General features: G+C 44.9%; 1 long non-coding RNA gene across 2 annotated transcripts; it reads right to left on the bottom strand.

Moving 5' to 3' along the window:
- Window positions 1–4,791: 4,791 nt before the first annotated feature.
- LOC116070067 lies at window positions 4,792–35,326 on the bottom strand. 2 transcript variants are annotated; one of them, XR_004110265.1, is made up of 8 exons: window positions 35,265–35,326; window positions 19,503–19,621; window positions 17,132–17,342; window positions 13,747–13,937; window positions 12,173–12,268; window positions 11,846–11,995; window positions 11,305–11,373; window positions 4,792–5,163 (listed from the first exon to the last, which is right to left on the bottom strand). It is a non-coding gene; the product is annotated as an uncharacterized LOC116070067 (long non-coding RNA). The 2 variants fall into 2 exon arrangements; XR_004110266.1 differs by lacking the exons at window positions 19,503–19,621; window positions 35,265–35,326 and adding an exon at window positions 17,774–17,879.
- Window positions 35,327–72,089: the final 36,763 nt, after the last annotated feature.

Consider the following 72,089-nt stretch of genomic DNA (forward strand, 5'->3'; position numbering starts at 1 on the left):
GGCTTTCTAGGGTAAAAGCTCTGAGTGGAGGAAATGGGGTCCCATCTTCTCTCTCATGACATTGGGGAGTTGCATCCTGTTTTGAGCGGAGGGTGAAGAGGACCAGCATGTTTTAGCCATTCGACTGAAGGGGCCTAAACAGAGATTTTAATTAAGGAGGAGGAGGAGGAGGGGGAGGAAGGAGGAGGGAGGAGGGAAGAAAGTAAAATAACCCATAAGGTGTCAAAGAAAACAGGCATGGTGGCTTACATCTTTAATCCAACACTCCAGAGGCAGAAGCAAGTGGATCTCTGTGAGTCTGAAGCCAACCTGGTCTACCTAGTGAGTTTCAGGGCATCCAAGGCTACATACGGAATCTGGTCTAGAAATAAAAACAAAAACAACAACAACAACAAAACAAAAACAAAAACAAAAACAAAAGGATGTCTAAAAAAATCATAAGAAATTATATTATTCTCTATTTACCTAATATCACATAGAGTACATCTATGTCGGTATACACAAATCCATATACAGCTTAAACTAAATGTATCTACTGGACTGACAATGTTCTCCCCCAAAGCCATTGATTATCTAACAAACACCCCAACAGCAGACATGAGAAGCCCCCTTCTGGGTTGTTGCTTAGGCTTGTCCAAGAGACTCCCAGAACATTCCAGGCTTTTGCTGCTGCCCTCGGCTGTTTCTCAGAAGGAGAAGATCAGTATCGCTGAAGACCATGCACTTCAGACAGGACCCGGAGGCTCTGAACGAGATCCGACCTGACAGCCTCCTCCCTGAACACTCGTTTCCAGTGTCTGAGAAAGCGCCATGAGAGCTTCCAAGGGAGGGAAGCAAACGGTGTGGTTTGCTGGGCAGAGAGCTCCTTTGACAGTGGTGGCCCTCGCCTTTAATCTTAACACGAGGGAGGCAGAGGCAGGAGGGTCTCTGTGAGTTTGAGGCCAGCCTGATCTATAGAGTGAGGTCCTGGACAACAAAGAGGAATCCTGTCTCGAAAACCAAAAAACCAAACCAAAACCAAACCAAAACCAAAAACAAAACAAACAAAAAACAAAACAAAACAAAACAAAACAAAAAAACAAAATGAAAAGAATCTCTCTGATTCATTCACAGTGCTTGCTGAGCAGCCTATGGCTACTACGAAGTACAATAATGACCAGCATGGTGTGATAAACCTAGCTGTATAATAGTGGCAGGCATACTAAGGCAGTGATTAACAGTTCTCTAGTTGGTCCATTCAACAAGGTGGAAATGATGCCCTACAAGTCCTAGATCTTGGAAAACCCACAACTGCCACGTTACTGAAACAGCACTATTTCCCACTCCATTCTCAATATTTGTACCTCCAGATAACTATTAGCTCTCACCTCTCATCAAAGGAACGTCTCTTTGCAAGAGATGAGATGATTACAGAACACTGGAACCGCTCAAACTGCAGAGAACAAGTGATCCCCAGCCCCAACGGATAGATGCCTCTATAGCTCCTGCACCTAAGTCTCAGATGGTTGTGGAGGAGCGGGGCAGAGCAATCGAAACAGCCAGAGGAAGAGGAAGTGTGCTGTGAGATCGTGTTTCCTAGAAGTGTCAGAGAGGCTGTACCTGCGACATCTCATAAACATGGCTGACTGAACAAGACCCAGATTTGGATGACATCAATAGATGGTCTAGTATTGACAAGAGGAAATCTCATTGGGTCTCAGCCCGAGACAGAGAACTACTGGTTACTAGGGATGCTGAGAGGGGGAGAAATGGTCTTCCACAGGAATGAGCCTCACCCCTTCCCCCCGCCCCCCGTTATTTAATACCAAGTGGTCAGCCTTGAAATCACATCCATAGAAGTAACATTACAGGGACTGAACAGAATAAAACTCATATCCTGATTTGTGCATTACAAGCACTTTACCAACTGAACCACTTCCTCGGCCTCTGTATCAGCAGGAGGAAGAGAGTGGTGACCAAAACAAAAGTCTCACATTCTCCAGCATGGCCTCCATTTTCTTGTAGTTTGTCTTTCAGTTGGAAGGGAGTTCATTGTGTGCATGTCCTCATGAAGTCTGGGAAGGGCTGTTGTCTTAGGGTTTCCACTGTGGCCATGAAAGAACATGACCAAAGAGCAAGTTGGGGAGGAAAGGGTTTGCTCAGCTTACACATCCACACCACTGTTCATCACCAAAGGAAGTCAGGACAGAAACCTGGATTCAAGAGCTGACAAAGAGCGCATGGAGGAGTGGTGCTTATTAGCTTGTTCAGGTGGCTTGATCGGCCTGCTTTCTTATAGGACCCAGGACTATACCAGTCCAGGCATGGCACTACCCATCATGGCCTAGACCCTCCACCATCAATCACTAATTAAGGAAATGCCTTACAGCTGGATCTTACGGAGGCATTTTCTCAATTGAGGTTCATTCCCTCCTTTTCGATGACTCTAGCTTGTGTCAAGTTGACATAAAGCTAGCCAGAACAGCTGTGCGTGTGCAGAAGACATATAGACAGATCTCTGTGTCTGCATTCTTTCAGTCATTCCTTGCTATCATAGAAATTACACCTGGACCTTGGAGGAGAGCCACATCCAAAGATGACTGTGTCATAAATGAAATGGTGGGCCGGGGAAATGGCTCAGTCAGCAAGATGCTTGCCACGGAGTGAGAGAACCCCCAGTCCGAGTCCTACACTAAATGTGGAGGCTCTGAGTTGTCTCAACTGTGCCCTTGAGTGACATTGCCTTGTGCCAGGCATTGAATTAAGTCAACGAAGCAGGATTTGTGTGGTTTGTATTCCTGTTAGGCTAATAATTTATGTATCTCTGACACTGTCACATATCACATGGTAGTGTCCAGGTTTCAAATGAATAAATAAAATGAAAGTGATTTCATGGCTTCTAGGAGAAAGAACAGACAGTAGAGTAACTTCGTGAGATAAGATTAGGCCCAGCATCTCCAAGAGTAGAGAGAATCAGGCCCTCTGGGGGGGAGGAGGCAGTTTGCAGACAGCTATAGATGTCAGATGTAGCTCACGGTTTGTGTTTTGCTTTGGGTTAGCAGGGAAATGAATGGCCAGTGGAGAACACAGAAGGAAATGTGAAGGCTAGAGTAGAAGTCTGGGTGTTAGGGTAGGGAGGGGAGGTCAGGTCCAGGAAAGCCACCAGAACAGGACCAAGAGGGAATCTTGAACTTGAAGGTGACAGAGGAACTCTGATGTGGCTGTAGATGCAGTAGGTGACCTTACTGTTCTGGCTACAGGTTCACACACTGCACAATGACACAACAACAGTTAAGGTAGGGGGGTGATGTGCTAGAGTTTGATTCCTGGTTCAAAGTCTTGGTACCTGCTTTATGCTCAGTCCCCTGGCCTGTGAAATGAGGCTAGCCACAGCTGCTTTTCACAGACTTTCTCTGTCTATAAAGGTGATGTGTTAGGTGTTGAAGCACAATTTCTGGCCCCTTGGATGGGCAGCTGCTATATTCAAATTCATCCTAGTACTTATTCCTCCAGTGTGAAAAGTGTGGTAGTAATTTTGAGAAGCCATGTATTAAACATCACTGAAGTCTAGAAAGATGGCTGAGTGGGCAAAGCACCTGCTGTGCAAATGTGAGGACTTGAATTCAGAGTCCAGGAACCCATAACAAGCAGGATGTGGTAGCACCCGTCTGTAATCCCAGCATTCCAACGGGAGAGACAAGAAGATCCTCAAAAGCTCATGATCCAGCCAGCCTGGTCTCTGCAGTGGAGAATAGGAAGAGAATGGAGTGTCTCAAACAAAGTGAAAGGGTGGACCCAATGAGAGAGGCTGTCATCTGAGCTCCACCCCTGTGCTGTGGCACACATGTGCATCAGCCTCAACATAAAAGCAACTGGGCATGATTCCATTTTCCCAGGATATGAACCTGAGAAGACTTTAGGGGGAGTCTTTGGAAGGGCCTCTCCCTATTCCATAACTTGGCTTTTTTGGACTGTCACAGCTTTTGTGAAATATTTATGTTGGCAGGTTGTGATTTTTGTTTGTTATCTCTCTAGAGCTTGGTGAGGAAGATTCGTCTTTTAAGTTTACACTACAGAGAACACAATACTTTAAGCATCCTGATGTTTAGTTATGACACCCCTTCCATTAGTATGCATGTGGTTACCACACTAGTTTCCCAGTATGGACAAGAAAAGTGGGGGACAAAGGGGTGTGCAAGCCATGGTGGCCAGGCACCTCTGTACTGTGGAGAAGGTAGCAGGAAGCTTATGGGATCAGGGGAATGTTGGTCTAGCCAAATTAAAACCTATCGGTTCTGTGTACACACACACACATTAGATGCCAGAGCCCAATGTTAGAATGTCTTCCTCAGTCATTTTCTACCTGATTTTTAAAAATAGGGTCTCTCACTGGACCCGGAATTTGCCAGTTCATCCAAGCTGGTGAGCTAGCACCAGTGGCCTTCACGTCTGCCCCACAACGATGTAATTGCAGGGGCGCACTGTTGCACCTGGCTCTTCAAAACACGGCTTCTGGGACTTGAACTCAGGTTCTCATGTGTAGCAAGCCCTTTACCCATTGAGCTATCTCCCCAAACCCCCTTGAAAGTTCTTGAGGGAGATTATGAATGGTTAGAGTGCCTGACACAGAACCAGGAAATAGAATAGAGAACCCCACATGTTTTAGAAGGCTGGTGACTCTTTGCTATGCTGTAGCTTCAATTATACTTAACTAACCCCTCCACCCTCCCATCCCCCACCAGGAGAAATATGTTACCACTGGGCTTCTTGATGGAAAATTGTATTCCGTGACAAACGACAACATCCTCTGACTTGGCTTCCACCTGAAGTGTGTGCATGCAGGATGCATGTGACTCCTTTTAATCGGTAACAATGGCAAACTGAGCAGGCCCCTCTGGGGACGTGACTCATGGTGAGTCAGGTGCACATGAAGGCTCCATCCAGCTGTGGGCTTTTTTATTTGGTTGTCGTTGTTGTTTTGCCAAGGGGTCTCGGTTGTGCTGGAGCTTAATTGTTGGTAGGATAGACCCGGATCAAGTGGAAGGAGAGCTCATTCATTCAGAGGCTTCACCCTCGATGGGGACCAGCAATGCCATTCAGCACCTCCGTGGCTGTCCCTGGGCTGTGTGCACAAGGGTAGGACCCTGTACCTCAGGCAGACTCTGCTCTGGAGTTGTGGAGAGCCTAAAGGAGAAGAGAACAGAGCTCAGGGATAGCTTTGGGACCTTCAGGCTAGCCTTTCTAAGCCCTCTGATGGGCTTTATACCTGGACTGAGTCTCTGCCCCAGTATATGGAGCTGAGGTCAACCTAGGGGAGGACTCTCACAGCACTTGAGGAAAAAAAATGGCATCCTCTATCATAGAGGGAGATGTGTTCTACTCAGGGGTGCCCGTGGCTCAGAAGCTGTGTGATATCTGACTGTTTCTTCCCTGCCAGGCACTCATTCTCCCTCTATAAGAATCTTTTCTAAAGCCAGGCGGTGGTGGCGCACGTCTTTAATCCCAGTACTTGGGAGGCAGAGGCAGGCAGATTTCTCCTGGTCTACAGAGTGAGTTCCAGGACAGCCAGGGCTACACAGAGAAACCCTGTCTCGGAAAAAAAAAAAAAAGAATCTTTTCTAGCTTTTCAACTGGATCAATATTATCTCTCACTGTTAGCCCATGGGGCTGCAGGGAGCTCATCTCATCTCTGTGTGCCAAGGATGGGTGCATGGGACCAAGGTCTGGTCAGAAGTGGATTCACGAAGGTTAACAGCATTCACTCTTCCAAGTTTTAGCATCACCCTTATGAAGAGGAACTCATACTTATAAAGGTGTACACATGTACAAAAGGTGTAACTTATGAAGTTATCACCTGTGGTTGATAACTCGGAATGGGCTGGTAGATCACTAAGTTAACAGCTGAGAAGAGCATGCCAGGAGAAACACATGAAGCCAAAAGACAGAGGTATTTTCCTGAAGACCACCATTTGAGCATCTCGGACCAACAGTCTCTGAAGATAGGATATGGACTTTTTTTTATTGTTAACATGAGCCAAATAATTTTTGTTGCTTGATTCGCTTTGACCTGATATTTCTGTTACTATTCTGTTACCCTGAATGGTCCTGAATAATAAATTCATCAAAAGTTGCATAATTGAATCTATGACCGTATATTTATTTATTTAAAAAAATCTCTGTGGGGGAAGTATGTGTTTGTGGTTGTGTATATATGTGTTTTTGTATGTGTTTATGTATATGTAGTGTTGACGTGTGTATTGTGTATGTATGTGTGTGTGTGTGAGGGTAGGTATACATGTGTGGTGTGTGTATGGTACGTATGTGTGTACTGTGTGTGTATATGTTGTGTGTTATATGTGTACTGTGTATGTGTGTAGTATGTATGTGTATGTTTGCGGTGTATGTGGGAGGGTATGGTATGGATGTGTGGATGGTTGTATATGTGTGTTTGTATAGTGTTGCTTGTGTGTGTGCAAGTCAGAAGACAGCTTCCAGCACCTCTTTACCTTCCATTTTGTTTAAAGTCTTTTGTTCACTGCTTCACGCACCGGGGCTAACTGACCCCTGAACTGGGATTTTCCTGTTTTCGTCTCCCATCTTTGCCATGGGAACCCTAGGCTTGCAAACATACGCCATCTCCCCTGGGTTTTGTGTGGGCCTGGTGGTTTTTGTCCTCGCATCCACAGGCTTGCATAGCAAGTGTTTTGCCCACGGAGCATCTCCCCAGATCTGCCTTTATATTTCTCATTATTATGTCCTTGGTGACTGCTCCTGTGTGATCTTTCTACGGCCATCCAGGGGCCACAGAAGTCTTGCTTGGGAAGAAAGGGCAGTACTCTCACATCTCTGGTGCCTCTGGGACATCTGGACTTGGAGAGAAACCTCAGTGGTAGAGTTTTCCTGAACCACCACTTTCCAGATAACTTCCACCTTCCTGTTTGTATTTTGTAACCGTGCTGGAAGCACCTGTTGGAATGCAAGGTCGGGTGTATCCTGAGCACTGCCTTAGGGTCTTTGAAACATTTCAGGGGATGGTTAGGAGCTGAGGTCATAAGCCTAGTCCTTGCTAGGGTGCTAACCCTCTTGGTTGAACTTTGCATTCCAGAGGAGGAAAGATCCAGAGGGGTAGGGAAGGTTTCACAGTGAAGACAGCAGTAGACTGCTCCCAGGACAGCAAAGCCCTCCTGCCTCATAGAAACTGGAGACTTGCCCCTTTGTTTACCGCATTTCAACAACTTGTATTTCAAGAGACAGACTCGAAGGTGTCATTGCTGTCAGCAGCTCAGGAGCATGGTTTGGTGTCTGTCAGCTTGGACCCAAGGGTATAATTGCATCATACCGAGATAAGCCCTTCTTTCTGCTCTAGGAACCACGTGGCTTTCCTTTGTGAGAGTTGTCCTTCTCTAGCAGGAGGGAGCTGCATAGCAACTGTGTCCCACAGGTGTGAATTGTATCCTACTAGGTTAAAGATTCCAGTAGAGACAACTTGGCATCCTCGTAGTTACAGTGGGAATCCCGGGGACTTACGTTCAGGAGTTCAAAGATGGCGATCCCCCATCAGTCAGGCACCAGAAGTAGGCAAGCTCTCTGTAAACTTCACGAATCCCTTGGACCAGCCAGGTGAAGACTGAGAGTGAAGGAGGAGTAGGACTCTGGGAGAAGGGAGCACCTGAGCAGGGACTAACTGGAGGATTGGGTTTTATTTTTGATGGTTGTTGTTGTAGCATACAGATCCGGGGCTGAGCAACCGGAGCATCCAGCCTTCAGCCTGTGCAGGCTGCCCTTGCATCCTACAAACATAAGCTCTGATATGGCAGGGGTGGGATTGTCAAGAGTGGTACTTACTGTGACCTTTCCTGAGGATCTGGCCTCAGTCACTCTTCTCTGTTTTGGTTAAGCTCCTACATCTTCTGGCTGTGCCAGGGCATCCAGCCAAGCATATCTCAGAGAAATATCTACATTGTTGGTGGCGTGATTGTGACTTCCTGTCTTCCAATTTAGAATTTTTTTTTTCTGCCTTGCTTTTTACTGTCTGGGTCATTTGATATTATATCTGGTGCTTCCTGTTTTGAAAGTCTCTGCCTCTAGTCATCAGACTGTAGAAACCCCGGGTCAACTTCTTCCTACTGATGCGGGCTTTAGTCACTTGCTTTGGTGGACTAATTGCGATTTGCGTAATGAAAGCTGTCAGGTGTCGGCTGCTTCTCTCAGCCCCAGACACTTCCCTATTTATAAGTGTTTGTTTTTCAGACGCAGGGACTTTCTCCCCAGTGTGTATAGAGGGGGACTCTTGGTCACCATCCTCCCCACCCCCAACTAACAATGCAGGAGTGCTTCTGTGTTCTCAGGAACAGAGCTCTTGGTTCCCATGGGTCTGCTTCTCAGGACCGGGTTGATGTAGGCATGAGGGACTCAGCCAGTCCTCAACATTGTACCTGCCTCCTTTCCAGACGCTGGTGTGTGTGTGTGTGTGTGTCTCCTTATTCTTCCTTTCTTTCCACTTCAGGGTGTTCAGATCCAACTCAGTGCACCCAGCCTGCTAGTGTAAAGTAGCTAAGCTCATGTTTGCTTTTTCAACAAAGAAAGAGAACTATTGTTCTCTCTAAAGTTTTGCTTCATTCACCTCTTCCTTCCATAGAACAGGTTGACATCAGAGGGCAAGACAAGATCTCATCCTCTCAGGAGCAGGATGGAGGTGAGCTTGTCACCGATAGCTTGTCTTCTGGGGAGAGAAACTTAGCTCTCTTGAGCTGGGTCACACTTACTTTATTTCTTGTTCCTTCTCTTCCTCCTTCCCTTTCTCCCTTCTCTCTCCCCTCCCTCCCTTCCTGCTCCCTTCCTCCTTCCTTCTCCCCCTCTTCCATTTGTGTGTGTGTGTGTGTGTGTGTGTGTGTGTGTGTGTGTGTGTGCGCGTGTGCTTGTAGGCCAGAGGACAACTTTGGATCAGGAACCGTGTCCGTCTCCTTTGAGACAAGGTCTCTCACTGGCCTGGAGGTCACCGAGTAGACTAGGCTGGAGGTTTTCCTGTCTCTCCCTCCTCGGTGCTTAGATGATACGCAGGTACCAGCACTCCTGGGTATTTTCATGTGGGTTCTGGGGATTGCCCTGACGTCTGCATGCTTGTAAAGCAAGTAATTTCCTGATATGGCTATCTCCTAGCCTTTTACCTTGTTTCTTTTGTGGTGATAGTAGAGGGGCAGATCCAGGGCGTTTTATAAGATAATGAAGGCCAGGGCAAGGGAGGAGGGGTGTGTTTATATTAAAATGGCAGCAGCTTTGGGGAGAACATTTAGAAACATCAAAGCAGGCCCTGGAGACCAGCGTCTTGCTCCTTTTCTTTGTGATGCCTTGGATGGGCAGGATGGCCTGGAGAAGTGGAAGCATCCAGAGAGCATGCTCCATGGTGTCACATCTAAGGAGTTTGGTTCCTAGGGAACCATCCAGTTGCTAGGCTATCCAGAGCCAGAGAAGTTGGAAGCGACACTCTTCCCTCCAACTCTCTTCCCTCGCCTTTGCGCCTCAGGTTGAGAGACCTCAGGCTGAGCCTTCGGTGTTTCAGCTAAACTCGGTCCAAGAGTGAGACAAATCCCTTTATCTCTGCATTCTCTCTTCAGCCATCTTCTACTGGGTGATGAAGAAAGAGAGAGATTTATGGATCTGTCACATAAATCTACCTCTGTGAGCAGGTGAGCGACATGTACACTCAACACCACGCTTGAATGAGCTCAGCTCATTACAGTCATCAACCCAAAGCAAGGGCCCACATTACCACTGAGACACAATTTTGTTTTGTGTTATGACTTAAAACAAGAAAAAGCCAATAAAAATCCCAGCTCCCCCTTGTTTCTGTGTATGGTGCTTTGAATGACCTCATTTCTTCTCTGAAGCCATTCCATGAGATTCAGAACTGACTGGAACCATTGAAGGACAGACAAATTCAGATGAGACACTAAATGAATGCTCAGTATAAGTAAGCTTTTACCAGTATCCTGCTGGATGAACACAATCCTATACCCCTAATCCTATGTGCAGTTCCAGGAGACTACCACATTGGATTATTACCATAACCACAGACCTCCCACATATTACTTGTGTGTGTGTGTATGTGTGTGTGTAAGTGCATGTGAATATTATGAGTATGTTTATGGAGGCCAAAAGTTTCTTAGTTGCTTTTCTCCTACTTTAAAATTTTATTTATTTATTTAATTCTGTAGACAGGGTCTCATTATGTAAACTAGATGGTCTGAAACTCATTATACAGTCCAGGCTGTCCTTGAACTCACAGAGATCTGCCTGCCTCTGCCTCCCAAGGGCTGAGATTAAAGGTTGATGCCGCCACTCCAGGCTTTTCTCTACCTTAGTTTTTGAGAAGTTCTGGACCTTCCTGATTTGGTTGGCTGGCTAGCCAGTGGGCTCCAGGGAGCTCCCTGTCTTTATACCACCAACAAGGGGATTTCAAGGATATCCCATCATGCTTGGCTTTTGAAGATTGAACTCTCGTCCTCACGCATGCATGACAAGCAGTTTAATAACTGAGTCATCTCTCCATCCCGGATCTCACAATGTTAAAGCACATGTCCTTTGATGTTGTCTAGCGTAGCATTCCAGTAACGTCTTGGCAGTGATAAGCCTTGGCTTGTTTTCTGAGTGACCATTTTTGTGTTTCACTTCTCTTTTTCTTCATCTGTGAGCTGGAGCTTTGGACGGTGTGGTGGTTGGTTTAACTGTTAACTTGACCATGTAGAAGAGTCCCCGTGAGCCTGTGGACTTGTCTGCGGGGGGATTGTTTTAGGTTAAGCGAAGTAGGATGAATCAGCCTACTGATGTTTTGTTTTGTCTTGTTTTGTTTTGAGACAGGGTTTCTCTGTGTAGCCCTGGCTATCCTGGAACTCCCTCTGTAGCCCCAGCTGGCCTTGAACTCAGAAATCCACCTGGCTCTGCCTCCCAAGTACTGGGATTAAAGGCATGCACCACTACTGCCCAGACAGCCTACTGATTCTAATGGTGCCTGGCAACATTACCTAGGCAGGGGGTCCTGGATTCTGTAAGAGTAGGGAAACTGGGCTGAGCATAAATATGCAATTACTGCTCATTTCTCACTGCTCTTGACTGTGGAGGCCAGTGGTCCCGAGCTCCTTCTGCTGTGACTTCCCCAGTGATGGACTATGACCTGGAATTGGGAGCACAAATAAATCCATTCTCCCTGGTGTTGCTTTTTGTTATGGAAACAAAAACCTAACTAGGACCCATGACCCTGGACATGTGAGCCGTCTATGAAGAGAGATCAGTAAATGCTGCCATTATCATATTTCCTCACACACTTACTTTGTGCTTAGGGTTCTCAGGCTACCTCATTTTGTCAATCCTGTCATCTTAAGAGAAGGTTGGTCATTCCTATGTAAAGGATAAGAAAATAGGGTCAGAGGGGCAAAGCTATATATGTCTGTAGTCACACAGATAGTAAACACAGAAAAACAGATTTGAGAGCTCCCTGTAGGAACCAACCTTACACATTCCCGTACCCTGGGGGTCCCTCGCTTCCATTTCAGCTTGTTATTTCCAAAGTTTGTTCTCGGTCAGCAAAGACAGCCAGAAGCTTGCTCTTTTAACCTTGGTGACTTCTGTCTATTGATGTTTGTCTTTCCCACCAGGTTTCAGCATTCTCGAGTCCCCAGCATCTTGCCCCAGAAAAACTGTGCTCACTCAGCATGTGTAAACTTAAGTAACCAACAAATGGAAGGTAGTGACTATGGGGATTTCAGGGTTCAGGGCCATCCCACATAGCCGGCCTGCATTTCTGTGTTACTTTGCATAGACAGGCTGTCTGAGACCCCTGAGATGTCTGTGGCTGGTGATTTCCACTTACCTTGAGTCATCAACACTCCCCTGGCAGGATGATCTGGGGGCCCAGAGGCAAGCATGGAGTCCCACATCCTGCCCCCTTCCTGCATAGGCATCACATGGTATTAACATGCTGAGAGATTCTACACCACACCAGCCTCTTGTTCTTCTGTCCCTACCACGGAGCAGAGCCACACAGAAGCTCTTAGTCATGCATTTAAACATGTGCTCATCCATCCATCCATCCATCCATCCATCATCCACCCATCCATCGACCCTCTATATATCTCTCCATCCACCTACCCACCCACTTGTTCCTTCATTTCCACACTGATTTAAGTCTTTTGGCTACCTTGAAACAGGAACTAGCAGTTAAGCACAAAGGTCTCTCCAGGCACAATCTTCACCACAGCCACGTAGAATATTTTGCAAATACTTGGACCTGGGGCTTTGGAGAAAGCTTAGTCAGTACAGTGCTTGCCTTGAAAACACAAGGACCCAAGTTCAACACCCAGGACCCAGTTAAAAAGGCTTGCATGGCCAGGAGCAGTCAGCCAACACAAAAAGAACTCAGTGGTACTTTTGTTGACCTTTTTATTTTTTTGTCTCATTTTGCTTTGTTTGGGCACTTTGTTGTTGTTGTTGTTTTATTGTTTTTGTTTGTTTTTGATTTTTATGTATTTGTGTGTTTTGATTTCCATTTTGTGTAAGTGTTTCCTGTCTTTTTGTTTTTGTTTGTTTTGAAGAGAGAGAGAGAGAGAGAGAAAGGACATAGGGAGGATCTGGGAGGAATCATGGGAGGGGAAACATAATCAAAATATATTATATGAAAAAAGTGTTATTTGGTCGCAGACAGCCTGTCTATGCAAAGTAACCCAAAGAAGGCAGGCCAGCTATGCGGGATGGCTCTGAACCCAGAAATCCCCACAGTCACTGCCTTACATTCATTGGTTACTGATTTTATACAGGCTGAGTGAGCAGTTTTTCTGGGGCAAGGTGCTGGGGACTCGAGGATGCTGAAAAGTGTTATTAGGAATTTAGCTCAGTGGTAGAGCAGTTGCCTAGCAAGCATAAGGCCCTGAGTTCAGTCTTCAGCTCTGATAAAAAAAAAAAAAAAAAAAAAAAGAAGGAGGAGGAGGTATACATTTGTGATCCCAGTACATGGAAGGCAGAAGACATATATGGGTTTCTGGAGCTCCCTGGCCAGCCAGCCTAGCTTACTTGTGAATCCTAGTCTCAAAAACCCAAGGTGGTCAGCAGCTGAAGAATAACACCTGAGGTTGACCTCTGCACACACCTCAATCTCCCTCTCCCCCTCTCCTCCCTTCCCGTCTCCCCCTCACCCCTTCTTCCTCTCCCTCTCCCTCTCCATTTCTTTCTCCCTCTGCCTCTCTCTCTTTTCCCCTCTCCATCTCTCCTTCCCTCTCCATCTCCCTCTCTTAGAACTAGAAGCAGAATCTCTCAGCCAGCTGTAGGAATCTATTTACGGTGATTTAGAATCACCATGTGATTTGGAGGCACGGCTGATTTGAAGACCCTCTAGTCTCCAGATTCACAATGTAGCAGGAGTCAAGGCCTGTGAGGGGTGCATTGCTCCACCCTATCCCCCTTTGTATTGGATCTACTATTCTCTGAGTAACCTGTAAGCATGTCCTTCCAAAAAAGTTCCTCTAGATAAAACTACCCCAGGCGGTCAGCTCCCAGAGGACAGGGTCATGTCTGCTTTTCTTACTGTTGTGTTCCCAGTGCTTACAGCAGGGTTTGGGACCTAGTAGGTGCCCAGCAAATATTGAACCAGTCCATCCACCTACCTACCACCCATTTGTTCATCCTTTTCTCCCTCTCTTTCCATCCATGCTTCCATCCGTGCCCCCATGCACATGTCCATTCATCCGTGTATCCATCCATTTATCTTTTTTTTTTTACCTTCCTCCTTCCCTCTTTTCTTTGATTCTCCTCAGCCTGTACTGTGGCTGTCTGCTTTTTGTCTCATGATGTAGGGTGTAGATCTGTGTAGGAGGCAGGCAGGGAAACGCCATGCTAGGATGAGTGCTCTCTCAGTGCTCAGCTTCAGGTCCTGGACTGTGATGAGCAATGGGACTGGAGGCTGAGTTGTGCTAGAACAGAGGAGAATAGGCCACGGTGTGTGTTGCTCTCTAGCAAGTGTGGATTCATCTCAAAACAGACACAGGCCCCGGGGTGAGCTTTGGAGTAGGGAGATGTGGCTGGTACTGGGCAGTCATTAAAACAGTGGCTGACCTCCTGTCAGACACGGTGAGGCTCTGCAGACCTCAGCTCTCTCTAGCTGTCCCCCGAGACATTCAGAGAGAGGCCCATCCATCACAGGGTCCCCTTGGGATGGCCACTGGCGCTTGTCTGAGACTCAGTTATGGGGTTCTGTTTTCAGCTCTGATCTTGTCACATTCAAGCTGTCAACTGTACAGACCCTGAAAAGCCAGTCGCAGAACCCTGGGGATAGGTGCTCAGCGGATGACCTTGAGGGGACTCTGCTGAGTGTGGAACTGTGGTGATAAGAGGGACAAATGAGAAGAAGCCACTGGGCCAGCTGCCTTTGTGCTGGTCTATCCCACCCCTTTGTGTTCATCCTCGGGGGATGGGTGGGCAGCTGCATTAAATCTGTTTTGCCCTGGTACTCTCCTGGTGGCCTTTCTTGCTTTCTGCCAACCTTTACTAGGAATATGGAAGGCGATGGGGCGGGATACACTAGTAATGCTACCTAGAGCTGAGCAATCTTGTTCTTGTGTAGTTACTTAATGTCTCTGATTCTGTCTCTTGACAGAATGGTTAAAACGGCAGGGCAGGATGTACCACCTGGCATTTGAGACTCATTCCATCAGTCTACAGCAGACTCTTCATTCCCGTTGTCATTTGTACAGGGATGGGACACAGAATAGCTTGGATTCTTGCTGTTTTGTCTCAGGTAAAGAGGTTCCGGAGCTGTCCTGTCCTGGAGTTGAGCACCAAAACTAGGGCCTTGCCCTTGCTAGGTAAGTGTTCTACCAATGAGCTATATCTCCAATCCCAGGAGCATTTTAAGTTAGACAAATTGCTTCATGACATTCCAGGGACTGGGTTAGAGATGTAGCTGAGTTGGTAGAGTGTTCTCCCGGCATGCACAAAGCCCTGAGTTCCGTCCCAGCACCTTATACATCAGATGTGGTGGTCCAAGCCTATAGCCCCAGTATTTAAGAGGTGGAGGCAGGAGAATGGAAAATACAGGGTCATCCTTAGCTGTATAATGATTTGAGACCAGTATGGGCTATTTAAGACCTGGGAGAAAACAAAACAAACAAACAAACATAGCAAAAAAATATTCTCCCATCCAAAACATAAAAAACAAGAAACAAAACAAGAAAGCAGAAACGTACCTAGGCCTGCTTAAGGAGGAAAGATAGGAATTGGGGTGCAGGTGAGGAGCTAGGCGTCTATCAGTCTCTGTTCCCTCCTGGTCTCTTACATCACTCACGGGGACTGAAGAACACTTCTAGCCATAAGTGTGGGCACAATGACTCAGCTCTCCTCATGGGGCATAGCGGGGCAGTGTGCTAGCTTCTCTGGCAATCCTCAGGCTAGCTCTAGGGCAAGAGATATCTCAACTGGGGCTGTGGGCTGCCTGGAGCCTAGTGTAGCTAGGGCCAAGTGAAATAGCAAGGCTAAGTAAGAGTCTATTGGGAGCTGAGGAGTCAATGCTGGGAGAGAGGAGCGAGGCTGGATGAAATGGGCGCATGCAGCGATGCCCCTCCCACATCTTCCAGGACGCTCCTCTGTACCTCCTATAGCACGGGCCCCACAGCTATTCAAAGGCATCTCCACTTCCTCGTGGGCCTTAAGGAAGGCACCAGTGTTGTGAAATGTCCGTGCAGAATGGAAACCCAGACACCACGCCCACTGGGCTGGGACTCATGCAATCTCCGGTCCTGGCCAGTGAGTGACGTGGAAGCTTGTTTGTGTGTGGGCCGTTCCCACAGCCAGGTACCCCATGATAGTCCAGCCCCACCCTCCTCTCAGAGGAAGGCGCAGCCCTATCTACTTTGGCCCTGGATCACAGCAGTGACTGGGGTGGGGTGGTAATTTCCCCCTTTCTTTGTGTCATGTAGTTTAGACTACATCCATGGTTTCCAAAATACAGTTTTATACACTAACTGGCCAAACACAAGCTGAATTTAGGTACTGTATAACTAAATTCTTTTATGTATTTGTTTCAATACTTAGCTGGCATGTCATACATATGATTTCATGATTGTTATTCCCTGGCATACGTTTCAGTTTATTTAAGTAAAAAGGCTGAACATACACAAGAAGAGTCAGTTAAAATATTAGCAGATTGGAGTGGAGATGGGGTGTAGTTGGTAGGGTGCTTACAAGCATGCATGAAGCCCTGGGTTTCATCCCCAGCACCCCCAAGGCAAGGTGTGGTTATGCATAGTTAGGACTAAGGGCGGTGGAGACAAGAAAATCAGAAATTCAAAGTCATTTTCAGATACATAGTGAGTCTGATGCCAGCCTGGACTCTGTGAGACCCTGTCACAAAACCAAACCAAACCAAACCAAACCAAACCAAACCAAACCAAACCTTAGTATGGAAGATAAAAATGTCAACAACACGCATAACTTATAAAAATTTCTGTTTGTCACATTGATTTAAAGCCAACTATAGATGGAAGCAGTTTTAATAATGTAACTGATATGTCTAAAATATAATTTCTCTCTCTATATATTATCTAGAAAATTATTGAGCAGTTATATGTAACATATATGCATATACACATATGTATGCACATTATATATTTAAATATTTATACATGCATTACAATATACATATTGCACATATTGTATGTTGTAAAAATTTGGGGTATGTTGCTCTCTGTGTCAGCCCTCAATATGACCCAGCCCTATCTCAGAAGTTCAGAGGTCACACTTGTCTGGAAGTACAGGCTTAGGCACTCTGTGGATTTGATGTTATTGTTTCTATCTTCAATGCAGCCCAGGCAACATTTGGTATGCATGGTAAAGAGTGGTTCCCTAGACCTACTGGCAGCATTGGGTGGTAGAACCTTAAAGAGGTTACACACACACACACACACATGCATGCACTGCAAACTGAGTCAGACTGAAATGCTTTTTGGGTCATCCATCTCTGTCCCTGCCTCTTCACACTCCTAAGAATCAGCCACCACAATTTTAATGGTTTTTATACTCTTGGGCTCTGCTCTGCCCAGGCTATTTGGCCAGTAGTGTGTGTGTAACTTGACTTCCTCAAGTTACTTAACACTGTTTGTTATAATCTCACCTCCATCAGTCATGAAGGGTGGAGTTCTTAAAGCAAGGTTATTTGGGTGCCATTGGATGGGCATATGATTAACGTCCTGGGTGTGACGGTCTTGGATGTGAGTCTGGGATCCACAGCCTGAAATCTGTCCCATCAATGACAGGCTGGCCATGGCCTACTGGAGACCTCCAAATTGGAGTTCTGCTGACTTCAGCTGCCTCAGATGGAAGCACTGTTGGAGGAGGGAACACAATGAACTAATTGGAAATATTTATAAGACTGAGCACCAACCTAAAAATTGCCTTAGAAGAAATGCCGACTAAATTCCAGCCGAGCCAGAAACCAGCTTCCCTGGTCTTTAATGACTACTATTTTCACAAAAGGAGTTGTCACCCCAAGCCCCTGTTTGTTCACCCTGACATTTTATCCCTTGCAAAGCTCTCTAGGGATCAATTAATATTATCTGGAGAAACATGAGTCATAAGTGGAAGCTGATGAGCTTGTCTTGGACATGCTTTCTCCCCCTCTCCTCTCCGCGTTTATTCTTGTGCACATATGTACAGCATTACATCATAGGGAAAGCCACCTGACCCCAGAATCCCCAACCTCATCAAGAGGGTTGGCCTCCCACCCCAGGCTAGGAACAAAGCGGGTGAAACTTACAGATCCCAAATGAATGAACTCAGTGAACTTGACTTGTTAAGGAGGGAACAATGGACGGATTCTTAGGCTCAGATTCCATGGGGGTGAAAACCAGGACCCAAGAGAAAGCACTAGAATCCTTTAAGTAAGACGGAGACAATTTAGACCCATTAAAGGTGTACTCTTCAACAGTTGTCACCTTTTAAAAATGGTTTTTATTCTTGCATATTAATTATATATAATAATGGGTTTCATTGTGATATTTTCATATATATATATATATATATATATATATATATAATTTTAATCCCACTCCCCCTTATCTTGTCTCATCCTTCTGCCCACTCTTTCTTCTATTTAGTCCTTCCTGGATATGCTCATAGACCAAAGGTGTGTTTCTTAGCTGGTTTCTGATCCATTCCAACTGACAATGAAGATTAACTAGCACAGGAGATAACAGGGATGGAGAAGTGCCCAGGGGAATCTTTGTTCAATCAAGGGCAGGCAGAGGGAATATCTTTTCAGGATCTGGGAGAGGAGCCCTGACCGGAGCTATAAGCATCATAGAATCATACGGCCACTGTCTCAATAGCAAGCAGCCTCATCTTTCCCCCCTCTAATCCTGTGCCTGAGTGAGTGCTACCCCAAAGCCTTTAGAATAATGCCCGGCACATGTGTGTCCAGGGCTAAGTGCTGGTCTCTATCCTTACCTCTGAGAGCCACAATGCCTGGTCTGGATCTTGCTTGAGGCTATTTCTCTATAAGAACAGAGAAGCCTCTCTGTTTCTGAAAGCCTAAGTATTTATTTGACTTAGTCTGGAGGCTCGCAATTTGCTGCTCGAGCCTCGTCTAGGTCCTCACCCACATAACTGGCAATATGACCTTATTTAAATTACAGCAGAATCTCCTGTGCGGTTGACTCTGGGGTCAAGTGACTCTGAATTGGACTTTCTGCTAAGAAATGTAGAAACTGACCCTGGATCAGGAGGATTTATGAAATGTTTGAGAAAGAGCGTGTTGTGTGTCTTGAGACATACCGGGAAGCTGTGATTCAACTGGGAGACTCTGGAACTGAGAGAGAGAGCCGCTGGGATCCTCAGCTGGCGACTCAGTGTCCTTCAGACCCTGACCTGCTGCTCTCTGCTCTTGACTATCCTGCCCAGGATAGGGCTAGCCCCAAGGATTGCTCTCCACATCGCCTCCAGGCTCCCTAGCCAAAGGCTTAACAAATGCAGAGAGCCAAGCTAGGAGGAGAGATTGGCGGATTTTATGATGTTTTTTAATTAATACATATTAATTGTACACAATAATGACCTTTATTGTGACACTTTCATATATGTTTATAATGTTATTTGATTACATTCACCCTGATTGTCTTCTCTGTTCCCTCCTGTGCACATTGAACCCCAATGAATCTTCTCTCTCTGTGTGTGTGTGTGTGTGTGTGTGTGTGTGTGTGTGTGTGTGTGAACTAGTGACTAATTGCGGTTACTTCCAAAAACACAGGTGAAGAGTTTCAGGAGCATGAGTGAGGAATTATTGACAGCAACCTGGGCAACTTACCAGTATCTAAATTACTGAAAACATATGTCTTTTCCATCCTCAGCAACTATCAACTGATTCTAGATTCTCAGGATGGGGTAGGGCCTCATGAGACCCAACTACTGTTAACTGCCTCTAGATCCTCTCGGGAGGGATAGGGTTTCATGAGCCCCTAGAGCTGGGGTGTTTTTCTGCCCTGAGTTCCTACCAATCGCATCTTTCCATTTCTGTAGTTCTCACTGGACAGCTGTCTTCCCACGGGCCTCTCATCGATTTGCGAGCTGCATGTCTGTTTTAGCTTCGTTTATGCTTCTCTGATATAATATCCTGACAAAAGACAACACAGAGGAGATAAAAGGTTTCTTTGGATGAAAATCCCAGGCTAGGCTACAGTCCATTATTGTGGGGAAGGTAAAGCAGGAACTCGAGGCAGCTGGTCGCATCAAGTCCATATTCAAGAGTAAGAGAATAAATGCATGGGCATTGTGTGCTCACTAGTGTTCAGCTAGCTTTTCTCTCTCTTATACAGCCCAGGACCCTAAGCCATGGGAATGGTGCCACCCATTGTGGGCTGGGTTTCCCCACATCAGTTAAGGCAATCAAGATAATTTCTCACTGATGAACCTACAGGCCAACTTGATCTAGACAATTCCTCAACCAAGACTGTTTTCATATGACTCCAGGTTATGTCAACTTTACAATTAAAACTAACCACCACCATATCTAATGTCCAATGACTCTGATATAATTAAAAACACACACGCGCATACACACACACACACACACACACACACACACACACACACGGTATGGAGGATGAGGAGTTCATCTTGGTTACACTTTATAAAGGTCAGAACAGTGAGAATTCGCCTTCTCCAAGGTTGGATTTGCAGAATAATTCTGATGGTTGTCTAATTTTCTAGGATTTTATCAAATCCTGTCCATTTTGGATGGAGGACTTCATCTCCTTTTATGCTTGTATAATGTCAGATATGGAAAATGAGCCCTTAGCTTCCTGGATTCTTAGCTCCCAGGATACCATTCTATCATCTATCTGTCTTTCTGCCTATCTGCCTATCTATCTATCTATCTATCTATCTATCTATCTATCTATCTATCTATCTATCTGTCTATCTATCATCTATTTATCTATCATCTACCCATTAATCCATCTACCCTTCCAACTATTTATGTGCATGTATATTTATGAGGGTGCTAATGTACATATGTGTGAAGGCCAAAGGTCAACCCTGGGTGGTGTTCTTTTGGTGCTGTCCACCTTGTTGCTGTCTAACTTTTCCATAATTTCCAATTTTGTGTGTGTGTTGTACATGCGTGGCATATGCATGTGAATGCATTCACGTGTATATCCACGGTCACATATTTGGAGGCCAGAGGAGGGTGCCTTTTTTTTTTTATCACATATTACATTATTGCTTTAAGGTAGGGTCTTTCCTTGACCAGAGGCTCACTGTTTGACTAGGCTGGCTGGCTAGCAAGCTCCCAGGATCCTCCTGTTTTTTTTTTTTTTTTTTTTTTTTTAAGACAGGGTCTCTCACTGCCTTGGAGCTCACCAATCTAGGCTGGTTGACCAGATCTCCAGTTTCTCCAGCACTGAGATTACCCATGCATACCATCATGCCTGGCTTTTGATGTGGATTCTCAGTATCACACTCAAGAACCCTTCTAGGAGGGACTTTACCAACTGGAGCATCTCCCCAGCCCCTACAACACTCTTCTATGCTCATCTCTCTGGAGGTGCTGGTCATTGTTCTTCGCATTTGGCCATAACTGAAGCCAAGTGAGCAGAAGGGAAAGTCGTTTCAGAAAGTATGGGCCCATTGAGGTTATGGTGGTTTCCTGTCCCCGTTAGGAAGAACTGTATCTGTCACACACACTGACAGATAACTCTTCTTCTCAGAGTTTGCCTGATGCGAGAACTTGGAGACTCACAAGATTCCCACACCCTCCAGTGTCCCCAAGGAAATGAGCTCCACTCTTACCCCCCAGAATGCTCCAGTGTTTTACATATGGGAGGCGCCTTTCAGTGCACACGACTTGAAGTCACTCCATCAGTCTGGGTTTGTTTAACTTCTCAGAGAAGCAGTGCCATGGGAAGGGCTGTTAAATATTTCCCAAGCAAGCTTTGGGAAAAAAAAAAAAACGCTGCCAGGAGGAAAAATGGTCCACCCCAAAGAAGTTATTCCTGCACTGACACGCATTGCTATTTGCTCTAAAGAAAACTCCAAACCTCTGGATCCAAGTGTGGCCTATATTTTACAGCCTGTTCACCTACAGGGTTCGTTCAGACATATGCAGGGTTATTGAGGACATCCAGAGGACATCCAGCAGTGTCCACCTGGACATATGCGGAGTTACTAAGGGCACCTGGCAGAGCCCATCATGAGGAGAGATAGTGGTCCAGAGGATGAGGGCAGCAGGCTAGGTTTTTGAGACCTTGGTACAACTCTTTTCTGCCTACCTGCTCCAAACTCAGTCTTGCTCCCTCTCTGGCTGCAAACCTTTGTTTTAAGGCAATAACTTGGATCTTTCCACTCACTTCTATCTGTCCATCCACCCTTTTGTCCGTCCATCATCCGTCCATCTGTCTATCTGTCTGTCTATCATTTTTCCCTGTTTATATGCTCGTTTCAGAGTTTGTCTCTATCCTGCACTTCTGGACCTCATTTAGTTGTGTGTCTTTAGGAATGTGTTTGCTTCTTTTTTGGAACTCAGCCCTCCCTCTGTTCTTACTGATTTAACCTTGACCCCAGGATGAAAATAGCCCCACTTTTAGCCTGGAGTCCCAGGAACCTGCTCAGCAGGACCGATGACCAACCTCTGTGCTCCCCATGGAGTGTGAGGGATGAGGAAAAAAAAATTATAAATGGTTCCCAAAGACACAGGGATGCAAATTGAAATCTTGAAGTGCCATTCATGTCTACCATATCAGTAAAAATTAATTAATCCGATGACAGCAGGGATGGTGAGCTCTGGGCATCAAGGACCTCTTTGGCGGGGATGTAAATTAGCACAGCCTCTTTGAAGAACAACTTGGAATAGCTATTGAAATAAAAGAGGCATTCATACTGTGAGGCAGCAGTTCGCCCCTTGGTTATGTAGCCTGGAGACTATATAATATAGGTGTACAGATATGTCCTTGCATGTTCACATGCACTATCTACATGTGTATTACATACACACACATACAAACAACACAAGCATAAAAGAATGATCATTATTCAATCCAGAGTTGTGGTTCATGGAATTCTATATTCTATATGTAATGGAACAGACTATACAGAAGTTAATGCATGCACTGGTCTAACTTTTCATACAGCTATGTACATTTGAAACAATGTCAAACTAAAGCAACATGCGAAAGGCTAACTGCGCAGAGCACATGCGTGTATAATGTATATAGGTACAATGTATGTTCTTATCAATAGGTTCATAGCTAGTAAACAATAGAAACTATATATGGAAACAACAGATTAAATGGTAACCTCTGAAGAGGGAGAAAGGGTAGACCATGCAGCACTGGTTGGGAGATGGAGAAGGGAAGCAATTGGCCAGTAGTACTGAGTTACAATTAGGAGGAAGCGAAAAAATCTGAAGCTGTCACTCAGGTCAATGACTACAAGCATCGGCGAGTAATATCTGTATGTTTCAAAACAACAGATGTATTCTCAATATTTTTACCAGAAAGAAATGGTGTTTGGGGAGATAGCTATGCTTAACCTGGTGTCAGTGTCAGCATGCAACCCTAAACTGAAACAGCACGTGGTGCCTCATTAATATGTGGAATTTTCTTCTGCGTACTCCAGTGGAAAAGTAAGTTTAAAACTTGCCTTAGAAAAAACAATAGAGGCCTGGTGAGATGGCTCAGTAGACAGAGGTGCTAGTGTGCAGGCCTGATGACCAAAGTTCAATCCCAGATCCCACAAGGTGTCAGGAGAGAACTGCCTTCCCAGAATTCTCTGTCTTCCACAGTAAATCACCTGTGTATTACATATGTGTATTACACATGCATACCTACTAATAGCACAAGTGCAGAAAAATGCTGATTATATAGCTCAAAACACACAGACACAGACTCACAGACACATAGACACACACTAACACACATATGCACACACACAAATTTTAACAAAGAAATGAAACTTTACTTTCATGTGGATATTTTACTTCTTTGAAAGGGAGTATAGAGGTAGGGGTGGAGAAAGAGGGTAAGGAATAGAAAGGAGACAGATTGGGGGGAGGAGGAGTGGAGGGAGAGGCAGAGAGAAAGAGGAGTGGAGGGAGAGACAGAGAGAAAGGGGGAATTTGAAGCTGTTTTAGCAAAATCTTAGTGATGGATTTACAGAAATATAGTATATTATTTTCTGTTATTATGTTTGAACTATGTCTTATTTACAAATTTTGAATGTAATAAAATGAATGGAGGCTGGGACTATATCTATCTTGGTGGGTAAGGAGCTTATTGTACAACCATGAGGATGCAAGTACAATTCGGGCATCTACAGAAAAGGCAGGCATGACGGCATGCATCTGTAATCCCAGCACCAAGGAGTGGAAACAGGAGGCTTCTGGGAGCTCACTGATTAGTCAGTCTAGGTAATTGATGACTTCCAGGTTCAGTGACAGGCCTTGTATCAAAAATAAGGTAGAAAGTGACTGAGGGAGATACTCTGCTATTGACCACTGGTGTCTACATGTACATGCGTACACATGGGCAGATGTTAATCCTTCCTTACACATATCTGCACATGAATATATATACACATAATATACAGAAATGTAGCACATTATTTTTCTCTATTGGTGTGACTGAATTACCTGATACTTTAAAATTTTAAATGCAAGAGAATGATTTCTCTGATCCATTTTAAATCTTTTACTCTTTGACAAATATATATCAATATCAATATATTAATGTGTCATATTAATATATAACAATATATAATTACATCAATATATTATAACACTTACATAATTATATATTATATTAAATATAATATTATATACATATATCATCTCCAATTTCCTCCCTACTCCCCCTAGACACTTCCCACTATATCCCCTTTTTTATCTTCATGTCCTTCTTAGACTCACTTTGGTCTTAGAAGATTGATGCTATCTAGAGATGCATTTTCAAGCATGGCCCATAGGAACATCTGGTCAACCATCGGTTTCAGTATTTCTTTTGTGATTTTTGTATCCACACCTGCCTTAGTTGAGATGTGTCTGTACTGTATTCTCCCCTAGTGAGACTCAGGAGAAGTGAATGTTCACTTTGAGAGAATCCAAGTCTTCAGGTGGCTTTAAGTCTCAGGTGTCATTCTGCAACCCTAACCTTGAGCTTCCCACCACAGTGCCTCTTGGAGCTGTGAGAATCAGGGCCCCAGGCCAGCCTTGTTGGAGGACCCAGGGAAGATAGAGGAAGCTGAACTTGGAACCTGCTCTCTGGTGTTCCTCTTTGGAAAGGTTGGCGTGTAAGGGGACTTGCCTGGATCAGTCTGCAGAGAGGAGGAAGCCAGGCTCTCAGGGCAAAATTCTGTTCAAGTCCAGTAAATGGCCCAGGACTGTTGTTTTCCCAGACCTTACTTCCCTAAATGAGGGCATGTGCTACAAAGGCCTGGCGATAGAACCCTGGGATCTGCAAGGCCAGGCTGACAGAAAGGCAGAATCTGAGCCAGTGACTCATGGGGACCTTCCAAAGTTCTCTTTCTCCTAGGACTTTTGAAAAGCCTCTTAAAAGCAGAGATCACATGTCAGACTCCACTCTTGTCTCTACGCCAAAACAACTTCCTCAGATTCTTTGTGTCTGTTACCATATAGCCAAGCTCAGGGCCTCGATAGTAGCCAGAAAAAAAAAAACAAACAAAAACAAAAACAAAAACAAAAACAAACAAAATAGATATAAATGAGAACTCGGCACCTCAACTTACAAATAAAGTGGTGATTCCTTTATTTTTGGGACTAATAGCTCTATTTTGTAGAAAGCAGGATCATACCACTTTCAAGATGTCTCTCTCTCTCTCTCTCTCTCTCTCTCTCTCTCTCTCTCTCTGTGTGTGTGTGTGTGTGTGTGTGTGTGTGTGTGAGGGTGCATGTACATGTGATGAAGAAGCTAAAGGTGATTTCAACTGTCTTCTTCAATCATCTCCATCTTAGATTTTGAGATAGGGTCTATCACTAAACTTTCAGATTGCTCCCTTGGCTAGGCTGGCTGGTGAGCCCCAGACGTTCTCTTCCTCTCCAGTGCTAGAACTATCAATGTGGGTTGCGGGGCTTGGCTCTTTTTAACTGGATTCTGAGGGATTGAACCCTGGGATCAATGCTTTAGCAGCAAGCACCCTAGCCACTGAGCCATCTTCACAACCCCCTAAGTTCCCTTCTTTTAGGAGGAAAAAAACGGTAAAAGATTTGAAGAGATAACTAAAACATCACAGTAGATGCCAGGATGAGATGCATAATTAGTACAGCTCCATCTGGAGTGAGTGGGGTTGCACCTGCCACTTACTCAGTATGATCTCAGGCTGGAGCAGGGGCTGGGGGTGGGGGTGGATGGGGATACTGCCCTAGTGTATGCTTGGCTAGTTCAAAGCTCTTGCCTTCCCTGGTCTTTGCCTGTAGGCAAAGATCAGTGATTTCAGGGTTTGCTGCATGTAGGGTCCCCAGGGAACTATATAAGATAGGGGAAGAGTCTCTGGTATGCCTCCAATCAGCTGATGCAGAATCTTAGAGACAAGACTCACTCATTTACCCTTTCTTTTGGTGTTTTGAGTTTGTCTGTGCATGTGAATGTGTATGCATCTGTGTGCATGTGAAGGTCACTGGGTGTCCTGCTTTATCTGAGATAGAGCCTCAACTATAACTATACCTAGCCTGTCGACCAGCACGCCCTAACGCCATCCAATCTCCACCCCGTGCTGGTGTTACATGCAAGATTTTAATGTAGGGGCTGGAGATTCAAACTGGGTCCTCATGTCCGTGAAATAAGTGCTAACTCACTGAGTCATCTCCGCAGCTCTTTATCTACATTGTGTCTAATTCCCTGGGGGGGTTCTCACCGTTGCCTCTGACCCTTGAGTAGGTGTTCCTAGGGTCCTAGTGAAAAAGATCAAATCCTGGAAGATTTCATGACGTTAAATAATAACCCAAGACCACTGGGGGTGGTTTCCCAAGGACCAGCTGCTGAGCCAAATGTTTCCAGTGAATTATCTAATTAAAATTTCAAAGCAACACACTGAGATAACTTATTTATTTCACAGAAGAGGAAACTGACCTTCACAGAAGTTAAGGAACTTGCTCAAGGTGATGAAGCAGAATGTGATTTGACTTCAGAGGGTGAACTTGGCCCTGATACGTTCAAGGTGGAAAATTACAACCCTCCTCCTACACGTGAATGTGCACGTGCACACATGCGCCCCCTCTTCTCTGTCTCTCTCTCCCTTCCTCTCTCTCCGTCTCTCTCTGTCTCTGTCTCTGTCTCTCTCTCTCTCTCTCTCTCTCTCTCTCTCTCTCTCTCTCTCTCTCACACACACACACACACACACACAAATTCTCTCTCACACACACATTTTTTCTCCCTCTCAGCTTTCTCTCCTTCTCCACCTCTCTCTCTCAAGGGTTTTTTTTTTTTTTTTTTTTTAACAGCCATTTGTAAAAAGCTCCTGTTAAAAATTTACACCCAGCAAACACCTAGGGCTTGTTGCTATACTCCTTCAGCTTCTGCCATCAGCATATTCTCTCTCTCTCTCTTTCACTTTGTTGCTCTGTGTGTGAGTGTATGAGTATGGGTGTGCTATATGGATGGGATGCAAGTGTGCATGCTAGTGTATCCATGTTGCAGAGGGCGGAGGAAGATGTATGGTGTCCGGATCTCTCTCATTAAACTTGAAGTCTGACATTTGGGCTTGGCTGGCTGGCCAGTAAGCTCCCAGGATCCACTATTCTCTGCCCCTAAATGCCAAGTGCTTACAGGCCCACAGGCCCAAGCCTGGCTTTATTTTATTTTATTATTTTATTTTATTTTATTTTATTTTATTTTAGTGAGGGTGGTTGAAATTCAAACTCAGGTCATCAAGGATGAGTAATGAACACTATTTCTTCCTGGGTTATCTCTCCCACTCCTGTCATTAGCTTTATATTGAGTATCACAGGGAGGTTGTGAAGTGTCAGCATTTGGTGTTTGTATACATAGGACTCTGGGAAGGAGGTGAGAACACTCTAATTTTAGGGTCCTTTGAAGTTGGTGGAATTTTCCCTTCTTTTTTTTCCCTAAGAGAGTGTGATGATGTAATGGAAAAGAGGAATGAGGTCATGGCTTATCTGTTGTTCTACTCTCGAGCTGTGTACTTCTGAGCAAGTGACTTCCCCTCTCTGGGCTTCTGTTTTCTCATCTGAAAAATAAGGAAATCAGAAGCTGGGGATGTGGCTCAAATGAGACAGTGCTTGCTTAACATTCAAGAAGCTCCGGGTTCCATCTCCAGCACTGTATAAACCAGTGTGATGGTGCATACCTATAACTCTACCACTCGAGCTGGAGACAGGAGGATCAAAAGTCCAAGGTCATCTTTGGCTGTGAGTTCAAGGTCAAGTTTGGCTGTGAGTCTGGGCTACGTGAGCCTGAGTCATAAAACACAAACAAAAAGGGGAAGAAATAAATCAATTGTTTATAGACCTCCCAGCTCTGTGACCCAGAGGCAGCATTTCATCACAGTCTCCTCCGTCTACCCAACAGGCTCTCTGTCCTGTGGTCATTGGTTCAGTTCTTATACCTACTACATTTACAGGGCAGATTTCAAGCTTATGGTTGACAATGAACAGGGAATCAGTCACCATTCCAGAATGGACAGATTCCCTCGGGCAGCAGTAGATGGTCCAAGAATTATTGGGAAAACATCTTTATTATGGAAATAAAGACTTTGCATGTAGATTTCAACTTTATAGGGATGAAGGCTGAAACCTGAGAAAACATTGCAGAAAAAGGAAGCTGAGGTAAAGCTTCATGTCAGACCCAGGTTCCCTGTGGCCAGAGGGATGCAGCTGGCAGTAGGTGGTGCTCATGGGAGATGGTCCGAGCTGGGTCCCCAGCCTTGTGTCTCACAGCACCCACCTCCTGAGGTCTTCTTTGAGACAAACATAAGTAACTGGTAATCTTGTAAATTAGGTAGGGACTTTTCTTTCCTTGGAAAGCAGAATTTCTTTCTTTCTTTTTTTTCTGGAGGAAGGAACTTCTGCCCCGAACCATGGCAGGTTGGTTGGACTTGGAGAGGCCGTGAAGCAGGCATGGGGTCAAAAGCAAAGGAGCATCTTCGTAGGACATGTCATCAGACTGGGTTGTGACAGCCCAGTGGCTATTCCTATTTGCCATCATGGTCTGCATTTGAGACGGGTAGGTCCAATACACACCATCTTCCATTCGAAGTAAAAGGTTTCTGGGGCTGGAGAGGTGGCTCCGTTGAGTGACTGCCAACAATAGGACCTGAGTTCAAGCCTCAGAACCCACTTTAAAGAGGTTGGGGGTGGTGGTACCTGCTTGGAAGCAAGGCGTTGGGGATCAGGGGAAGCACAGACATATGTATGCCTGGGGTTTGCTGGCCAGGTTGTCTAGCCCACTTGAGACACCCTTTGTCGTTGTTTACAAAATAGGGCTTCTCTGAGTATCCCTGGCTGTCCTGAAACTTGCTCTGTAGACCAGGCTAGCCTCGAACGCAGAGATTTACTTGCCTTTGTTTCCCTAGTGCTGCAACTAAAGGTGCTCACCACCAAAAGCCAGCTAAGAGTCCTGGCCATGAGTATTAAAACTTTGAAGTCACCTGCTTTCTGAACTGAGAGATGGGTTTTACAATATTCTCTTCGTTGTTATCTTCAGTGTTATCAAAGCCTAAAGATGAGGAGAATCATTAATTGGCTTGTCTTGGAAGCCTTACATACACACACACACACACACACACACACACACACAAGGTTGGGGAGATCAGGGTATATCAGGTCTTTGAGAAACCTATTTAGAGTCGCACTTGGCGCATGACAACTTTGCTGAGCTAAAGCTGGGAGCAAAGTTTATAAACATTTCACAGAGCAGAAAAGATTGGTAGGAAAGAACTCGGAAGGGGGCTCTGAAAACATTTTCACACTCACTGGGCATGGTGGCACAGACCTTTCATCCTAGCACTGCGGGAGGAGAGGCAAGTGGGGCTCTATGAGTTTAAGGCCAGCCTGGTCTACATATTGAGTTCCAGGCCAGCCAAGGCTACATACACTGTCTCAAAACACTAAGATGTCCCCTTCTGCCCTCTCCCCCAAATATCCATGCCCCTCATCCCACTGCAAACCAAATGAATCAGAATCTCAAGAAGGGGTCTGGATCTCTGCATTTGAGATAGAGTCAAAATGGTCTTGGGGCAATGTGTCATCACACAGGAGGATGTTGCAACAGTTCATTCCCTAGGGAGACATAAACAACAAGTCTACCTCTTCCTCATAAAATCTCAGTGACAAACTAAAGTAGGATTGACACAAGAGTTCTTCCTGGGGGACGAGTGAGTTTATTGGTCTTATGTACAAAGCAGGGTGAGGGGTTGCTGACAGGAACACAGGAGACTTCAAAGCACTCACATTGGTCTTCACCCAACGTGGATAATGGCTTCCCCATAGGCAATTAGACCGAGCCTTTGTCTTAGTTACTGTTCTGTCACTGTGATAAGATAGTGTGACCAAATTAACTTATAGAAGGAGGAGTTTGTTTGGAGCTTCTGGTTTCAGAAGGTTCATTCATGACCATCGTGAGAGTGAGCATGGTGGCAGGCAGGCAGGCAGTTGTAGCACTACAGCAGTAGTTGAGAGCTAACTGGGAACGCAATGACTAAGGCCTTAAAACCCCAAAGCTCATCTCTAGTGTGACATATTTCTTCCAACAAGGCTATGCTTTCCAATCCTTCCCAAATACTTCTACAGAGAGGATTTAAAACATGTGAGTCTATCATAGCCATTCTGATTCCCACCACCACAGTCTCTCTCCAATGAACTCTAGTACCTCTTGAAACCTGAGGCCCCTGTGATTGGGGCAGAACTATGTAGAACTAGCTGGTAGGAGCTGCTGGAGTCGCATGTTAAGGTCCTGTGGCACTTTCCTTTTGTGTGAGAGCAAGTCAACGGTTGACAATGTTGCCATGGTGGACATCTGCAGGTGGGTTCATCCGATCTGACGAAGATGGCTGCTGTTTTGTTTGGAGAACTGTACTATATATAACACGGGGGTAAGAAGAAAGGTTGGCTTTGAAGAATGAAGGTGGCCTTCCTCTTTCGAACAGGGGATTTGGACCTGATGGATACATAGTGGTGGCTTTGGGGCAAGGCTATCTGTTTTGGATTTAATCTGATGGATTGGAAGGCTTGCCAGGTCAGTGAACAGGAGGTACAAAGTTCCAGAAAGGGAGACTGCCTGCTAGACCCGTGACAGGAAGGAGAAGACAAATGCCAGAGATGTGGAACAGCAAGAGCTCACAGAAGGTGCTCGGATGAAATGCTGAAGAAACGATTTTGACATCAGCACAGCAGCACAGATGGAAACTTCTCTTTACACAAACAGTCCTAAAGTCACCCTTCAAGTAGAGAAGCTGCCTGGGGACCACAACCAATCTCTACATCTCCCTCCTGGTCCTGGATATGAGAAGAACTTCCATCTTTTCAAGTGTGGTACTAGGGCTCGAACCCAAGACCTTCTGCATCCTAGGTAAGCACTCTACCATACAGCTACCTCTCCAGTCCTTTGATTTTTTTTCCCTTATAATCTTTATAACTCCTAGGTTATCACTGGAGTTTCCTACTCCCTGCACTGTGAATATGAAGTGTAATAATAGGATGGTCTCACTACTCATGTACTCACTCTCTCCTGATCGTCCCTAGTGACCAATTTTCCCAGACCCAACAATGTTTGTTTGTTTGTCTATTAATGTACTTTTTTTTTTAAAACAAGGTCTCATGTGATCCAGGATGATCAAGACTATGAGCTCCAGATAAACCCTTGCTTCCTTAATTTGTGGTTGTCACATATTTTGTTCCAATAACGAGACAAGTAACTCATCCACATGTCACTTGTCAGTTTTGACATATGAGTTGTGTGTGACTGGCACACTGCTGGGTAATTGAACCTGTGGCTCACCGTGTGGATGACTGACTTAAGGTATTGTGTGTGCTAGGTACGTGTGTGTTCTTTCGATGACAGTGTACTAGAGAATATGGACAATATGATATCAGACAGTTTTTGTGATATGCTGCAGGTGCCTTCCTTGTAAGATAATACTCTGGCTTAAATATAAAAAGCAACTTAGCCTTGAGGCCTGAATCGTGTCTAACACAGTCTAGGAACTTGGAATACCAGCTGGCTTTCCTATTTGTTTTTTAAAAGATTGATTTATTTTATTTCTGTATGCACGTAAGTGTTGGGGTGTGTGTATATCCCATGTGGCTGGAGATGCCCAAGGTGGTCAGAAGAGGGCAACATGTCCCCCTGCAGCTAGAATAATTATAGCAGTTGTGAGCTTCTTGACATGGGATTGGTTACAAAGCTCGGGCCCTCTAGAAATGCGGCAACTGAACTTAATTGCGAAGCTATCTTTTCAGTCTCCACCTGACGTTTCTTAGTGAGTCATTCTTAGCTTACCCCATTCAACTGGCAAAAGTGATTTGGAATATTGAAACAAGGTCTCTCCCAGGCCGGGAATTCTAGGCTGGCTGCTAACAAACCCCAGAGATCCACTACTTATCAATCTAGAGACCGTGGCCCCTAAGGAGAAAGAGGCTGATAAATGAGGCAGACTAAAGTCTCACCCAGTAGCCAACTTTATTCAAAGCATCAGACAATTTGTACTGTGAGGGTTAAAAGGAGTCACATGAGTACAATGTACAATCACGAGGGCAGGTTGCATGTCGCAGACAAGCTGTATATGCAGTAGGAACATGTTTTTCATATAACAAATAACATGTAAACAAAAAACAGTAGCCAGCTGTGATGAATAATCTGAAGTAAACTTCTATTTGCTACACCCGGGAGAGGTACGCAAGCATAATCCAAGAACAACTCCATGTTTTTGAAGAAACTGAGGTCACAAGATTCTAGTCTTGGCATCTTGGAGTTTTCTCACGAGCACTCAACAATCTCTCCACATGCCTCAAATTCTTGGACCATGTTCCACACGCCATCTGTCTCTCCCCCCACCCCCACCCCCCAGTGCTAATATTATAAGCACTTACCACAACACTAATATTACTTTATGTGTGCTCTGGTATTGAACTCAGGCCTTTGTGATTGTAAGGCAAACCCTTTGCTAAATATGCCTTCTACCCAGTTTTATTACCCGATCGCTCTGTTTGAAATATTTTGATAGATGTGAAGGTTTTGGATCACATGCTGTGCTTGTAAGTGAGGGTCAGGAATATATATGTGTGTGTGTGTGTGTGTGTGTGTGTGTGTGTGTGTGTGTATTCTTTTATAAATATATATATGCTTTTATTTTTGTGTGATGTTTTTCAGAATCCCTTCTCTGTTTCATTGTATTCTATGGCTGTACTTAGGGCATGTAGCTTTCATCCCGTGAGTGGATTTTCAGTGAAATAGTCAGGGATACTCTACAATTTGTGGCTCGTAGGCTGTGGAGATGAATGAGCAGATAGCAAACAACTTAATTTCAATTTCAGTATCTTGTTCTTTGAGTGGGGTGATAGAAATCTCCTGTCTTGGCCCTTGGGTCCTCACAGCCTTTGTGATTTGCTTGTGTGCACAGAATGGGTAGACCGACTTGGGAGCTCCATTCTTCAGAAGCCCTCTGCCGCTGCCTTCTGCAAGTCACCTTTGCCTGCACTATGAGGAAGCCTGCCCCAGCTTACTGGAGCCTATCCTGCTTCTTGGACCTACCTTTGATCAACAAGTACCAACCGGCAGATGAGGAAATGAGGCCATTTGGAGGTTGTGGTACACTGCCTAGTCCTAGTCAAGCCTCAAGGGGCTGCAGCTATATGAATGACCTCTGGTGACATCAGATGGGGAACTATCAGAGTCCAGCCCAGATTACTGACCTAAAATAGCATAATGAAATTTGAAGGCCGTTTTTTTGTTTGTTTGATTGTTTGTTCCCAGACAGTGTTTAATGTATTCCAGGCTGATCTCAACCTCACTATGAGGCCAAGGATGACTTTGAACTTCGGATCCTTCTACTTCTACTTCCCAAGTGGAGGGATTACAGGCATGGACCCCTTTGCCTGCTTTATAAGGCTATCGGGAATTGAACCCAGGACCTGGTGCATGCTTTGCAAGCATTTTATTAACTGAGCCACACTAAAAAAAAAAAAAAAAAAAAAAAAAATCTTACAAAGAGACAAATTTCTTCATGTCATTCTTCATGTCATGTCATGTATTTTGTTTTAGTTCATCCCCTCTCCCCAGCTCTGTCCCCTGTCTCTCTGACCCCTTTTATTATAGTGTCCTTCTACCTCCCAAAATTTAACAAACAAAAATCACTTATACAATATCAGTGAAGTACCTGGAAAGAAAATTAAGAAAATAGACCTATTATCCATAATAATATAAAAAAGATCAATAGACATACATTTAATCAAGCGGGTAGAAAGTGTGTATACCATAAACCATAAACCATTGATGAAGAAGTCAGTACACACAGTTACGTACACATCAAACAGTCTTCCTTCTGTTAGAGCTTTAGGTGGGCTTGTGCCATTTTCTATTCTCCGACAAGGAACTCTTGGTTGAGACTGAGCAGCGGGTGCAGTAGCTTGTTAGCTTCCTGAACTTTCCACTGACTTATTTTTGCCCAACTCTTTCATCTAAGTTACCTGCTTGACCCTGAGTCTGTTTTTTTTTTTCTTTTCTTTTTGATTGTTAGTTTATGACTTTCTGACAAAGGTTTTCCTCTGTCGTAAAATGCGGAGAGTGCTACTTCTTCTATACTACTGTGACCTACAGTAGTTAGATTCCTTACAGTTCAAGGACGGAGAGCCTTTTCTTGGACCAGGGAGCCATCCTTGGCCTAGCTGTTTCCTCTGTCCTTTGTCACCCACTGAAAAAGTCATTGTCTCCAGCAAGGTTCAAGCTGGACACCTCACCAAGAAAGCATATTTATCTCTCTGTTAAAAAACAAACAAACAAACAAACAAAAAAGTAGGGTTGGAGATTTAGTTCAATGGTAGAGTGCTTGCCTAGCAATTACAAGGCCCTGGGTTCAGTCCTTAGCTCCAGAAAAAGATAAAAACAAAACAAAACAAAAAAACCTCAAAATCTATGTATCAGCTGAAGAAGTCTCAACAGATTGAGCTTTGACCTGGTATGCACAAGGCCCCAGCACCACAAAAACTGAGTCCAGTGGTATATATCTGCCATCCCAGCACTCAATAAGTGGAGACAAAAGGATCAGAAATCCAAGGTCATTCTCAGCTACACAGAGTTTGAGGGCAGCCTAGGCTCGGTGATACTCTAAAATAACAAGTCACTTTTTTTTTTCTACTATAAAAAGCACTCTCATTACTGGAAACAAGCATCCTTCAGATGGTACTGTTGTGCCGAAAGTAAACATTGTATCATTCTCAATAGAACTTAGGGACTACTCCAGCCAAAGAAGTGAATGAGACAAATTAGCCAGCAACCAATACCCCCTCGCCTCCTTCTCAGTCCTGATCCCGCATGTGGCCAGGTGTTCAGGGCATTGAAGGCCCCTTTGCCAGCTGAGTTTGGAAAATTTTCCACACACCACAAAATAGCTTGCTTATTTGCGTGTGTGTGTGTGTGTGTGTGTGTGTGTGTGTGTGTGTGTGTGTGTGTATTCATCATTATGTAGGACTCCATCATTATCTACCAAATTGCTTTGAAGCTATTATTTAAATTGTGCTTTGCTACAAATCGGGTATACAAATATAGTGACTGGCACTCATGATAAGATCGTCTTACCCGAGCTGATACGATAGCTGCCCCTGTCTGTTGATGCTTGAAACACAGGCCAGCTGGAAGACTTGAGGATCTTGCATTGTTTTTTAACCGAATTCAGAATCTGTTGGTTGCCTTGGCAGCTCCTGTTCATGAGTGATAAGGTCTGAACAATAGAACCTTGGTCCCCACATGGGATTCCCACAAGGGCAGGTGGGCTGGTGCCCAGGGTACCCTCTGTGCAGGGTGGGAAGACTACAGACCCCCAGCCAGGTCTCTCAGGCAAGAGGAATTGGAGAGTGACTCAGAATGCTTTGCTTTCTCCTCTCCTTCTAGGTTAGAACAGCTAGAGGTGTGTTGTGGGAGGTGTGTAGCAGGCCATGGCCATTCTAACTCTTCCTGGAAGGCTCTGCCTTTCTGGATGCTGGATCTTGTGAATTATTTCCTTGGTGTGATGGTTCATATTGATTGCCAACATTACAGCACCTAGAATCACGTTAGGAGACACCATGGATGGACAGGTCTGTGAGAGAGATTCTAGACCTGGTTCGTGGAGGTGGGGAGATCCGCTCTAAAGGTGAGCAACACCATTCTGAGGGCTGGTCTGAATAAAAAGGAGAAAGTGAGCTGCCGTCTCACACACTCCTACTGCTATGCCTTCCCTGCCATGATGGACTGGACCCTCAAAATAAGAACCAATCAACCGTTCCTCTTTTAAGTTGCCTTTTGGCGGGGTTTAGGTGTTTGGCCATCACAGTGAGAAGAGTAACAAATGCACTTGGGGAGTTTGGGCTGCGAGGGTGGGAGTTGAACAGATGGTGGGTTAAATGTAGAGGAGAATTTGGAAGGATCCAAATCCTCGGTGACCCTGGACTCCCATATCCCGAGCATCTGGGTCACTTAGGAGAAAAAATTTGGAGATTGACTCCTAGTAGCTAAAAGCATCCAGCTTCCCCAAGAATGTTCTCCATATGCAATACTGAAAAACTCTGATAATTCAGGACTCGGGATAATTATATCTGTCATGGAACCTGTAAGGGTGCCCAGCCTTTTGATATGGCAACACAAGCTGGTCATCTACAAGTTCACACTTGAGAACCACTCAGTTGAGTCACACACACACACACACACACACACACACACACACACACACAGAGCTTTAAGTAAGTTTTTCATTTTGTATTGTTACACATTCATAGCTATGCTGAGGTGCATGTGGCCCACGGAGCACAAACTGGATACGCCTGTGAGCCTGATGAACATGCCGGTAAACATTTTCTATCAGATAGTTAATATTCTAGGCTTTGCATGCCTCCTGTCTTCTCCACCTCAGGTTTTATTTGTTGTTTAAACAGCCTGATAGATGTGAAAGCTTAATTGTGACTTATGTCATCTGGAGCCATAATTATCTCCTTGTCTTATGTACATTCTACAACCATGTGCCGGATTTTATTTATTTCCTTTTTAAGTTCTGAGTCAGGGTCTTGTGCAGTCAAGGCAATGTAACTGAGAATAAACTTGAAATTCTGATCCTCCTGCCTCTACTTCTTATATTCTGACATCACAGTAGGCATGCACCACCTACCTAGTGTATTCAGTGCTGGGGATGAAACCCAGAGCCTTGTGCATGGATATTAGACCAACACTCTAGCAACTACATCCCCAGCCCCAACTCTATATCTTTTTCTCTTAGGCATATTATTATTGTTATTAATTTGCAGTGCTGAGTACTAAACCCAGGGTTCCACGCATGCAAAGCAAGTGGTTTACCACTTAGCTATATCCCCAGTTCTGAACTATTTTATTATTATTATTATTATTATTATTATTATTATTATTATTATTATTATTATTTGCAGTCTACATTGATGACATTGAGATCAAACACTTGGAACTAAGTAGTGGGTCTCAGATCTGGGAAAGACTAGGCCTGAAGAGCTCTGTGGCCTCCTCGTACCCACTGCTGATGCTATTTGCTGTAGAGCCCCGTCAGTCACTTAGCTGTATCCATGCCCACACTCCTGTCAAACCTTGGAGATACAAAACACCCGCCGCCTAACATTTGTAAAGACTTCTCAAGTATGCCAAGGTATTTTCTGCCCTCAAAGCTCACCTTCCTGCCCTGAGAGTTCGTTGCAGATGCGGCAAGCTTTCAGCCACATCACTCTGTCAGCAGCCAGTGTGCCTGCAACACCAGCAGTAATTGATGAGCTGATGGCTACATGCTTTGACCTCACTGGCTTTCCCATCTTCTCTTTCTCTACCGTTGAACTCTAGGGAGTCAAGGCAGTCCGGAAACGTGTGCTTTGCGGAATTCTTAGCAACCTGTTGACACGTGTTTGCTCAGGCTGCTCTCTTGGCTCTGAGAAATTTCTATTTCTCTGGTCAAAGCTTGCATCGATCTTTGTGATCTGCTTCCCATGTACAGAGTGTGGATGCCCTTGCCTGGGAGGAAACGGGAGTGCTTCTGAGCCTGTGGGACCCCAGCTGGGATACAGGTCAGGTTTCCAGGAATGCTGGTTAGGAAGCCAGGATTGATGTAGCTCAGTCAGCAGAGACTTGCTTAGCACATGCAAAGGTCTGGTTTTTATCTGCAGCTCACACTAACCAGGAGTAGTGGCAAGGCTGCTATATCTGTCACCCTGGCATGGCTGCACACCTGTCATCCTGGCAGGCACACATCGAGACTTCTTGTTCTATAATGTAATTTGGGAGTGTTTGCATCAGGAGATAGAAGCAGGAGTATTTTAGTTAGGGACAATTGCTGTAATGAAACACCATGACCCAAACAACTTGGGGAAGAGAGGGTTTATTTAGCTTACCCTTCTACATCACAGTTTACCATCAAAGTCAGGACGGGAACTTAAGCAGAGCTGGAATCTGGAGGCAGGAGCTGGTCTAGAGGCCATGGAGGGATGCTGCTGACTAGCTTGCTCATCATGACTTGCTCAGTGTGTGTGTGTGTGTGTGTGTGTGTGTGTGTGTACATACACATACGCTTTTTTATAGAACCCAGGACCACTAGCCTAGGGATGACACCACTCACAGTGGACTGGGCCCTCCCTCATAATTATTAATTAAGAAAGTGCTTTACAGCTGGATATTATGGAGGCATTTTCTCAATTGAGGTTCCTTTTTTTTTTGATAACTCTATCTTGTATAAAGCTGATGTAAGACTAGCCAGCATAAGAAGGATTGGGGGTTCAAGATCATCCTTGATTCCACAGTGAGCTTGAGGACAGCCTGGGATTTATGAGACCCCGGGTTGGGTCAGAGATAAAGACTAAAGAGTCAAACCAGGATCTACTTAGAACCCCCAGCATTAACTGCGCCCTCCTGAGACCACACACACACACACACACATACACACACACACACACACACACAGAGGTTTGGCTCCAAGGTGCCCTACTCTGGTTGGGTTTGGGAGTGTTTGCATCCGAGCGGGCTCCCTGCTCTTTTCCTTCATCTCTGGTATTCATTTTCTCCTGGAGCAGTTCCTCTACCTCAGAGGTCATCCTTATTGGATGGCAAGTTCATCAGAATATTTTTGCATGTTATAGCTGGAGTCATCGACTCGCCTGCTTCAAACAGTAAGCAACTTGAATTATCTTTTATAACAAGAAGTCCTAATGTGTGCACTGCAAGGTTAGTTGGTTCTGGGCTCACTGATCATTAAGGCTGAACTCTTCTCTTTGCTTCTGCACTTGGTATGTTGGCTTTATCTACGTGCCACCTTTTCTTGGGGCATAAGATGTCTTCATACTCCACACATCATATTATCATAACAATATCTGAAGGGAGAAAAAAAAAAAGACTTTGTGCCTTATGCATCTTCTTGGTCTGTAAGGGAAATTCTTTCCAGAAATTTCTTACCATCTTTCTTGCACTGTCTATTAGCCATAACCTGTCCTGTGCCCATATCTAAATCAAACCTGATATGGTATGTAAACCATCTGGATGTTTAGCCCAATGCCTTTTCTTCTGAGACTGCCTGATAACACAAAACTTCACTAATGGATATAGCCACTTGTAGAATTCTACTGAGGATAAAGAGAGGGGAAGCAGGCTGGGGAGACGACACCATGGGTAAAGTGCTTTCTGTGCAAGCATGAGGACTCCATGTCTCCAGTGCCTGTGTTAAAAGCCAGGCATCAAGAGATTGCCCCAGCTAGGGATCCATCCCATCTGCAGACACCAAGCCCAGATGCTACTGTTGATGCTAAGAAGCTCTTGATGACAGGAGCCTGGTATAGCTGTCCTGAGAGACTGTGCCAGAGCTGGGCCAATACAGATGCGATGCACATAGCCAACCATTGGACTCCAATGGAGGTGTTAGGGGAAGGACTGAAGGAGCTGAAGAGGTTTTCAGCCCCACAGGAAGAACAACAATATCAACCAACCAGATCTCCCAGGGACTAAACCACCAATCAAAGAGTACACATGGCTAACCCATGGCTCCAGCTGCATATGTAGCAGAGGATGGCCTTATCTGGCATCAGTGGGAGGTATCCTTGGTCCTGTGGAGGCTCAATGATCCAGCATAGAGGAATGCTAAGGTGCTGAGGTGGGAGTGGTTGGTTGGATGGGGGAGCACCCTCATAGAAGCAGGGGGAACAGGGGAGGGGGTAGGGGAGTTAACTGGGAAGGGGGATAACATTTGAAATGTAAGTAAGTAAAGTAACCAATAAAAATGGAGTTACATTATAATTAGCAAATAAACAAGAAAATAAGTTAAGGAGCTATACTGACATTTCTTATTAATAAATCAAATGACCCAAAGGAGGAAAAGCCAGGCATGGTGGTGTGCACCTGTAATTCCAGCCCTGAGAGGCAGAGGCAGGAGGATCCTGGGGCCTTACTGGCCAGCAAAGCTAGCTGGTAAGGTGAGTTCTGGGTAGTGAGAGAGCCTGTCTCAAAAAATAAGGTCTCTCTCTCTCTCTCTCTCTCTCTCTCTCTCTCTCTCTCTCTCTCTCTCTCTCTCTCTCTCTCCCTGTACACACACACAGAGACACACTTATACACACACACACACACAAGATGGAAATGTCCCTAAAAAGCACCTAACAGAACACTCTCTAGCATCTTACCTCTTTGAGATGCTAGAGGACCAAGCATCCAAAGTTTTGAGGGCTGGACACAGAAAATAACTTTAGAAATACCAAATGTGACCTCTTCTATCTTCAAACTGCATTTAGATAAGAACCGTGGGTCTTTCTAATCCCAGCTTTTATCATCGACTGTTCTCTAGAGGAGCCAAACTGATTGGATGGATCCATCACAAAGGAGGTTTAGTAGAATGACTTACACAACAAGGGCTGGGGGAGTCCACACTGGCCATCTGCTTGCTACAGAGGCGGAGAACCTGGTAGCTGTTCAGCCTACCAGGATGGATGCGTCAGCTGTCCTTGATTTTGAAAACTTGGAGGATTCCTGGAAAGCCTGCATGATTTAGTCCATATCAGAAGGCTGGAGAAGTTGGAGTCTGCAGTCAGCTCAGGATTTCAGCACCAACACGTGGGTAGACACACTGGCCAGCAAGAAGCAAAGACAGGCAGGCCGACAGCACTGTCTTCTTTAGACCTCTTATATATCTGGACTGTAGCTGGAAGGTCTGCCCCTTTGGGGGAAAACCTTCTCCTTCACTTAGTCCTTCCTGGAAATGCGTTCACAGAGGCAAGAGAGAGATACCTCTCATTCTAGATCCAAGCAAACTGGCAATCAAGATTAACCCTCACACCATTCCATCATTGGCGTCTTGGCTTTGAAGGAAGTAACGGCAGCCATTATTTACTGAGTACCTACTAGGTGCAAAGCACGGGGAAAGGGGTAAACACATGAGGCTTCTGATCACACAGCTACATACTGGGAGAACTAAGTGATCACATCGACTTTAGAGATTGGGGACCGGAGCCTCAGGAGTTCAACAAGGTGTTCCCTGCGGTACAGCCTGTCTCCATGGCTGAACCAGGAGCCAGCAAACACTTCCTGATCCGGGCACTGCACTCAGAGAAGAGTCGCATCTAGCTCCTATTCTCAAGGAGTTCATAGCCTGCTCTTTCTAAAAGGTGACCCAGGATAACTGAATGTACTTCAGACATTCAAGATGAAAACCAGCTTCGGATGGGTGAAGAAATGAGTCCCTTGCTCGTGCCCCTTCTGTGAAGCCCAGGAAGTTGGAAGCTTTGTTGAGCAGCCCAACTAAAAACAGAATCAGGGTCCTGGACTTCTTTACTAGGTGGCCTGAGTGAATCTCAGCTCTACCACTTTTGGCTGCATCATCGCCAGCAAGATGTTCAACCTCTCTATGCTAACCCACCTCATGGGATGCTGTGAGGTTGAATTAGGAACTCAGTGAAGGCCTGGAGATTTGGTCCAGCAGGCAAGGTGTCTTGTTGCAAAGCTGGACACTCTGAGTCTAATACTCAGGATAACAGACTCCTATAAGGTCTCCTCTGACCCTCACATGTACAACTGTGGCATGCACACCCCCCCACACCCACATGCATAAAAAATAAATCCAAGTAAGAGTGGAAGTCAACAGAGAATGTCGCCAATTGCTGCCGCTCTTCCCTACACATTGCAGATCTAGTTAAGATGCCAGCTGCTTTGTTTTTTATCGCTTCCACAAAATAATCTGACAAAATCGGCTTAAGGGAGGAAGGATTTATTTTGCTTCACAATTTGATGGTGCCGTCCATCATGGTGGGGAAGGTATAGTAGCAGAAACATGAGGCCGCTGGTCACATCACATCCATAGCCAAGGTGCCCAGCTTGCTTTCTTTGTATTCAGTCCAGAGCTCCACCCCATGGGATGCTGTGGCCCATGCTCAGGCTTTTTCTTACCCAATTAGCCCAGCCTAGATAACCCCAGACAGACATGCCCCACACAATCCTCCCACCCCTGCTCCTGCCTTAGTGTGTTAGTGTTTTACACCTCCATCTTCACTGCAGAGCCTTAGGCTGTAGCTGCAGTTTGCTCCAGATGACACCTGGCCCTTTGAGGCACTTGATCCCCCATCTTTGATGTGAACATCAAGTTTGTTAGCCAGCTTTTCCTGAAGCTGTGACTTTGGGGTGTATTGGCTACAAAGCGGTCAAAGAGAAAGGGGATTCCACTCTGCCCTTGATGGAGGCTCTATCTTACCTTTTGCCTTCTCTTACACTATTTAAGTGCATTCTTCATTTCATACAAGAGTCTCCCCCAAACCACTGCTTCTCAGGGGAGTCGTGACAGTGCAAGTGAGAAGTTCAGCAGGGGAATCCTCCTACGTGGCTCTGGTCAAAGCTTTGGCTGGGGCACCAGGAAGTCCCCTCGCCTCGGTTTCCTCTCCTGTGAACTAGATCCAGTCTTATCAGACTGTACCCTCATTGAAAAATCCCCTGGTGTGGAAATGGAGACAGGTAGCTGAGAAATAGGGCAGGCAGCTCAGGCCTGCTTCCCAGGCAATTGGCCAAGAGGAGTGTACCTTGCTGTCACAAGCTCTGTCTATCACTCCTGTTGGCTCCACAGGTCTGCATGCAGCCCTTCTGTCCACTCAGAAAGCTGTCCCAGGCTGCTGTTGCCCAGGGCTCCTAGGAGACTATCTGTCTGATGGGAAGCAATTAAGGCCTAATGCATTGCTGGGCTTTCATGGAATATGGTACTATTAACAATTTAAAACTCTCCAGCCTCAACTAAATGGAGACAGCAAGGCCCTTACAGGATTTTTCTTTGTCCTAGTGTCCAGTGAGAAGAAAAAACAAAGATGGTGAAGGAGTACAGGGAGAAAAGCAGTGTGTGTGTGTGTGCAGGGATACATGACTATGCTGGTTCATGGGTATAGGCAAGTGTTTGTTTGCAAGTGTGCCTGTTGAGGACAGAGGACAACCGTGGCCATCATTCCTTATGTGCTATCTGCCTTGATTTTTGGAACAAGGTCTCTTATTGGCCTGAAACTCACCAAGTAGGCTAGGCTGGCAGGCTAGCAAGTACTAGGGACCCTCCTGTCTCTATGCAGGGATTACAAATCTGTGCCCCACATCCAACAAACAAACAAACAAACAAACAAGAGCTCTGGACTTCAAACCTAGGTCCTTGTGCGTGAAAAGCACACACTTTATTGTCAGAGCCATCTCCCCAACCCTCCAAAACAAATTTGGAGAGACTAGATAAAAGACCACTGGGTTCATGAATTGCCTGTGCATCTGTAGCCTTTTTGTGGGATAGGGAATGCTGAAGGACACACACACACACACACACACACACACACACACACACACACCCTCACTTCCTCATAGTTCCTGGAGCTGGAGCTTGTGTATTCATGAAGGAGTCTTAGCTTATGTTTTCTGAGTGGAGGCCTTACAATAGTTCACTCAAGGTCCCCTGTGTTCTTTCTCTCCTCTTCTACATCATCATGCTGGGACATTTCCAAGGAAGGTCTGGCTTGGAGTGACACAGTCACTCTCTTCTAGCTCAGACTGTTACAGGGCTCTTCTGTCCTTCTCCTACAAAGCCAGCTCTGGGGGCTGAAATCCAGCCCAGGAGATCTGATTTCTCAAAGGCCATTTTGATCTTTTCACTTCAAAGAAAAGTGTTCTTATACCCAAGCCCCATTTGGTGGCCTTAGACCTGCCCTTTAGGGCAAACAGGGCCTTACTCTCTTCTTTATATCCTGTTGGAAAAGTCTGTTCCCCTCCTCAAGTTAGCCTATGGTGTAGCAAGCATCACCCTTGACGTTTCTGGTCCCCAACACCTCCAATGTCTTGTCTACTCTTCATCTGTCTTTGTTTCATTCATTTTCTTGTTTTCTAACATCCCCCATTTCCTTATTTCTTTTATGAAAACCTATTCTTGGAATGAAACCAACCGCAGCTTCAGAGATCATGCAAGAGTGTTCCCTAAGAGTTGCAGACATAACTCACCTAGCTCAAGATGAAGGACCTCTCCTAAGAGTCCCACTGTGTTTTGGAAAGCTCTGCAGCTTCCTCCAGTGGAATCCTATCACATTTTGTTTAACCACCCTCTTCCACCCATGACACTCATGAAACGGTGAGGAATCCCTTCCCACAGACCCTCTTGGTTAACATGATACTAAAACATGGTAGGCTCTTGGGAGAACTTCCTCCAGAGGTCCTTTGCAATGTCTTATGGTTTGTTGCGAGGGATCAAGGACAATCCAGCTTGGGAGAAGAAGGGAAGGAGTGGTGAGGAACAGAAAGGGGCATTCTACTTGCCACTGGCTGCCTGCCACCTCTCAGGTAGCATGCACACCTGACCCTGACAACAGCAGTTTTACCTCTCTCTGTCTTCTATTTATATGTACCTATATTACATTATAAATATTACGTCTAAGGGGCCAGGTAGTAGGTTAGTCGGTAGAGTGCTTGCCTAGCATGCATGAAATTCTGGGTTCCACCCCCAACAATATACAAAACAGGAGAGATAATACACACCCACAATACTGGGGAACTGGGGATGTAGAGGCAGGAAGATCAGAAGATCCAAGTCACCTTCAGCTACATAGCAAGTTCAAGGTCAGCCTGATCTACATGAGTCCATGCCATAAAAATGTCTATAATAGATAATATACATGTTATATAAAACATAATATTCATATTATATATAATACATATAGTACTAAGATATAGATGCATACATGTAACTTTTTTGTTAGATTCTGTTTTAAGAACTTTAAAAACATCAGCTGTAGACTCTTCATTCCTCATGAAGCTGTGGCGGCAGCATGCTGTACCACGAGACAAAAAGTCTTGTAGGTAAATGACAGTCAACAACCCAAGAGGAGGCTCATCCAAAACTCTAGAGCTGCCATTCTCAGTTCTGTCTGCATTTAGAACATTCCAGTTCTAAGATCACAGCCAAACTGAGTAGAGCCTGATATGTCAGAATTTTGGAAGGTTTCCATGGGAGTTCTAACAGGTAGACAATGATGAGAACCTTTGTTTTTGTCAAAGCGTCATGGCTATTCAAGTGTTGTATGTAGTTTTTGCTACTTTGCTTTAAGCTCCGGGCAGATGGAGCTACCAGCCCCCACCCAGACAGTATTAGATATATGGATGAAAAACACAGATACGTGGCTTATGGCCGTTCCCCTCGAGATCTCACATGGCTGGTCACCTTTTCTCCCTCTGAAGCACAGTGAAATCTCCCTTCCTCCTCCTGCATCTCTTAGCTTGCTTTTGGGGGCCTAAAAGTCCCGCCTCTTTTATTCTACCGGGGAATTGGCCCCTGGCATCTTTATTGATGGATCAAGAACCAATTGGGAAACAAGACCTTAGCAACAGCATCATCTCCTACACAAGTGGATTTTAGGGCTGGGGCGATGCTTTAGTCAGTAAGATGTCTGCTTTGCAAGATGAGAATGTGAGTGATTAAAGGAGACACTCCTCCAGTGGAAGGTCACACATCCCAGAATCGTTTGGTAGCACAAATTAAACTGGATGTGTTTGAAAAAGAAAAAAAAATAAGCCAGGTGGTGGTAGCACATGCCATCATGCATGCACTTGGGAAGTAGAGGCAGGCAGAACACTGTGAGTTCAAGGCTGTCCTGTTCTACAAAGTGAGTTCCAGGACAGCCGGGCCTACACAAAGAGGAACCCCATCTCAGAAAACAAAACAAAACAAAACAAAACAAAAAAACAAACAAACAAAAGAAAAGGTGAAAAAGAGAGCGTGCCAAGTCTGGTGGGTAAGGAAAGGGAGATGAATCTGGGAGGAGTTGGAGGAAGGGGTGAAAATGTTCAAAACGTATTGCACTAAATTTCCAAAGAACTAATGAAACACATAAACAGACAAGCAGGACCCCTCCCCCCCCAGCAAGGCAGCACCTGAGGAGCAGTTGAGGGGGTCCTGTCCTCCCCCTCCCCCTTCACTCCCCTCCCCACCCACAAACAGATTTGAACTTGGCTCGTTTCTGTGCCCTTTCCTGCAGTATTTACTTCATCCTACTTTGATTCAGAATCTCCTTAAGAATCCACTGGAATTTCTCTATCTGTTTTCCCAGACACAGATGTTCAAATTTTTATGACACTGCAGCCAATCCCGTCCGCGAGGCTCTCCCGGCCTGTCCATCCCTAAGCACAGCATGCCGCAGGCTCTCATAGGTCATGTTTCCTCTACGGCTTTGCCACTCCGCACCAACACAGAAGTCCCTCACTGGGACAGTTTCTCATTTCCAAGGAAGCCGCAGATGCTCCCTGTGTTTCTTGTGTGTCTTTGTGTGTATACATGTGTGTGCACATGCATGTATATGTAAAGAGACCAGCGGTGTACAGAGACCTCAGATGTTGTCTTCAGGATGCTGTCCACTTTGTCTTTAATTTTTTTCCATTTGTTTGTTTTGTAGAACATACAAATTTATTTAGTGTATGCCCACATGCACATACATACGTCAAAATACGTGTGAATGTTGGAAGACAGCTTGCAGAACCCCATTTTCTTCTTCTGCCTGTGGTTTTCAGGCACTGACTTAAAGTTGTTTGGCTTGGTGGCCACTATCTTTACCCACTGAGCCATTTGATCTTCTCTTTTTGTTGTTTTTAAGACAGAATCTCTTACTGAATTCATTGATTTGTCTTGGCTCACTAGCTAGGGCATCATCCAGAGATCTGCCTATTTTACCATCCCAATAATGGGATTATAAACTCATGCACATTTGCTTTCTTACATGGGTGTTGGAGATCTAACCTAGATCCTCATGCTTAAATGGCAAGCACTTTACTGACTGAGCCACTTCCCAGCCCCCTGGGTTTTATTTGAAGATGGAGGTTTGAGAGCCAGAGGATTGGCTCCTGGGTGCTGCATTCATCTCCTTCAGCAGGCGGGTGAAGGGCCTTGTGATGAGTGTATAGTGGGAATGTTGCTGTCTGAGAATGTGGGTAGAAGGTCCTCCAGTGAGTGACCCATTGTCTTCCTCTCCTAATCACTTGGAATTCCATATCTGTTCTGGTCCCTAAATTCATTGGCATAATCTCTAGTAGGATGAATTCTTTAAATTTCTCATTGGTCTTCTGTGGCCTACAGGGGGAAGCACATCCCTACATTGTAAGTTACCAAAAGACTTTTCAAGGTCTAGCACCCCTCACTACTCCAGTCCCACCCACCAGCCTCCCCCACATCCAGCAGGCACAGTCACACTGCGGTTCTTGGAGCAGTCCACACCACTTCCTTCCCTGGGGGTTACCCTGAAGTGACCTTAGATCTCATGCCAAATCTCAGCGAGTCTGTATCTCAGAGTGTGAGCCAGGTCCTCAGGTGATAGACCAGGCCCTCTCGGGCACCTCCAGGGGCCCCGTTACCTCTCTGGTTTCACCCCATGTCTTGGAATTTTATTGCTGTGAAGAGACACTACGACCATGGTGATTCTTCTAAAGGCAAACATTTACTTGGGACTGGCTTATAGTTCCAGAAGCTTAGTTCATTTATTGTCATTGCGGGGAAAACATGGCAGCATGTAGGCAAACATGGTACTAGAGCAGGAGAGCAGAAGCAGGAGCAGGAGAGCAGGAGCAGGAGCAGGAGCAGGAGCAAGAGCTGAGTTCTACATCTTGATCTGTAGCCAGTAGACAGTGTTGCACACTGGGTGGAGCTTGAACATATAAGACCACAAACTCCACTCCCATAGTGACACACTTCCTTCAACAAGGCCATACCCACTCCAACAGAGCCACTCCCCATGGCCAACCACATTCAAACACGTGAGTCTATGGGGACTATATCTAGTCAAACTACCACAGCCCCTTCCCCCTTATACTGATTTGATGGTTCTGTCTGCTTCCTAGGACACAGTGCATTAAACATCAGATATGTTTGTAGAGTCTTGGTTCTGAGGGTTCAGAATTGGAAACCGAGGTGCTCGCAGGGGAGAGCCTTTCTTAGGTCTCCTTCCAGCCCCAGTGAGTGACTGTGCCATTCTTTAGCTGGTGGCTGTGCCACTGCAGTCTCTGTCTGTTGTCATGTGGCCTTTCCCCGTGTGTTTCCACTCTGTCTATTCCTATCAGGATTATCAGTTATAGTGGTTACTGTTGCTTTACAGTGGTTACATAGCTGTGACCAAAACACCTGGCAGAAGTAACTAAGAAGGAAGGGCTAACTTTGGCTTATGGTTTGAGGGAACAGTTCATCAGAGTTGAGTTGTCATGGCAGCAGGAATGGGAAGCAGCTGGTCACATACGTCTTCAGTCAGGAAGCAGCGGGAGTTGAAGGTTGGTGCTCAGCTGGGTTTCTCTGTTATTGTTTTGTTTTGTTTTGTTTTCAGTGTTGGGTCCCAGCCTAGAGAATGGAGGCGCCCACAGTAAAGGGTGGGTCTTTCCACCTCAATGAATCCCATCACAGCTGTGTCCAGAGGTTCTTAAGGTGATTCTAGATCCTATCACAGCAGCTCTACGGGGTCTGTTGTCTCCAGCCACACCGTCACCTAACCCTAAATAATTACATCTGTCATGACACGATTTCCAAATAAGGTTCCCTTCGTGGAGAGATATGACTTTAAAGTGTTTTCTTTAGGGGCCACATACTTTAGCCGTAACGTACCCCCTCTTTGATTTTGTTTCAGATACATGGAGAGTTTTCAGACTTAGGGAATAAAAATATCAGACACCCAGCTAAACTCAAACTTCCAATGAGCACGAATGTCCCAAATGTTTAGATAAACTATGTTCCAAAATGTTCCACAAAATAGTCATTCAGTATCTGGGACATGTTTATGCTATACAAGTATTTGATGTTTATCTGAAATTTGCCTTTAAGTGGGTATCCCAGTTGGGGTTACTATCACTCGGATGAAACATCATGACAGAGAACAAGTAGGGAAGGAAATGGTTTATTTGACTTACACCTCCACATTGTAGTCCATCATTGAAGGGAGTTAGGGCAGGAGCTGACGCTGAGTCCATGGAGGGATGCCGCTTACTGACTTGCTCCCCTTGGCTCGTTCAGCCTACTGTTGACTAGGACCCAGGGCCACCAGCCACAATGGGTTGGGCCCTACCCCATCAATCACCAGTTAAGAAAATGCTCTACAGGCTTGCCTAAAGCCTAGTTTGTGGAGATATTTTGTCAATTGAGGTTCCTTTCTCTCATATGATTATAGTTTGTGTCAAGTCGAAGTAAAGCTAGCTAGCTCACGGGGCTTCCAGTAACTTTTACTCTGTGCTTCTTGCACAAGCAAGTCTGCTCTCATCTTTTACTCTTCCATGCCTACTGCTTGAGCATTCTTTCCTGGCCTGTTTCAGTTTGTTGCTCTCTGGCTACTTTCTTACATCTTCATTTCATAGATACACTTTCTAGCTTCCTTTCTTGCTTTGAACGTGACTGTGGAAAGGATTTTTGTCCATAAAGGATTATATATTTCTGTCTTTTCTCTCCTTCTCTCCCTCTCTCTCTCTTTCTCTCACCCTCCCTCTCTCTCTCCCTCTCACCCCCCTCTCTCTCTTACACACACATACACACAGTCCCTTATGAGCATATTATCAACAGTCATTATATTTTGCCTACTGACCACATGTGTTGTCTGTCATCCTCAGGAGACTTTAAGTTTGACTTGGGTAACTTGTTCCCACTATGTGAATATGCACACAGAGGTATTGTATGTGTAACAACCTAGGGGCCTCTACCTGGATTGTTTTGGGACAGGATCTCTCACTGGCCTGGACTGGTTGATCTGGCTCAGCTGACTGGCCAGGGATCCACCTGAGCCTTCCTCCCCAGTGTTGAGGTTACCACTCACCACCACATAGGGATTTTTTTTTAAAAAATGTGGTTTCTGAGGATCAAACTCGGGTCTCATGTCTTCAAGGTAATTGCTTTGCTAACTGAGCTCTCTCTGAAGGTCCAATGCTTGATGGTTTGGTTTCTCTTACTGTCACTCTAGGGCCCAGAGAAAATGATTATTGACTCAATTTTTTAAAAGTACAAAACCATTCTTTCCCACAAGCCCTAGATGAAGGGCATTGTGTGGTGTTTTTGATTTAATTTCTCTTTCTCACTCCCTCCCTCCCTCTCCCCTTTCTCCATTCCCTCCCTCCCTCACTCCCACCTTCCCTCCCTCACTCCCACCCTCCCTCCCTCGCTCCCACCCTCTCTCCCTCACTCCCACCCTCTCCTCTGTGCCTGTGCATGTGTGAGTGCAGTACCAGCAAAGGCCAGAAGAGGGCGTTTGGATTTCTTGGAACTAGAGTTACAGGTGGTTGTAAGCTGCTAATGTGGACACTGGGATTAAATCTAGCTCTTCTGCAACAAGAACACTTAGCTGATTCCTGCCAGGACTTCCTCAATCCCAATTCACAGGCACACTTTCTAGCCTCCTCTTTTGCTTTTCTTTGCTGTGGAGGGCTTGGAGGGCACTCTTAACCATTGAACCACCTCACCACTGTGGGTCTTATTTGCCGTCAGTCTGCTACCCATTTTATGAAAACAAAACCAAACCCACCCCTCCCTCATTCACCATTTCTGCAGTTTGGAAAGGTCTTGCCAAAGTCCCAGAGTCAGGCTTGGAGGTGTTGCCCAAGCTGATCAGTTAATTTCATCTTCTTCACAAGATGTAGTTCAGGGATGGTGAAGTCCCAGGTTCGGATAAGCTCCTTCTGCCATGTTCCTGAGAGGGACAGAATGGAAGTCTGGGCTGCTCTTTGCATCTTCTCCCCAGAAGGATACACCCGGGAGGAAGATCTGTAGGCTTAGATTTTTAAAAACCAACTTTCCAAAGGTAGGGGAGAAAAGATGGTAAATAGGACAAGGGGATGTGGACCTGTTTAGAGGTAGCTCCTGGGGGAGATTTTAATCTCTGTTTATCAGGATACAGCAGACACAGTTCAGTAGTGACAGGATAGCAAACACGAACCAGCGGTGGTGGCATGACCTAGCAGAAACTGCCAGGCCTCTGCCAAATCGGCATGAGTCAGCGGTAGCGACCAGGACCAGCTAGGATGCCAGGAGTTCTCTACCGTGCATCTTTCAATGAAGTGAAGATCAGCAAAGATGAAGAGTTGAAGAGAACAAGGAAGTGTTGCAAAGCGAGCTATGCAAGCGTGCCGTCACTGCCTGTTGAGTCCTATTTATACTCTGCCCAAACATTGCATGTCCTTTCATGGGTCTTGTCTCAGCAAAATATCACGTGCACCTTGCACACAGTAGGTTCGCTTTCTAGGATGGACCTATGCCTTAAGGTTAGTGAGTGTCTCGACGTCTATTTTTCCGATTCTCACCAGCTTGAGCATCCACACCTATACTTCAACTCCCTGTCTCGTTTGTACGCTTTAAGATCACAGCTCCGGGATCATTTTTTTCCTGCTTTCTCTGCAGCTCTCAGAACACAGCAGGGGTTGAGGAGTGATTTAAAGAAAGGTCAGAGTGCCTCTTTCTCGAGCTTCTGAATTTCCAGGCCTTTTTTTTTTCTCTACACATCCCTAGGACATTGTCTTTACCCATTCAGAACGCATGTATCAAATCACTGCCTTGTGCCAATTTCCCCACACAGTGTGCCCTCTTGAAAAAGACTGAGGGCCCATAGGTCACTTTGTCAATGGAATGAGATGTCATCTACCATCAAACAAGGAGTGAAGTGTTTTATTTCCTTTTTCATTTCGTGTGTGTGTGTGTGTGTGTGTGTGTGTGTGTGTGTGTGTGTGTGTGTGTACAAGTGCATTTACCTGTGGAGACCAGAGGACACTCTCAAGTGTTGCCCCCTTAGCCACCAGCATCTTGTTTTTCTGAGCCGAGGTCTCTCACTAAGCCTGGAGCTCACTGATTTGCCTTGGCCTCTTGCCAGCAAGTCTCAGAGATTGCTTATCTCAGCCACCCTGTGTAAACCATGCCTGGTTTTTAAGTCTGGGCTCTGGGAACTGAACTCAGGTCCTCATGTTTACGAGGCAGGCCCTTTATCACCCAAGCTATGTTCCAGTCCCTGAGCTATTTTCTGACTGCTGGCAACAACTTTACTGACTCAGCTATATTTCAGCTCTGTTTCTCTGTTTTTGAGACACAAACTGACACGTTTCAGTGAGTGGTAAATACCAGAAATCTCATAGATTTAACGTCAGAAGGGACATTCTTCTCTCTGTATCCTTTGAGGGTCAAAGTCTCAATGTGACAATTCGAGAGGGTAGGATGTTCCCAGCTTAAGCCTGACTATGCCCATACCTATGTTTTCCCTAGACAGGACTAGGGCTAGTGGTCCATCCCTGAAGTCTTAAGCACTATTCAGCTACGACACATATGTTCACCTTCCTTCCTTCTAGATTTAGGATGCGTTGAAGACACAGATTCTGTCCCATTCGATTTTTTCTTTTATTCTGTTTGGCAAGGTACTTGTCACATGGTGAGGTTAAACACATGGACAACATATTGCTTGAGTACCTTCCTGCTAAGTACTATGCCAGACATTAGGCATGCACAGAGTAACAAGGTAAAGTTTAAGTAGAAAATCGTGCGGAAAGGCCGAGGTTGTATCTCCGTTGATACAGTATGGACTGATGAAGGCCCGGTTCCATCCCAAGTACCACTGGGAATGAATAGTGCTGTACATCTGCAGCCCAGCACTTGAGAGATGAGGGGGAAACGGGCACTGGAGAGAGGATTCCACACTGATCTTCCAGATGACCCTAGTTTCATTCCTAGCACCTGAGTTGGACAGCTCAGAGCCACCTGTGCCCTCTTCTCTCCATGGGCACTGCACTCATAGACTCAGGACAGCTCAGAAGCACCTGTAGCCCCAGTTTCAGGGGATCCTATTCCCTCTCCTTCACTCTGGGGGCACACACACCCCTCCCCAGATACCCACACAAGCATGACTCGGCAGTTAGTTAGAGTGCCTGCACTTCTTTCAGAGGACTTGAGTTTGGTTCCCAGCATCCATGTTGAGTGGCTGGTAACTGTATATGACTCTATATCCAGGGGTTTAATGCCCTCTTCTGTTTTTCCTCTAGCACTTGCACGCACACACACACACACACACACACACACACACAACTTTAGACCACCGCCTTCCTTTCAACTGCAGTAATTCCTCCGAACAACAAGAGGAAGTGGGAAAGAGGAGATGCAACTTGCCATATAATTTCCAGGCCTTTTAGGAAACATGAAGTTGTTTCTTTGGCCACACCTATGTCAATATATGTCAAGGGCAATATTGTAGACAGTAAGGGAATGGGTACTGTTCACAAAGGAATCCATCAGGAGAGGTACAATGGAAAAAGTGTAAGACTCCACAAGGTCACCCAGCATGGCTTTGGCATTTATTGCAAACAAATAACTTAAGGGCAAGTTTCTCTCTAAGAGAATTAATGTATTAATGTACATATAGACCATATTGAGCACTTGAAGACTGGAAATAGTTCCTGAAGCCCATGAAGGACCATGATCAAAGAGAAGGAAGTTAAAGAGAGAGGAACTCAGGTTCAGTTGAAAAGCCAGCCTGCTCCTCCCAGAGAAGCACATTTTGTAAGGCCTAAGCCGAGCAGCCTTACATGGGCTGCTGGGGTCCGTTCCCTGCGAACTCATGGCTTAATGAGGAAAAGAAAAAGAAAGAGAAAAGAAAAAGAAAGAGAAAAAAGAAAGTTACATGGGACAAAAACATACCGGAAGCATCCCTCATACCCTGAGGGAAGACAAGCTTCAAATAAGGTGACCATCACTTTGCCTTTGAATTCCAGATGTGATTTGTATCTTAATTGAAAGACAGTCTCTCCTCTCTCTCTCTCTCTCTCTCTCTCTCTCTCTCTCTGTGTGTGTGTGTGTGTGTAAGACAGGAATGGATCGAGGTATGTGCTGCCTCTCTCTCTCTTCCTCTCTCCTCTCTCTCTCTCTCTCTCTCTCTTTCTCTCTCTCTGTGAGTGTGTGTGTGTGTGTGTGTGTGTGTGTGTGTATGTGTGTGTGTAAGACAGGAATGGATAGAGGTATGTGCCTGCTACATTTTAACCTAGGGTCTGTATAGAGAGAAGGATGTTTGCTCTGACCCCAAAGAGCACGGCTACTCGATAGTGACATCTGTGCGACCATCTGGAACTTGGTCCCTGGGTATGAGATATAATGTCTAGAATCGTTGGGGTCCCACTCCAGTTACGACCATTGCGGCTCCAGCCCAGGTACAAGCCAGTGTTCAACCTCTTGTTCAAGCCCAAGGTCTGACTAAAGGGCTAGGGTCCTGACAGACCTTGATACATGTTTGCTGTAAAGCTCAGTTATGTGTGTCTCAGAAAACATGCCAGTCAGAGCCTGATATGTGGCTCAGTGCGTCACAGGGCTTGCCCTGCGTGCTGGCTGGTTTTAAGCCGTCAACCAGCCACCTCACCCAGAATCCCCTGAGGATGCTCAGCTGACGAACTGTTTAGATAGGTTGGGCTGTGGGCATGTCTGTGGAGAGTGTGTTGGTGGTTAATGGACTCAGGCCCCACGGTGGGTGATGGCATCTTTAAAGAATGGGTAAAGCCAGCAGGCCAGCAGGCCAGCACGGGAGCATTTGTTTCTCTCTGCTTTTGATGATGTGACTGCCTGCTTTGAACTCTGGCCTCTGTGTGACTTCACTTCAATAATGGACTCTAGCCTGGAAGGGGAAGCAAAGGGAAATCCTTTCTTCCTGGGTCAGGGTGTTTTATCTTAGCAACAGAAAGGAAACAAGAACATAAGGCAAGCCTGCTGACCTGAGTTCTACCACTGGTATTTGCCGGGGGGAAAGCAAAAACTGATTTCTGAAAGCTTTCCTCTGACCCCCCCATGTGCATGCGTGTGCATGTACATACAATTAACCAACACTCTTTTAATTAAAAACAACGACAACAACAACATGAGAGTTGGAACACCTCAGGTATTCTGGGCATGGATTAGATCCCGGAGGGCCCTTGTTGAGATTTTCGGGTTCTGTATCCTGGAACAAGGAGCCGGAGTGGGGACACATAGAGACATGTAGAGACATGTTTATAAGAAGGAAAAAGACATTTTGGAGACTGAAGTAGTCTAGGGAGCTGAGATAGGTGGGGCTTTTGGCTCAAAGACCCAGAGCAGGCTTCTTCTTTTTGGGGCATTTGCATAGCCCCGCCTTCCCCAGCATTTAGAGATTAAAGTATTGTAGGACAGGACTGGCTGGTTTTGTTTGTGTTTGTACAGGCTCTATGTTTTTACATGGAGTTGGAGGTTGGGAGGGTTTCCAGTCGCCTCTTGTCACTGGCTTGTTCCTACGTAGATCTTGGTGCTTCTAGACACTTCCTCTCTGTCCCGCTCTCCCGTCATAGAGACCTTATCTCCCTTCAGGTCAGACTGAGAGGCTCTGAGGTATCTTCTGTAAGTCCCAAAGGCATGAGAAGAATCCAGGAGTTGGCTGCATCTGCCATTACATGGTCCATGGAAAACCAAACACTAATTTGTTTACTCTCAACTTTAAACACAGTCCTTACCCAAAAAGGATTCTCCATGAGGAATCGCTTCATATTCAGTTTTCAATCAAGCCAGGCAAATCTGAGTCCCCTTGAGCAGATCCCCAGAGAAGTTTCCTTCGTTTTCCTATCTGAACAACAGACTTCAATAACATCTTTTCATTTTTATTTCACAGGGCAGGGTTCTTTTTATCTCTCCTTGTCTCTGATCTTGCAGCACTAACTCAATAACCACAGAACATGCTCATTTAAATACATAACACCTACTTTTGACATTCTATTTTAAAAAAAAAATCTATTGGGCCAGTTGGCCTGCATGCAGTTGTTAACTCTTATCTATATGTAAACACCATACAATGTAAGAGAGATTATTTAGTTGTTTTAAACAGGGTCTTATGTAGTCCAGGCAGGCTACAAACTTCTCTATACAGCTGTGAATGAACTTGGACTTCTGCTCTTCCTGCCTCCACCTGTCAAGTGCTCGGCTCCCCCCCGTTTTTTTCTCTATATTCAGTGCAAGACTCCACCCAGTCCATGGAACAGCGGTGCCTGTATTTAAGGTGGGACAGCCCATCTCAATTAACTCAATGTAGAAACCCCCTCACAGATGTGCCCAGAGGGTTGTTTCCATGGTGACTGTAAATCTCATCAAGTTGACAGTCAAGATTAACCATTACTGAAGCCACCGATGGAGACCCTGGCTCTGGCCACCGCCTTCAGAGGGGAGCAGCGTCTGATGGCTCCAGGAGTCATTTGTGCCTGAGGTGCTTCTAGGCAGAGACTCTGGGCTGGTGTCAGGGCCATCAATTAAGGCAGAAGGGGACCTGAAGTGAGGAGACAGTGATGGGGTCAGTAATTACCACACAGTGCAGCTGACCCCAAGAGCAGGTGGTGGCAGGACAGAGTGACATTTTGGCTCCCATCACTTGGGATTCACCTTGTGCTGAGCCCTGAGGGGGAGCTCCCAGGAAGAGGTTGCCTGCACTGTTTCATTAGCAATAAGGATAGGACCAGGAGTCTGCAGTTCTGCTTGTTTTTCTGCTTGTAATTTCAACACTGGGGAGGTAGAGGCAGGAGGATCAGAAGTTCAAGGCCAGCCTGGGAGACACTAGACCCTGTCTTGAAGAAAAACACAAAGGTAATGAGAAAGCGATGTGTTGAGCATAGCAGGATGTTTTCTTCCCATTTTGGTTGTTTTTATCTGGGCTGTAAGTTGCCTCTTTTAGAAGCATAAGGAAAAGGGCTTGAGTCTCAGAACCAGAGAAGTCAGGTATGATGGTGGTATGTGCTTGTACACTCAGTGGCCAACTTAAATTTGGGGGGTTTGAGGTCAATGAGAGACCCAGTCTCAAATAATAAGGTAGATATGCTTGGCAGTCAAGGTTGTCATCTAGCCTCCACATGCACACGCGTGTGCACACACACACACACATGCACACACTTGAACCCATATAACACATCTGTAACCACACACATGGGATATGCATACACACGTACAAAAACTACCCTTAGCATTGAAACTAAAAACTCCTGATATATAATATATAACATTTTATACATCTTATTACACACTTAGTGCTTCTGTAACACTCTTTGTCTAATCCCTTGCAGGTGTCTCCTATTTTATTTATTTTGACACTTATTTTTATTATTTTAAACTATGCGCATGTATATGTGTGCTCTGGGAGATGTTTGTGTCTGTGAGTACAGGTACCTATAGAGATCAGAGCTGGCTTGCTGGATCCCCCTGGAGCTGGTGTTACAGGTGACTGTAAGCTGCCCTATGAGACTTGAACTCTGGTCCTCTGGAAGAACCATATGTGCTCTTAACCACTGACACATCTCTGTAGCCACCCATATTTTATCTGTTTGGGTGGGCATGCACATGCTAGGGAGTGATGGTCAGAGGACAAGATTTGGTTCTCTCCTTTGATGTCGGTTCCAGGGGATGAACTCAGTTCTCCAGGATTGGCCACTGACCTTACCCAATGAGCTCTGTTACTGGTCCATGTTTTTTTTTTTTTTTCCTAATAACCATCTTTTCCTTATAGTAAAAAGGCACTATTGTGTATAGAGACTATATGAGAATTTTTTTAAAAGAAGTCTTATCTGGCAACTTTGATGAAAATTCTCTCATCCTACCTACCCCATAGCATATTGGGGGAGGGGGAGTTTTGTTGTTTTTGTATATACCAGTGGGAAGAAAAGAAAGTTTTTAGTCTGAAAGGGGTAGATTATTGGGGTCTTGGGATATCTTACATGCACTATATTACATATAATTTTGTATGACCTACGAATTGACTCTATCTACTGTCACGTGCAACATATGTTTCACACCAAGATCAGGATCTAGTTGCACCAAGTTCAGTGTTGTTGTAGCTCTCATGAGTTTGATAGCTAATGCTTCTCCAGCTAGGAGAAGCAACAGTATTCTGCTGTTCTAAGAATGAGCACCCCTCCTCCAATGAAATAAGCTGCAGAGGCTCACAGGCTGAGGGCCTCCATCCTTTCCCAGTTCTGCTAGCAACTTTCAGTCTCCCTCTGGGAGAAACTGTGCACCACATCTGTCTATTCTGTGTCTGGGTGTCTCTATCCAGGGAACCCCTCTTTACCTGGAGTCCTATGTGGGGTGGGAGAACCCAGGAGCTATACTGGGTATCTCAGCCCCAAGTGTCACTGGACAGGCAGGGAGCCAGCCAGACACTCTCCACAAGAGTCCAGTGCTGGGGAGGCACTGAGGTCTTGGGAGAAGCTGAAAATCATGTTCTGGCTTCACTAAAGTTATAAAAGTGAAAAGTGTCATGGGACTTTAAACCCTGGCCTTCATGATCCTGGGCAGTTTCTTCTTCTTCTCCTGCCCCTCCCCTCCTCTCCCCCTCTCCCTTACTCCTCCTCCTCCTCCTCCTCCTCCTCTTCCTTCTTCTTCTTCTTCTTCTTCTTCTTCTTCTTCTTCTTCTTCTTCTTCTTCTTCTTCTTCCCCTTCCTCCTCCTCCTTCTTCCATTTACTTCTTTGAATATCAAGGGCTTGAGGTAACTGAAAAGATAAAATATACCAAATCATTAAGGTGCCAACTATCCTTCATGCTTATTTTTATTTCTTCCCATTGGTTCATACAAAAGCAATGTTTGTTTGTTTGTTTTAATATGTTACGGGCTAGGTGGATTCAGGGAGGGGTTTTCATGCCCAACAAAGTAGCCATATCAGACTTCTTTTTTCTTTAACTTAGCATTTATTAACTATACACAGCAGTGTCCGTTTTTGTGCATCTACATAATGCAGTTTGGTCCTACTCACCCGATCCCCCTTCCTACTCCTGCTGTTAGCTGAACCCCATTCCTCTTCTTGACTAGTGTCCCCTTCTACTTTCTTAGACCCAGTGTGTTTAATTAAAATTACTCAGAGAAGCTTGGACGACTTGCCAGTGCCTACATCACTAAAGAAAGTGTCTCTCCCCAGATCAGACTTGGTAATGAACAGAAGTTAAGAGGAGAGGTGGGGTGGGGGCGAGAAGCAAATGGACTTTTTTGCAGGAAAGCTGGCTATTTCTTACAATCTGTTAGAGATTCTTTCAGGCAGAATACCCCTCTCCTTTTGACTGTGTTTACAGATTTTATGAGCAATACATCCTTACAACATTGATGTATAGTCCCTGGAGCAATCAATTTCTTGGGAGCGACTCTACCTGCTAAGGATGCTGGTCATGTACTTCCAAACACAGAGGCGTTAGAAATGAGACCCTGCTCACAGGATAGAAGGCACAGGGATATTTTTCTCAAGAGCACTCATCTCCTTTGGAAATAAGGCAATTTGGCTTCTCTACCTTGGCTCTGAATGAGATAATGTTCTAGGCTGGAGAGATGGGGAGTGAAAGCAGCAATTGTGAAGTGTTACTGGCAGGGCTTTCATTTTTACCCTGAGCCAGGCATGTATTTATCTGCATTACCCAAGTGCTGGTATTGTTTACAAGGATGTAGGGAAGCTGCCTCAGTTCTCTTGGCTGGGGAAACACCTCTCTTTTATCGGGAGTCCAAAAACACTTCGAGGGTACAAATGGTCCATGCTCAGTGATACACACACACACACACACACACACACACACACACACATTTCATTTGGGTATGATTTTACATGTATGTGTGCATGCCTGTGGAGGGCAGAAGCAGAGTCAATGGGGGGGGGTCTTCCCCATCACTGTCCATTATCTACTTCTTTGTGTGTATGTGTGATATGTGTATATGTGTATACATTTTCATAGGTATGTGAATACATATGAATGTTTATACACACACACATTTGCACATATGGGTGTAGAAGTCTAAAGTTACCTTCTAATGACCTTGACCATGTTCTCCTTTATTTAATTATTGAGGCAGGATCTCTCCCTGAATCCAGAACTCTGGCTAGCCAACCTGCCCCGGGGAACCTCTTTCTCCACTTTCAGGGTGCTGGCCTTACAGGTGTCTACCCTGTCTTCTTGGCTTTCATGTTGACTTGGGGACCCAGACTTTGATCCTTACTGTTGTGCAATAAGAGCTTTATCCACCCTACATCTCCTCAGTCCCACCTGAACTGAGCCTGGAGCTTTTGGTAGGCTAGACTAGCTGACCAGTAAAACCCCAGGAATCCCCACAGCGGCTCTGGAGTTACAGCATACACGGCCACGTCTATATCTCTATGTGAGTGCTAGAGATTGAACTTAGGTCCTCATGTTTGAACGATTACTGAATCATCTCTCCGGTACACCTCACTACTTTAGAATTGCTAGCATTTGCCTCGGAAGATGGATATGCTAGGCGGGCAGTTACTATGTAGCCGTGATGTCACAGTATACAGGTTACGTTTCAGTTGTCTGGAATTAAGAAGGGCAGTAGTCTATCCTTTGAAAATTTGCAAAACTTTTATCTGTTCTTCCTTTATGTGGAACAGAGGTGGGTCTGTTAATTTTGGAGATGGGTGATGGCGGTGTTTGCTCCTCCTCTGTGGACAGTCGCAGAGCATGTGTTTTTCCCTACTTGACTTTCATCTCTCCAGGGATCCATCTTAACTGGCAGGGTAAAGCTTAAAGTTGAGAGGCCGCTTGCTCTCAGATGCCACTTGTACATTCTAGAAAGGGAATGAGAAGGAACTTGAAATCTTTCCTGTGCTTTTCAGCCAAACTAGCCCAGCCTTTTGAATTGGAGGTGTCCATTAGGAAGAATGTATTTGGAAAGAAAATACAAACTCGAGAAGCAAGGGACTTTCAAGGTGGCAACAAGACAAGAGATCTTGCTCTGAGCATGCCAACCCCCGGCAACCGGACAGCAACCCTCCTGATTTATGAACAGTCAACAAAGCCACTGCAGGTGACGGTTGACGCTGCAGAGGCCTCTCAGATGGCTAGGCCCCCACAACCTTATTCAGCACCTCATTAAAGCAATTTCAGAATCAATTCCAGATTTGACAAGCCGTCAGGACATTGTTGCTTCTCGATGCTGGGAGTGACATGTTAAGAGCAATTAGACGTTCACGCACACACGTGGGAGCTCGTTCAGCATATTCTTTATTAGAAGAGCCCGAAATGTGTTATAATCATCTAACCTGAGGTCATGGACACATGCTCTGTGATCCCCGCCTCTGTCACAGTCCCCTCGGTGAAATCCCATCTATTGTCCATAGAGATTAAAAGGAAGTGCTAACCCCAGATGCGATATTGGAAAATCAAAGGTCAGAGCACAGCTCATGGCAGCCTCCATGGTTTTTAATACAAGTGATGGAAGCAATCAGATTAGCATGAAGGGATATTGCTTCTTCTAACAGATGGAGCAGGATTCTTATGCAAATGAGGGGAACTGGCTAAATAATTTGTTGGTTACATTCTGGGGCCAGCAGAGGGATGTTCTTAGTGGAGAAACCAAGTGTGTTCTTGGCACGGAACTCAACGAGTTAGCTCGGTTGGATGGCTAGCGAGCTGCAGGACATTCACCTGTCTTTGCCTCCCTGAAGATGGGATGACAAGGGTGCAATAGCAAGGTTGGATTTTTTTTTTTTAAATGTACATTCTGGGGATTGAACTCATGTCCTCATGATTGCATAGCAAGCATTTCACTCACATGTCTCCAGCCCTTGGTCCCTTCAATAAAATCAGTCTCCTCTGTTTGGACTGGGTCTCTCTCTGTAGCCACCTCTACTTGGGCAATAAATAGCACGCTCGGTGGAAGCTGGTTTCCCTTTCTGCTTCTGCAAAAGTATAATGCCATCTGATTTTCCCAAGCTTCAATCAAACAAATGACGTCCAAGTAGACCTCAACTCTCACTGGGCCCCATTTATTTCTGGGCTCTTCCGACGGAGTCTCTTGAGATTATGACCAGGTCTCTACTGGTCATCTGTTCTGGTTTCTATTTAGATGGTTACCATTGCTTTTCTGGTATGAAGGAGAACCTCAGGCCTTGAGCACAAAGTGATTACTCCTGAACTGAATTCTCAGTCTGAAATGTGTGGTGAGCATGGCAGGCTAGAGATTTACTGCCGAGATACACCTTCAATCTTAGATGGCTAACATTTTTGAGTAGCTTGACCCCAGCTGACCACCAGTGTGAGGAATACGCATCTTATTCAAGTGAGGACCCAATCTCTTTTTTAAAAGTGATTTTTTTTTTCTTTCTGATTTTTTAACTTTATGTGCCTGGGTGTTTTGCTTGGTTGCTCGCATCTACACAATACAATTGCCTGATGCTTATGGAGGTCAGAAGAAGGCATGGGACTCTCTGGAACTGGCATTTACAAATGGTGATAATTCATAGACCACCATATAGGTGCTTGGAATCAAACCTGGGTCTTCTGTAAGAACAACAAGTGTTATTAATCATTGTGCTATTTCTCTGGCCTTATGAGGACTTTTTCTAAAATTCCAACTTTGATGGGAGACAATAGTGCATGTAAGACTAATTAGTTGCTTTGGGTCTTCTAGTTGCAAGTGGTCTGTTTTGGATTCCTCCTGGCTAACCATTACACTATACCATCTTTTCAACAAAAACTGATGTCTACCCAATGGGAATATCCTACACCCAAAAGCTGTGAACTCTTCAGGAATGAAGAGTTTATCATTGAAGATAAGTTCTTTAATGAAGTGAATTCAAAGTTGTGAATCTTTTAAGAGTAAATGTTACCTGAAACTGAAAGAATGAGTCGTCAAATTCAAGGTTACTTACTATTTCATGCCCTTGGGATTATGGATTTGTACATATTGATGGACCTATGCAATTTTTATTTATTATTACTATTATGTTTGTTTGTGTATGATATATGTGTGAGTATGTCAGGCTCAAGTATGTCATGGTGTGTATGACCTGAGGAGGTCAACTTTTAGAAATTCTAGAGATTGAACTCAAGTTATTAGACTCACATGGGAAATACTGTTACCTGATGATCCAACTCACTTGCCCTGATCAGTCTATTTAAAGGTGGAAACAGGCTGGCAAGATGGCTCAGTAGGCAAAGGTGCTTGCAGCTCTGGTGACCTGAATTTTGTACTAATTAAAAGCTGAAGGTGATAACTAGCTTCATAAAATTGTCTCTGACCTCCATATGCATGCCTTGGTGCATGTGCCCTCCTTCCGTATCACCAAATAAAGAATGCTTCAAAAGATAGTATGTATTTAAAAAGAAAAATGGAAATAGCCTTCAATCTGGTTGTCTACACTCACCTTCTTTCTGCTCCTGTACAATGCTCATCTCTGCTGACATATATAGTCTATTTGTCTATCTCTCTCACTAGGAAATCGATGCCTGAAGGCAAGGAATTTTTTTTTTTTGTAACGTTGTACTTCAAAAGACAGTTATTAGAGAGCCCCTGCTAAACTGTGTTAGATAACTGTTGAACTAAAGCATCTTAGGCATAAGTGAGACGAAAGATGGACTTCTTCTATCTAAATGTTGGGGGAGTACTTCTATATGTTGGGGAATACAGTCACTGATCTATGGGTGCCAGCGGTGGGGAACACAGCATTTCAAAGCTACACAGGGCTTCAGGACTCATTTTCAGAACAACTCAGTTTGGTAAAATAAAACTGGTGGCTTCATCGGAGCTCCTTATCTGGGAGTCTTCTCCCGAGTGTTTCCTAACTGCGAAGTATGGCCAGACCTCAGCTTTTTTTGTCAAAGGTTTTAGAAAACCCATGCTGGGCTGCTACTGTTTTCCACTTCCACTTTGGGATGCTCCCTGACTGGCTGGCTCCAGGGTCTTTGAGGGTCCCTGTTGTTTTAGGGGAAAGGTATGTGGTTTTTGAAACAGTTCGGAGTCTGGCTCTTTAATGACTTCCTCTAAGCATTTGTTTCTAAAACCAGGGCATCAAAGACCAGCACCCGGCTGAAATTCCTCAGGTCTCCATCTCATTGGAAAAGCCCAGTGCACACCCCGAAGAAACCATTTGTTACCTTCACTGAGTTCAGATAAGCAGGAAGTGGCCCTTTGTGAAGATAAACTGGCAAGTCTGCAGACCTCCTGCTCAGGGCTTACATTCTTTTGTTTTTTGATGAAATGTGGTTTTCTTATGAAGTTCCAAACAGTGACATGGACAATTACATGTAAATTAAGGTGCACTTCCATTAAAAAGTTTTATTAGCATATATTAATGATTCCTAATAATGGTTTTCATTATGATCAATGGATATCAATGGAGATTATTCTTCTATCATTTTGAGTAGGGTCTTATATATCCCAGGGTGACCTTCTGCAAGCTAAGCAAGCACTTTAGCCACATCCCCAAGCCTTGAATGAGATTTTTCTAGGACTAAATTTAACTTTGAAAGTAAGTGACTGCTGCCCAGGAAAGCTCAAAGATAACCAGGCAATTAAGCTATAAGTGTTTACCATCTGATTTTCCTGTCTTCTCCATAGTATTCGACTGCCAATTAAACAATCAATAGTTATCCTGTAAGTTGTGAGTGAACCCATAAAATCTGTGACCTGGAAAATCAACCATTACATGAGTGGAAGTGTTAAATGGTCTGGAAATGATTGGAGCCATCAAATGAACACTCATGGGCAGGTAAGGCTGTTTCTTCCCTTAGACACATTTGTAGAGGCTCCACTCTGGGATCTCTGAGTAAATCTTCAGGCTGGGGCTTGACCCCATATGCAGGACATTCCACATGGGATCTGGAGACATCTACGGCAGCAATGTTTTCCGGGCTGTGGGCTACTAAGAGCTGTTCAGTTAAAATTCTGTAACTGGGGCCTGGGAAGGGAACTCATTTGGTAAAGTGCTTGCCATCCAAGAAAGGGAACCTGAGCTTGAAACTTAGTCAGTATCCGTGCATCAGGTTAGGTGTAACAGTATATGCATATAAGACCAATACTGAGGACACAGAGGGAGATGGGTTATTAGGACTCACTGACCAGCCAGCATAAAATACTTGGAGAACCCCAGGTCCCTAGTGAGAGATTCTATCTCAGGAAACTAGGTAGAATTAGATTAGATACAATTTTTTTTTTGCACAGGTCTGGGACTACTAGATACATAAATATATAAAAATTAGGAATTGCTTCAATAAAGAAACATGAAGATTTAATTTAGAAGATAAAGGAACATGAAGATTTAATTAAAAATAAAGGGACACAAAGATTTAATTAAAAAATAAAGGAACATGAAGATATAATAATAATAAATAACTCAAGGTAGACGGCTCTTGAGAAACGACACCCCAGGTTGACCTTTAGCCTCCACGTGCACGCCTACAAATGCATGCGCATTCATGTGCCCACCTAACCTTTACATGCAGCCACATGAGCATATACACACACCAGCACACATATGTATATACATACAAGTCCACAATTTATTCCCAGGGTGTGGGATTAAATGTGGGCAAGCATGCTGAATGGTCGGCTGAGTTGGCTGCTCCTGGCAAAGATGGATGTGCCTCTTATGACCTTCTTGCAGAGAGAAGCTTCAGCAAAGACAAATGTTTGTGCCCAGGCCTGGGGAACCGGAGGATGCCTGTCTCTCTACTGTCAATATGGACACACTTTGTCCAGGAGAGGGCAACTCTTGCTTATCCCTGAGTTCTTTCCAAAAATAGATAGGGACTGTGAGAGAGCTCGGCAGGTATCCACACACATGCTGTGGCATGCTCAAGGCTATCCCCTCTCCCATACAAACACATACAGATAATTTTCAAAAAGGTAGTCAGTCAACGCCATGATTACTAATTCAGGATTGTGGAAAAGGGGTAATATCCACTTCTGTTCTTCAAGAGCTGGTGTTTTCACAGGAGGGTCAGGATGGACTTGAAGCACAGAGCCTCGTAGGAAGAGGAAGGGTTGCGCTTAGTCTCAAGAGGCTTGTTTGTTGGTGCTGGGGAAGCCGCAGAGGTGAACATTGTCTGTCATTCCTCAGAAGCCACATGCCTTGTTTTCTGAGATAGAGTCGCTTAGCATCTGCAGCTTGCTGCTTAGCTGGGTGGCTGGAGGGAGCCCAGGACCCTTATGGCCACCTTTCAGGTACTGGGATTACACATGCACATCCCTCCCACCCCCCACCCCGTGGCCAGCTTTTAACATGGGGTTGGGGCTTGACCTCAGGTTCTTAGGTTTGCACACCTAGCTCTTCTCAGAAGGCTTTAGCACAGATCCAGTTCTTGTGCATTTAAGGGTATGCTCTACTTCTTAGAGCAGGAGGAGAGAGGGAAGACAGGGACAGGCTTTGGAGGGGTCAGGTTTAATGTCCTGGATCTGCCACATATCAACACTAAGATGAAAAACAACGTAAGATCTTGTTTATATCCTGGTACTTTCCTACCAAGGAGGGATAATGAAACCTATGGAAGGTGGCAGGAAGGTTTAGGTGAGGTTGGGGAGATGGTTTACTTGGTGTGAGTTGCTAAACAAGCATGAAGATCTGAGTTTGATACCTAGAAATCAGCTAATAAGAGGGTGTGTACATACGGTCTGTCTCTGCCCCAGCTCTGGCATTACAAGCATGTACCATCACACTAGGCTCCTTTTTCTTTTCTTTCTTCATGGATTCTGGGGGTTGATATTAGGTCTTCATGCTTGCGCATTCAGCTCTTTCCTGACTGAGTCATATCTGAAGTCTGTGGATTTTTAGTTTGTTCAAATTTTTACTGTATCAGCAAATGCCTGAAAGCAACTTTAGCAGTTTCATTCCTGGTGGCCAGTCGGTGTCATAAAGGAACATTGTGTTGATATAGTTCACTTAGTTGGTGCTTTTTATATCCTTAAAGAATATATTCTCTTCTGAAAACCCAGCTAGGCAGAGGTTACTAGCCTGGTTTTAAAGATGAGGCTACGGATGCGCAGGTCAGTTACCTGGACGGAAGACTTGCACTTAAGGGTGGCTTTCTCTTCTGTTTCTCCTATCCTCTTTCTTCCTCTGGAGATTGATATGTATAAATGGTGCTATGGGGCTGCATTTACAAGACTATAAGGGGACCCTTGGGGGACCCTGACCAACAAGGAATGATCGTTCAGCCCCTAGTATTGGAAATCCCCCCTGCTCTGCAGACAGCCACTACTGTTCATCCCCGGAACTGCGAGTCTCTTGGTAAGGTATGACAAACCTCAGGCCCATGTTTTCAGATAACTGTTAGTGGCCACAGAAGTTCCCCAAGATGGTTGGTCAACCTTTGTCAAATCTGTTCTGACTCTGTGTGGGCAGCTGGGTTTCACCAGGAGGGCACTGAAAGTACTAGCCCAGATAGTCCAAACCTAGAGCCAGGAGATCCCCACATCTTCCTTCCTTCCCCCCTGAATGGGTTTATAGCTCTCCTCTCTGACATATAAAACATGATATCTTTGACATGTGTTCCTGAAAACTGTATGCAGCACTTGTTTCCAAACTTCAGCAGAACCTTATGTAAGGGGAAACAGAAAGAGCTCCCCAAGGTTCTAAAACACAGATCAGAAATTCAGTGGCAATACCAGTCAGATGAACTAGCTTTTCTGAGTGATTTCTGCAATTAATACCATGAAATAAAGGAAGATTATAGTTTTAAAAACTGGATGTGAGAAAATAAAGGTCTCTTTATTTTTCATTGACTAACAAGTCCCTGTATTCCAAAGAAGTTACTGACCCTTGCTGGTTTCATGAACTTAAATATAAAAGAAGAGGAGGAAAGGGGTCCAGTCAATAAAGTGCTACCTAGGCAAGGATGAGGAGCTGGGTTCAATATGCCAAGACTCGTGTTTAAACAAAAAAGCTAGAGGTCATGATGCATGCCTGTATTCTCAGCGCTGTAGAGCCGGAGTAAGGGGAGTCCCTGGAGCCTGTGGCCAGTCAGCCTCTCCAAATCCAAACCAGTAGCTCTGAGTTCAACAAAATACCATGTGTGTTTTTTTTTGTTTTTTTTTTTTTTAAAAAAAAGCTGGAGAGTTATGGAGGTAGACACCTGATGTCAACTTTTGGCCTCCAAATGCTTGTGTGTCTACACAAAGGTGTAGACGCATATACATACCCCAAAGCAAACAAAGAAGAAAGGGAGAAAGAGAAAAAGAAGGAGCGAGAGGGGGAAGAGTTGCTTTCCTTTGTGTATAGAGTAGACGGCTGGCAGCTGGGCTCAGAGCCAAGACTTGGAGAGCCTCGCCGGATGGCTTCTTAAACACAGTCCCTGGGCAGCACAGGTTTGGATGTCCTATCATGATGAAGAGCACAGGCTTGAAGCTGGGGTATCTGTTTAACATTGAGGCTAGACTGTAGGGAAGTCCCACATTTGACTGTGTTTAAGAAAGGTCGCACGTGGAGAACCTTGTGTCAGGTGGTTAAGCCCCCGCCAAAGAACTCACAGCATAGGTTTCAAGTACCCCGTGAATCTCAGATAGATACATCCTGTTTTCTTTTCTCCGGCCTTTCAAAAGTGGTCTTCGATACCCGAGAAAACCTCAAAGCTTTAAGTTGGCACACTAGCCAGCCCAATTTAAGGTCAGGTTTTGCATAGAAGGCTCAGACAGGAAGCAGGCTGGTGTAAAAGCAATCAGGAGGGTAATGATACAATACCACTCCGTCCACCGACTACGCACAGAGATGTGCTTTGTCATCGGATGGTAGCTTTGTTTTCCCTTAGCAGTTTCATTTGTGAAAGTGACTACTACCTTTTAGCATGTCTACTACTGCTGCCATCCCTAAGATGGCAGTGTGTAGAGGCATTTTAATCCAGCAACATGGCCCCTCTGGTAAGGGATCACATTCAAAGACATCCCACGTCTATATGACCTGGCTGGAATGCAGACATTCCTTGGATGATAGTATGATCTGGCTGGAATATAGACATACCCTTAGTACTCACTTTTAATCCCTAACAATGAAGTAAGGTTAGTTTATAGAAGGAAGCAGCTACGTTCAAAAGTGATGTTTAATTAGGGGGACAGTCAAAGTGACAAATCAGAGAAAGGTCTGGCAGAATGAGTCAGAGATAGGATACTCTGAACTCTGATAGGACAGGAATGAGAAGCTACTTAAGAACAGTTCAGAGAGAGCAGCAGTCAGTTCGGTCTGTTGAGAGGCAGTGCAGTGAGGTAGAGTTCCCAGCAGTTCATTTGCTGGCTGTGTAGTCTGTGGAGTTCAGAAGTAGTCTTCACCAGGACGGTTTTACAGAGACAGGTGGCAGAGAGACCAGCTAGCCACAGGTGAGGACAGAATGAGCCAGAAGACGAGAACAAATTACCAGAGTTAGTTTGAGGCCAAGCAGAGCAATTCAGTCAGAAGCTGAGAGGGAAGCCAGATTCAGTCAGCTTGGAGAGGAATTCGGTCCAGAACAGCTAGTTGAAGCAGCCAGCTGGAGTTCAGAAAGAACTAGGAAGGGTGGGTTTACGCAGCATTAAGCCTCCGAGGTGACAATTACATCAGGTGAATAAAATGTAATGTTTACAGCTGCGCAATCCTTCAGAATGAAAGGAAAGTTTCACTCTGTAACCTGGAGTCCATTCTCAGTTTGGACTGAGCCGCGGATGGTGTGAGTAGGTATTGAAACTTCTAGTTAAAACAGAGTACGGCCTCTTATCTCCTTCGTGCGTGTTTGTGTGCACATGCACACTTAAGCTTGTATGTGGAAGTCAGAAGACAACCTCAGTTGCTCCTCATGGACTAACCACCTTGTTTGTTTGAGACAAAGTCTCTCACTGAACCTGGAGCTCATTGAGTAGACAAGGCTGCCTGGCTAGCCCCAGGGAGCCACCTGCCTACTTCCCAGTGCTGGGAATTGCAGGAACACACCATACCACGCATGGCCTTTTACATGGGTCCCGGGGATCAGACTTCTTTTGCTTATGTGCCAAATACCTGAGTCACCTTCCCCAGCCCCAGTCTCTTCTCTCTAAAGGAGGTGTCCAGAGGAAACATCTCCATCTTTCCAAGGAGGGAAGGAGTCGGAGTGGCAGGGTGTCATCTTTGCTGTGTACCTGTTATGGTTTTATGACCTCAGAGCATCATTCATCTCTGACAAGACTGTGGGCTGGCCTGTTAAACTTTAAACTGTTGAATTTTCATAATCTGTTTATGAGTGAGTCTGTTCTCCACTGGGTATGACTCAGGAGTCACAAGGAATGATCTGGAAAAGAGGATGATTTATGAGAATAAACAGCTTGCTCTTTGGTCCCTCTTGGATCAGACAGTTTAAAGCAGAACTAGAGACCGGGCACTTTGATCTTTTAAACAAGCTTTTTAAAGAGCCATTATCTATAAGAATGGTTTCATTATGACATTTTCGTAAGGCGTACGTACTTTGGTCGGGTTCACCCCGTTGCTCTCTCCTATCTCCCCCTACTTCCTGCTACTTTCTTTATTTACTAACTTGTCCCCCTTTTACTTTCATCTCTATTTTCTGTGAATCAATGAGTTTGATCAAGATTACTTGTAAGATCATGGGTGAGGGCTTTCTCACAGGAGCACCAGTGAGAGGTTACATACAGGGGTGCAGGTAAAGAGATCCTTAGGGGATCCCGGGTGAGAGGTCACCTCTAGGAGTATCAGTGAGTGGTCATTTACACTATCATGGGCAACTTGCCATGGCTATACCACGGAATAAAATACGGAGACTTGGATTTCTAAGCAATGTCAACCAGTGTTTAAATTGTTCTGGGCCACTTGGTAGGACGTATTAACAATAGCATAGTGGGTGTTCTCAGAAGGGTCACGTGAAGGCTAGTATGGCGATTCCTCATAAGGCAATTACAGAGGTAAATTCTAGTAACACATGTTAGCAGGTACATTTTGACTATTTTAGTGAAGAGTCAAAGACATTTCAAAGTATTTCTTTATTAAGCTAATAGATGCACAAAGCAAACAATGTATTCAGGGGAATAATGATATTAGAGGAAACATATACAAGCAATGCTTGAAACTTTATGTATCAAATTACGACCCCCCAGAAATCCTCACATAGTCTACATCAAATCATATGTACAAGACACCTACACTTACACACACACACACACACACAAACACACACTCACACTCACACAGTCACATACATACTCACACATACACCTGACTTTATGTATTGGATTTTAAAATTACAACAAATTTTGTTACTTTTATTTAGATGATCATTCAGATACTTGGAGACCCTCTGGACGTAGTATGTCACAATCTTCAGAGTTTGAATATAGAACCCTGTTCCTAAATTATTTTTATTGTGTGTGTGTGTGTGTGTGTGTGTGTGTGTGTGTGTGCGCGCGTGTAGATGTGTGTGCATATATGTGCACTCTCACAAGCAAGGTTGATATCAGGTATCTTCCTGAATCACTGTCTGTGTTATTGCTTGAGGCAGGGTCTCTCATTGCACACAGAGCTCACTGATTAGCTAGCCTGGCTGGCCAGCAAGGCCTGGGATTGGCCCACCTTCACTTCCTCAGGGCTAGGACTGTAGCTATGCGCTTTCAGAACCAGCTTTTATGAGGATGCTGGGGATCTGAAATCAAGGTTATCATATTTGCACAGCATGCACTTTATCAAATGAGCTATGTCCCTGCCTGGAACCCCATGCTTTCTTTTCTTCCTTTTTTTAAAAAATGACAATAGTTTTTCCCCCATACTCTACGTTCTGATTATGGTCTCCCTCCCTCAACTGCTTTCAGATCTGTCCACTTCCTGACCTGCCCAAATCCACGCGACTTTTTTTCTGTCTTTCATTAGAATACAAACAGTCATCATTTAAAAAAAAAATTAGTAATAATAAAATAAAACCAAACCAGAGTAGGGCAAAACAAACAAAAAGAGCCAAAGAAAAAGCACAAGAAACACACACAAACGCTAAGACACACACATTCAAGAAAAAAAAAGAAGAAAACACAGAAAACCCATAAAAACAAAATCAGAAACCGTAATTTATAAACAAAAGATCTAGAAGTTAAAAAAAGAGAAAAAGCTTAGGCAAAACATAATGAGAAAAACAAAAACAGAAACCAACCAACCAAACAAACAAATAAAAAACTCCAAGAAATACCATGGAGGTCATTTGTGTTGGCCGTCTGTTCTTGGAGATCGTA

Source organism: Mastomys coucha, unplaced genomic scaffold, assembly GCF_008632895.1.
Source record: "Mastomys coucha isolate ucsf_1 unplaced genomic scaffold, UCSF_Mcou_1 pScaffold1, whole genome shotgun sequence".
NCBI lineage: Eukaryota > Metazoa > Chordata > Mammalia > Rodentia > Muridae > Mastomys > Mastomys coucha.